Below are 72,089 nucleotides of genomic sequence, written 5' to 3' on the forward strand. Positions count from 1 at the left end.
CCGTACAGTATTGTGACAGTCTTGTCGTACAGGCAGCTGGACTGTTCTGAGCACCCATTGCCTTAGCCTCTAAGATGTTAAATGCACCGTAGCTTAACTATTTCCAAATTCAGAACGAGGCGCTATCGACCCTATGTAGCATTAAGAAATTACATTTGTATTTATATGGCAGCAAGTTCCGCCTCTTGACTGGCTACAAATCCTTACTTTCATTGTTTGGCCACCTCTCTAAGCTCATACACTGCTGGCCATCGTAAATGCAACACCCTGAAGGAAGCATCCGAATCAAGTGAAATTTACACCATGAGTTTGCAGCGATGAGACATGCAACTGATTAGAATTTCAGCGCAGACGCACATCACGCGCGCCTGTGGCGCCACCTCATAGCGCCATTTAAGGCTTGACGATTTCGACGAGTGTACGTTCGGCACGTGTGTTTACCTTGTGGTTGTTTCACAAGACGGTCAGTTATGCCTCGTAGACAACAGCGAACATCTTTCGATCAAGTATCCGAGTTCGACAGAGGAAGTATAGTGGCTTACCGAGATTGTGGATTATCATACAGAGAAATCGCTAGTCGTGTTGGACGAAACCAAACAACTGTAATGCGGATATGTGACCGTTGGATGCAGGAGGGTACGACGGACCGACGTGGTCGATCGCATTCACCTCGGTGCACCACTGCACGTGCTGATAGGCAAATTGTGCGCATGGCAGTGACGGATCGCTCAGTGACATCCCGAACCATAGCACAGCACATTGCGTCTGTAACGCATCATCCAGTGTCTGCGCGTACCATTCGACGCCGTTTACAGCAGAGTGGTCTGTCCGCAAGACGTCCATTGCTTCGTCTACCATTGACGCAGAACCGCAGACGTCTCCGTCGCCAATGGTGTGATGACAGACGGATGTGGACGGCAGAATGGAATGACGTTGTCTTTACTGACGAGGCACGCTTCTGTCTGCATCACCACGATGGTCGGATTCGACTGTGGAGACACCGTGGAGCGAGGATGCTGGACAGCTGCATTATGCACCGCCACACTGGTCTTGCACCGGGTATTATGGTATGGGGCGGTATTGGATATTACTCTCGCACGCCTCTAGTACGCATTGCCGGTACTTTAAATAGCCGGCGCTACATATCCGAGGTGCTGGAGCCAGTTGTCCTTCCTTACCTTCAGGGCTCGGCCACAGCCATATTTCAACAGGATAATGCGCGACCACACGTGGCACGCATTGTCCAAAGGTTCTTCGTCAATAACCAGATTGAATTGCTTCCCTGGCCGGCTCGCTCTCCGGATCTTTCACCGATAGAAAACATGTGGTCCATGGTTGCTCAACGAGTGACCCAGATTACATCCCCAGCTGCCACACCAGATGATCTTTGGCAACGTGTGGAAGCTGCTTGGGCTGCTGTACCCCAGGAACACATCCAACGTCTCTTTGTCTCAATACCGAGACGTGTGGCAGCGGTGATCTCCAACATTGGAGGCTACTCTGGCTACTGATTCTGGCAGGAACCACATGTCACAGACGTCTGTAAACGTAATCATTTGATACTTGGTCAACATGTTATCTACAAAATAAATTTTGTTGTGCTACCTCTTGTCTTTCTTGGTGTTGCATTTACGGTGGCCAGCAGTGTAGATAAGACGGCGTTGCGTCTTCAATTGAATACTATATTTTAAGTGGGTACCACTACGAAATCCATTTTTGCCCCACCACCCAACACGCCAACGCCGACGCCGTGCTCCAGTTCCCTTTTGGTCCTGGCGTGGACTTCGCCCGCAAGGAAACAGTTTGTTTTGCCTTGTATAACCAGTTACAACAAATCCTGGACGATTTTCTACTTATGGCTAGCGACGCGGCCACGGTGTTAGCTCGCGACCCAGCCATGAAGAACAGTAGTGCCAGAACAAAAAGGATGGCCTGAGAATTTTACCAGGCATGCCAACCAGGGTTTTCAAAATTATTTTGCATTATCTGCTCAACACCACAAAGGTAGACTTGGCATGGGCCACAGAGGACTCTGTATGTTAGCCCTACATTCTCCAACTCCTTAATGCGTCCCTTTACAGGAGGACTCAGATGAAGGTTTTGGCCTGGCAACACGTTTACCGGCCCAGCATGGACAGTGACACTGCAGATGCAGCCCATTCCTGCCGTATCTGCTCTCTCAATCAGGCATACCCGCCACATCGGTTCTCCCCATGGCGCCACCTGGACTCCCTATGGGAGCAGATTCGCAAGGATTTTCGCAGGCCATTTCAGGAGTCAACGTATCTGCTGGCGGTGGACACTCACTAAAATATCCTATGCACATGTCGTACAGCATCGCCCGTGCTGAAACCTGTGACCTTAAGAGTTTTTACTATTGAAGGGGCACCCTGCGCCCTGATATTGGACAATGGGTCCTAGTTTTTGTTTAATCAGCGCCGACCACCTGATCCACAACTCCTATCACCTCTTAGCAGATGGCCCACACCTCCGAATCCTAGATGCAGAAGTCTTTGACCGAGGCGACCTTGCACAGGTTTCTCCGGTATCTTGGTCCACCCTCATTAACTGCGTCAGTCCGGAAGAAGTCCTGTGTAAAAGATAAACACAAAACTCAGAACAGCATTTTTTGCCAAGAAATAAGACTGTGCAATAAATTGCCAAATGAGATAACAGAAATTTCTAAAACAAATTTATTTAAGCAACATATTTTACGCTTTGAAGAATTTCTTACATAACACGAATACAGCTGTGGTAAAATACGCAACACAAACAAATAATAATGACGACAATAAAATATCTATCAATCCACAAAATACTAAGTTTTTCCCTCCGTTTTTTTTTATTTCCTGGAAAATACTAACACCTTATCCTCTTTCTGAGTTGAATATCTCACTCGTTACAGAAGGATGACTCCGTTTTTCAGGCTAGCAAATGGGAAGGTGTGGTACACATAATGGTCCTGACGTCACTTCATACCTCATAGTGTGTGCAGTGTTACGAATCAATTTGTGTAGTGTGTGTAATGTGTGAAGGGACTGGGAGTGAGAAGTGAAAGAGCAGTGTAACATTAGCCTTTTACATTATTAAATAACCTATTTATAAAGCAGTATGGTCACTAGGGATGAAATGAATGAGGCAGCATTGTATTAAATATAGTGGCGTTGTATTCGAGAGGATGGAGGCTCCAGTGTTCGTCTAGCCATCCTGATTTAGGGTTTCAATGTTTCCCAAAGTTGCTTTAGGCAGATGTTTGGATGGATTCTGCTATAATGGCATGGCTGACTATCGCTCCCATCCTTGTCTTGCGAGAGCTGCAAGTATGTCAATTACTTCATTTTTGTTGTCCTTAAATTGTAATACCAAGACACTTCGAATACCTGTAAAAGAGATCTACATATGAATAAAACTATAACTTCTTCCACTACTGTTGCTACTACTACTACCACTACACACCAGTGACTTACGTTTACACGTTGCGCACAGAGCAAACTGTATTTTGCATCTTGTTCTGTCACTTGTTTACGTGTTCTCCTCGAATAATGCTTAACTAATCTTCAGTCTGAGGTTCTGTGTCCCGATGACTGGATAATACTTGATCATGTGTTTCCTTCAAGACTTCTTCACACAGCACAGCAGCTACTACCACGCGAGGCCCGGTACCCGTTGTCTAACACAATACTCCACTGTCAACGGCGAACTGTGCCTGCATTTGTGAATATCTTGCGAAGGGTAACAGCACTTGTGCTCTCTGCCACGTCGCATGACTACAACGTAGTATCTACACTGCCGGCTGGTGTGGCCGAGCGGTAATAGGCGCTTCAGTCTGGAACCACGCGACCGCTACGGTCGCAGGTTCGAATCCTGCCTCGGGCATGGATGTGTGTGATGTCTTTAAGTTAGTTAGGTTTAAGTAGTTCTAAGTTCTAGGGGATTGATGACCTCAGATGTTAAGTCTCATAGTGCTCAGAGCCATTTGAACCGTTTGAAGTATCTACACTACACCTGTTTTCCTGGTAAGCCCATCTGCATCACTGTGCTTATTGCCAGGTTTGTGAATTTACTTCGAAGCCAAATTCACGCAATTTTAACGCCCACTGTATAGGCCAACTTAAGGTATCCTCCAACTACAACAACCATTTCAATGCTGCATGATCTGCCAATAACTCAATTTTTCCCATATAAATATCAGAAAAGCATGTCACACCGTATATTTAACTAACATATCTTTTTTCGTGGTAGAATATTTTATTTTGCCTTTGTCCAACTGCTGTGACTCGTAAGTGACTGGATTTCCTTACCATAGCAGATTATATTTATCAAAGAATGGCAATTATCTACATGCTTGGTTCTATTTATAATGCATGAAAGTAATTCTTCCCACGCAGCTAACAAGAATCAATTCTTGAATCATGGTAATGAGTGAATTTGAAAGTGGTGACAATAAGGTACATCTGTTTCTTTCTTTTGAGTGAAAATGAACTTACATCAATAGTTTATATACGATCAAACATGTAGAGTTTCTTCATTAAAGATAACACTGGAAATTTTTATTTAAGTTTACAAGAATTTTTTTTTAATGTCAAAATTTTGTGTGGATTAGTACACACTGTACTGACGGCAGGCGGTCACGAGCACAGGAAATATAACTGCGTTACGATCCACCTCTGATCCAGCCTGTAATGCGTAACAATTGAGCTAGTAAACCAGTTAGACTAATTAGATGAGTTACTGCTGGGAAGCACACATATCAGTTTCCTGAGTGTAAAGACACACGTACTTTATGCCCAAGTGGCCAATAGGCGTGGGAGGTTGGCAAGCCTGGCGATAAATTCCACTCGTCGTGACTGCGCTGCAAAAACAAACGCCAGCCGTTATTGTGTTATCTCCGGCTCGCGGAAGGCGGTGGGCTGAGGAAAGGTCGGGCGGGGGGGGGGGGGGGGGGGGCGGTGGTTGCTCGCTGGTGCTGCCTTCCTCTGGAGAGCAGAATTATCGGCCACGGCGTTAGCGAAACACCGACTCATTTGTTCAGCTCATTCCCTCACGCAAATTTTTGCGGTGAGACCGGTTTTTCCTCGCTCGGCAACAGGCAGCGGAGACGAAAGGTTCATCCTCCATAATGGAAAGCACGCAATACAAGAAAATTGAACGAGATACAAAAAGTAAAGAGAGAGGGAGATATTTCATCCCAGGGGTACGCATACGAATTTAATTTCTCGGAAAAAAACTCGATGGTATGATTTCGCAAGTAATATTTCTCCTGAAGCAACGAACGCCGCGACGACCCGCTCTGAGAAACAAATATCACCGTGATGCGAAAATGCGCGCCATGGCGTTCTCTTTCCAGCTGCTCTGTGCTCCTTCTTACTCCCTATATAAACGCGCCATGAGTTTCTGGCTCACCTTAAATTGTTTGTGCGGCCCTTTTATCCTTCCGCGGAGGCGAAACGAGGTTAGTAGATCTGCTCTACATTTTCTCATCAGCCACTTGCGGATATTACACCCGAACGGTTCTGAAAATTGCGACACTCAACAAGAATGGTTTCATACTTGGAGGATGTGTAGACAATGTCCGAACTAATCGTGTTAAATTTTGCTGAATGATTACGTATACAACTGATAAGCAGCGTCGTCTTTTATTTGACTTAGAGGATTATTCACATTGTAGTGATCGTTACTTGTTATATTGTGACATTTCATTGTATACCAGCATAAAAACTGCTAAAATTTTTAATATATTACAATAAGTGGTCACAGTTTATGTCATCATATGGCGAACTTAAAAGTTTATATCATCGTATAATGGAAATGCCGTGTGGCTAGGGCGTTCCGTCGGGTAGAGTGTTGGCAAGTCTTTCGAGTTGACGCCACTTCGGCAACTTGCGTGTCGATGGGGATGAAATGATGATGATAAGGACAACACAACACCCAGTCCCTGAGCGGAGAAAATCTCCGAGCCAGCCGGGAATCGAACCCGGGCCGTTAGGTATGACATTCCGTTGCTCTGACAACTCAGCTACCAGGGGTGGACATGTCATCATATGGCCAGCTTAAACATTGCATACCACAGACACAATTTTGAAATACACTCTATTACTAAGAAAAAACGTCGTACCCCGAAGGAATTATCGTAATGGGATGGAAATCGGTAGCTGTGATGTACATGTACAGACGAATAAATTATTACAATTTGAGGGAAATTGGATGATTTATTCAACGGATAGAGCTTCACTGATTGAGCAAGTTAATAACGCTTTGGTATAAACTCTTGCCCTTATGAAAGCAGTTATTTGGCTTGGCATTGATTGATAGAGTTAAGGGGCTCCGGAAAGGCTCAAAATCATGAAAAGTTCAATTTTTACTTTTTTGCGTTTTCTGAATCTGCAGACTATTACCTTTTAATAGATATATAATTTATTCAATTCCGAATACTACAACTATTTTTAAATTTTTTTTGAAATGTGTTCTACATGGGCGTGACCCACTGTGGCGCTGTTAAACTGCTGTCAAATGGTGTTATTATTAACGTCCGTGTTCATCAGGTACATTTTAGTGATGTGAGATAAAGTATGTGTTGTGGCTAACCTGTGATGGTTCAATATATATCGCTGGTGTGATTGTCGATTGTTTCATGTTTATTTACTCTGTCGTTATCTCGAAAATATTCGTAATTAATTCTGTTTCTTGAGTCTCTGTTTTGTTGAAGTATAATAATGATTAAAAGTAAAGTTATTAGAAATCCTCTGAAGGCTTTTAAGAAAAGGAGAAATGTTGGAAAGCCAAAGGTATGCGTTATTACTGTAAACAATAAAGACGATGAAAATCCCCAACAAAGCTTGTGTCCCAAAGAAGAAGACAGTTGGTGTAAATATAACAAAGGATTGCTAACTGGTGAAGTGTACACTCATAAGCATAGTCTGCCTCATGCAATAATGGAGGTGATAAAACCTATTTTCAGAGACTTAGCAGCACCAGAACTGTTGAAAAAGTGTATTCACGGAAAAACTCAAAACCCCAATGAAAGTGTAAATAGTGTTATATGGTCGAGAATCCCCAAGACTGTATTTGTTGGAATAGAAACACTTCACTTTGGTGTGTATGATGCTGTTGCGACTTTCAATGATGGCAACATTGTAAGGTGCAAGGTATTTAGAAATATGGGAATGAAGATAGGTTCTAACATGGTACGAGCGATGCTTGCTTTAGACAAGGAACGCCTTCGGGCTGCAGACAGGGCTGTAAAGAGTCTAGAAATACAAGCAAGAGTAAACAGGAGGAGGAACAAGAGGAAGCTGGAGGAGGAGTTTGCAGAGGATGAAGATAATCCATCCTATGGACCTGGAATGCACTAAAAAGTTAATCCAATCTTTGTCGCTCGATTCCCAAAACTTTTATTTTCTCATACTAATTACATGTTTTCTAAGGATCTTCCAAACATATTTGTTTCAAACTTTCACTAAATGTTACACAGTACCTTCTGCATAATTTAGCACAGCCTTTTTTCAAAAAACTGTATATTTTTGAATATATAAATAAAAAATTGCAAAAAATGTTGTGAATTTTCATTACAATTGAAAAAAACTCATCTTTAATAACTGAACTAAAATTTTGTAAAATCCCTGTGTTAAGTTGTAGCCCATATTCCAATAAATAATCTGTAAAAAGTTCAACTTCCTACCTCAAATACTTTGTGAGGAAAGATGTAATTTATAAGCGTTATTTTAACATTGCAAGTATAGGGCGTTCCGGAGCCCCTTAAGGGATGTCTTCCTGAGGGACATGGTGTCAAATTCTGTCCAGTTGGCGTGTTAGATTGCCAAAACTCTGAGATGGTTGGAGGGTCGTGACCAGAATGTTCCAAACGTTCTCAGCTGGCCAAAGCATGGTTTGGCAAGCATGAAGACAAGCGGTAGTCGCCATGCGCAGGCGGGCATTAGCTAACTGAAATGTAAGCGCAGGATGGAGTGCCATGAAGGGCAACAAAACGGGGCGTAGAAAATCGTCGACCTACCGATGTGCTGTAAGCGCGCCGTGGATGACAACCAAAGCGTTCCTGCTACGAAAAGAAACGGCACCCCAGAATATCACTCACGGCTGTGACCAGCGAAGATGTGTCTGGGCAGTTATTCCTTTTCATAGTAGAGCCCCGTTGGCTGTCAGTTTGTAAAGCTCTGTCTCTTAAGTAAATTATCCAATCTCTTTCTTTTCTTTTTTTTTTCTTAGAGTGTACGCTACATACATACCTAATGCTTTGGAAGTAAGTGGTCAGATCGTGAAGCACACAACTATGGGTTAGATGAGGTACTACCATATTCCAAGCCCACTTCTTTCCATAACAGTGGGTAGGTAACATCCAGCGATGAGCGAAAGCATTATCACTGCCCATCGAGAGCCTGAATACATCTTTGTAGGGTTGCAGGTACAGGACGAGGTAAGGAAAGTAGGTAAGTGGAGCAGAAAGTAATGGTGCATCATTTTAGCTACGATACTGGTCGCTACTGGGGGAAATACGCTAACGTAAGCGACTCTGACAAAAATGGCGGATTGTTATGTCCGACACTGGGAACTAGCATCTCTGAAATAGCGAAAGTAGCTAACAGTTCTCGTGCTACTACCGTGATCATCTACAGAAAGACGATGTAATTACGAGAAAACAGCAAGGTGTTGGACGTCAGCGCCTCATCTCAGGACGGGGAGGTCAGCCGGCCGCTGTGGCCGAGCAGTCTAGGCGCTTCAGTCTGGAACCGCGCGACCGCTACAGTCGCAGGTTCGAATCCTGCCTCGGGCATGGATGTGTGTGATGTCCTTACGTTAGATAGGTTTAAGTAGTTCTAAGTTCTAGGCGACTGATGACCTCAGATGTTAAGACCCATAGTGCTCAGAGCCATTTGAAAAGTACGATCTGTGGCAGATCTGATGACAGAGAGCATTGCCAGTGAAGGTGCGAGTGTTTCGGAGACAACGTTCAGCTCACATTGCTGAACATGGAGCTCCGTAGCAGACGATCTCTACGTATTCCCATGTCGATTCAATGACATCCGTCAGTTACGATAACAGTGAGCTTGAGATCAACAATACGGAATGGTAGACCAGCGGAAATGTGTCACCTGGTCGAATGAATAACATTTCTTATTGCAATAGGTCGATGGTTGTGTCCGGACACATCGTTATCTAGTGAACGTCTGCTCAAACCATGCACCGCACCACGGACGCAGCCCACTTTGGGGCATTGTTGAGCTCTGGAGGACATTCACATGGAATTCCATGCGGCGTGTAGCAGTAATGGAAGATGCGTGACAATTGTGGACTATGTCAACTTTATTGAGGACCATCTGCATTCCTTCATGCTTGATCTCTTTCCTGGCAGCGATGGCACCTTCCAGCAGGAAGCCCACGTCAGAAGGGCAGGTTCACTCAACAGTGATCTGAGGACCATGATAGTGAACGCTCGTTGATGTCTTGGCCACCAAGATCGTCTGATCTGAACATTGCGGAACATACCTGAGACCCTACCTCGTGCCCAAGTACCACTGGCCGGTAATATGACCATTGCGTCGTTGTCCTCCTAAAACCTACCAAGGACTTGTCGAATTCATACTCTACTGCGTTCCAAGGCAGGACGAACACGCTATTAAGCAGGTGGTCACAATGTTTTGGCTCATCAGTGTTTATTAGAAAACATTACATACCTGCAATCCGTAAAATCAATAGATACACCTCCTGACCAAAGTTAACATCTTTTGCCCAGACTCAGCACTAATAAAAAAAAAAACTTACGAATGCACTAAACAAGGACTTTTAATACGATGGGCGTTTACTAAGTAATGCAACACACTTTCTCTCGGCCATTTTCGGTTCAAAAATGACGGAATTAGCTGTGGGATGTCGTAGAATAATCCGTCTTCAGCCCCTTCAGTTTCATGAAGTTCCGATAGGTGGCGGCACTTTACGTAGCCTTCAGAGTGGTGTCTGTGGCGAAGCTGCGTTCCAAGAAGTGAGCGGTCATTAAGTTTCTTTTGGCGGAAAACAAGAGCATAGCAGATATTCATATGCGCTTGCAGAATGTATACGGAGGCCTGGCAGTGAACAAAAGCACGGTGAGTCGTTGGGCGAGACGTCTCCATCTACACCTACATCTACATGGATACTCTGCAAATCACATTTAAGTGCCTGGTAGAGGGTTTATCGAACCACCTTCATAATTCTCTATTATTCCAATCTCGTATAGCGCGCGGAAAGAATGAACACCTATATCTTTTTTGTACGAGCTCTGATTTCCCTTACTTTGTCGTCTGATCGTTTCTCCCTTTATAGGTCGGTGTCAACAAAATATTTTCGCATTCGGAGGAGAAAGTTGGTGACTGGAATTTTGTGAGAAGATTCCGTCGCAACGAAACACGCCTTTCTTCTAATGATGTCCAGCCCAAATCCTGTATCATTTCTGTGACACTCTCTCCAATATTTCGCGATAATACAAAACGTGCTGACTTTCTTTGAGCTTTTTCGATGTATTCCGTCAGTCCTATCTGGTAAGGATCCCACACCGCACAGCAGTATTCTAAAAGAGGACGGAAAAGCATAGTGTAGGCAGTCTCTTTAGCAGGTCTGTTTCATTTTCTAAGTGTCCTGCCAATAAAACGCAGTCTTTGGTTAGCCTTCCCCACAATATTTTCTATGTGTTCCTTCCAATTTAAGTTGTTTCTAATTGTAATACGTAGGCATTTAGTTGAATTTACGACCTTTAGAGTAGACTTATTTATCGTGTAACCTAAGTTTAACGAGTTCCTTTTAGCACTCATGTGGAGGACCTCACACTTTTCATTATTTAGGGTCTACTGCCAATTTTCGCACCATTCAGATATCTTTTCTAAATCGTTTTGCAGCTTGTTTTGATGTTCTGATGACTTTATTAGTCGATAAACGACAGCGTCATCTGCAAACAACCGAATACAGCTGCTCAGATTGCCTCCCAATTCGTTTATATAGATAAGGAACAGCAAAGGGCCTATAACAGTGCCTTGGGGAACGTCAGGAATCAGTTCTGTTTTACTCGATGACTTTCCGCCAATTATTACGAACTGTGACCTCTCTGACAGGAAATCACAAATCCAGTCACATAACAGACGATATTCCATTAGCACGCAATTTCACTACGAGCCGCTTGTGTGGTACCGTGTCAAAAGCCTTCCGGAAATCCAGAAATACTGAATCGATCTGAAATCCCTTGTCAATAGCACTCAACACTTCATGTGAATAAAGAGCTAGCTGTGTTTCACGATAACGATGTTTTCTATACCCATGTTGACTGTGTGTCAATGGAACGTTTTCTTCGAGGTAATTCATAACGTTCGAACACAATATATGTTCCAAAATCCTTCTGCATATCGACGTTAACGATATGGGCCTGTAATTTAGTGAGTTACTCCTACTACCTTTCTTGAATATTGGTCTGACCTGTGCAACTGTCCAGTCTTTGGGTACGGATCTTTCGTCGAGCGAACGGTTGTATATGATTGTTAAGTATGGAGCTAATACATCAGCATACTCCGATAGGAAACTAACTGGTATACAGTCTGGACCAGAAGACTTGTTTTTATTAAGTGATTTAAGTTGCTTCACCACTCCGAAGATATTTACTTCTACGTTATTCATGCTGGCAGCTGTTCTCGATTCGAATTCTGGAATATTTACTTCGTCTTCTTTTTTTAAATCATTTCGGAAGGCTGTGTTTAGTAACTCTGCTTTGGCAGCACTATCTTCGATAGTATCTCCGTTGCTATCGCGCAGAGAACGTCGGAAGACGTTGCAACATGGTCGGGCATAACTGTCCGATGTCCTGCATGTCGGCCGGTGAAACACAGCTGTGACTCTTGCATCGTTGGAATGAGTGAACACTCTCGTTAGAGATGATCGACGGATCACACACACCTCACTGCTCGGTTTGACGTCTCTGTTGGCCGTGCTGACACACTCATCTATCAGTTGGGTTCTCAAATGCGTATACCCGCTGGGTCTCTCACCGCCTAACAGAAGACCGCAAGGAGCAACTAAGGACAATCTGTACGGAATGGCTTGCACGGTACGAGGCTGATCGTGGCAGTCTTCTTTCTATGCAACATCTTCACAGTCATGGTGTCGGTTTTATGGGACTCTGAAGCAGTTATTGAAGTTTCATGCCCTCTCTTACGGAGCAACGATTAACTGTGAAGTGTATAGTGTTATCCCTAGGAAACTGAAGAAACGGCTTCAGCGTGTTCGTCACCACAAAAATGCGAACGAACTTCTCCTTCTCTATGACAAAGCAAGGCCTAATATAAGTTTATGCACCCGAGAGGAACTCACAAAACATCATTGGACTGTTCTTCTTCACCCAAACGACAGCCCATACCTCGCACCGTGCCACTTCCATCTGTTTGGCTCAATGTACACTCCACGTGAAGCAGTACGTGGATGCTGCACCAAGACGTTGGGTCCGATGTCGATCAGCCGTACGGTACCATGCGAGCATACAGGCCTGCACAGTAAGGCGGTATAAGGCCGCCGCATTGAACAGCGATTATGTTTAAAAATAGGCTTTTGCAGCTAAAAAAGTGTGGAACATTATGATGTATTGGTATCCTGAATGTAACCGACCTGCTTGAAGAAAAAAATGCGTTACATTACTTAGTAAACGCCCCTCTTATATACGCTGATATCAAATTGTACAATGGCGCCAAATTTGTTACACTACTTATTGAACGCCCGTCTTATATAAACATATCAAGTCGTGCATTGGCGCCCATTTCTAAGTAAAACGGGAAATAAATTTTTACGTACCCTTCACACTTGATGCATATGAAGTGATGAATTACCTATCAGCATTTAGGTTGGCGCTCAGTGTCGAGGCACGTAGTGCCTATACGACAATAAATTTCCTTCAACGGAAATTTAATGAGTGCTCAGGAATATTTCCTGCACTTCTGTGTACTAAATATGATCTATTTTGACTCCAGAACCTGTGTAAAATATAACGGCTCCTGTTGGGTAGTTTCTAAAATTTTTGAATATTATTTTTTTCTTGAGCCGCCCCCAAGTGCAGTTCCAAACCATGCAAAAATGAGCAGTGTGAAATATGAGCTTAGTGCGATAAGCAGAAGAGGTGCTGCCAAGCCTGCAAAAAAGACGAGAAATGGGGAATAAACAACTACAATCTTCAAAAAAATGGTTCAAATGGCTCTGAGCACTATGGGACTCAACTGCTGAGGTCATTAGTCCCCTAGAACTGAGAACTAGTTAAACCTATCTAACCTAAGGACATCACAAACATCCATGCCCGAGGCAGGATTCGAACCTGCGACCGTAGAGGTCTTGCGGTTCCAGACTGCAGCGCCGTTAACCGCACGGCCACTTCGGCCGGCAACTACAATCTTCGCAGAATATTACTTCAGCATGACAAACTTACTTATTACATAATATAGGTCAAATATTTATCTCATTTTCCGTAACCCTTTGAGTCACAACAACATGAAAAAAAATTAAAATTTTCACATGATTAACATTTACTATCACACTAAGCTCCAACGCTCTTGCCACAGTCGTAATACCATTTCCTATCCGACCACTGAAGTTAAGTGCTGTTGGGCCTGGGTAACAGTTGGATGGGTGACCATCCGGATCTGCCGAGTGCTGTTGGCAAGGGGGTGCACACAGCCTTTATGAGTACAACTGAGGAAGTGCTTGAGTGAGAAGTATCGGCTCCAGTCATGAAAACTGACAACAACAGGGAGAGTGGTGTGCTCACCACATGCCCTTCCATATCCGCATCCAGTGACGCCTGTCGGCTGAGGATGAAACGGCGGACTGTCGGTACCGTCGGTCCCTTCGAGACCTGTTTCGACGGAGTTTACAGTTTCTTACCATGGTAAGCAACGAATACAAGATTAAATTCTCAAAAAAAACTACAATTGTTTTATGGAGGTGGTAGCACTTTGGAATATAAATGTAATTTTTTTTGAAAATCCGATCTTTATTACCATAATAAGCAACAAATATAAGATGAAACTGGCAAAAGATAAACACTCAGTCGTTTCACGAAGGAGATTTTACTTTGATTCACTGAGACATGTATTCAACTATCCATCATCTCATCTAATACACATGAAAGAAAGTTCACATTTTCCCTAGACAGATTCTCACATTTCGGAACTTGCCCCCAACTCATAACGCCTAAAAAAATTATAGTCCTAAATAACAAGCCAAAATAAGCCTAAAATTTAATACAGTTTGTATCACAAGTACATACTGTCCCAGTGGTTTCATGTCGATAATACTCAACAATTGAATGGAGGGCAAGGTTAATGCAGGAAATCGATCATCAGATACTTTAGAAAGCGATCTTAAAAGTAAGCAAAGGCAGCCATGAAGAGGTAAAAGCGAAGTGAATATAAAATGAAACAGTTCAGTAACTAATATATACAGGTAGTTGTCTAAACACTATACACATTACTCTTCTTAATAATGAAAAAGATTCAACTAATCATTCAATACTGTAGCAGTTTTAGGCAACGTTCATTAATTTAACTTACTATGAAGAAAATAGGGCAAAAATTACCTATGAAACTTTCTCCGAATGAGATTTTGAGCCCTAAGCTTGAAAACTAGCCGCGTGTTTACTATCGTGGGACCCTTAACTGATAGACAGTTTATGTTGCAGAATCACGATGTTATTCAAATTGCACCCGAGTGGGTTTATACTGAATCTGCACAATGTGTGTAACGCAGTCTTGTAATGACCCTGATATAAATCCCATTTGGGGTTACTAGCGTCTTATATAATTTGTTCATTAAATTAACTGATCATTGTTCTCCTCCAAGTTTGACTCTGTAACAGATAAATGCCGTCCTAAAATTTGCAGTTACATTTATTTTCATTAAATGGAACACAAATTTGACCATGATTTTGTACAAGGAACAATCACATGTATTGACGTAAAGCAAACATGCAAACAGTCCTCACTTGACAGAGGTGTTGTTAAGAACCTAGTACAAACGACACCGCATGGAATCTAGTTTGCTTGTCTGCCATAAGAACGGGGAGCAAAGAGAACAGTTGAAATGAATAATAACGATAAACAAGAGGGTAATCGGATGTAGTACCACGGTATCACCTAAGGAGGAAAAGTGGTTCTGAGGATGCCACTGTTAAGAAACCTCAATTAGAATTTTTGGTAGCTGAAAAATCAACTAAAACACTTAAGTCTGGCGATGCGTATATTACCAACAGCAGGGCGCACGGCGGCCTGCTGGTGAATGATAATGCTAAAAAAGTGTTTGTCCGGATGGTGGGACAATGAAACTGCGAATGATATCACTGTGCAGCAAGCAGCAGGAGCGGCAAAGTACGCGGCCACCTCCTGCAGCGGCCAGGAGCCAACAATTTTATTTTCTTCCACCCTGAGTCCAGACAGCTGTCGCTTGTGCCAGAACTCGACCAATCGTCCCCGATAAACGAAGCTTTCGCCAATTATGGCCTCTCACAACAAATTCGTTTAGACTCCCACAACCGTACTCCATCAACCTAGACTCCAATACCATTCATTCCTACCAGTTCCCGATGGTGGTTGCAAACATATGCTGACGTAACAGCCAAGCAGTTTATCATAGCGTCTGCCAGGACTTTGCACGGTCATCTTTCTGGCAACAGCAGCCAACGGAATAAGATAATTGAGGTGCGACACCTAGCATCTTTCATTCAGTTATCCTGTGGAGCTCGGCGACCATTTCCCCCAAACATCCCAGACAATAGCACAGCAGTCCCTCGAAGATGGCGTGTTCCTGCCCAAAACATGAGGCTTCTACAAGAAAACTACACCCAGCCACTGTAAAAATAGCAAGTGTCCTTCGCTCTGACCCCTCAGACCCGACATCAAAAGAAAGAAACACCAGCCAAGGGTCAGGATTCTGTCTGCAATTCTCAGTGACCGCATGTCCACCACCTCCTACTATTGTGAGCGGTTGGCCTACTCACAGTCCAAAAGTTCCCGCTCGTTTCCTGCTTACAGTAGATTCTTATGCAGTGAGTGTGCCTCACTTCAGAAATGGGGATAGTGTAGCACAACACCAAGGAAAAATCACACCTAAACATGCCCGAAGGAATCAAGGTGTTCAGTTAAGAAACACAGGTTAAGAATTGTCAACCCTCTTTCTATTCATCACAGTTAAGACAGAGAACATGAAGCCATCCTCTGAGACACCACACTTGTTCACTCAGTTTATCACATACATTCGGAGGACTGGACACCAGGCTGCTGTCCAAGATGTCTGAAGTAAGTGTGCCAGATTGGATCAACGTCCTTACAATTAATGTGCACAAATAACAAATTACAATAGTCAAGACGTAAACTTGTGCCAGTAAGAAAACACCACAGACATGCACAAAGAAAAAGAAATGGAGACCAACATACAAATGGCTCTGAGCACTATGCGACTAAATTTCTGAGGCCATCAGTCCCCTAGAACTTAGAACTAATTAAACCTAACTAAGGACATCACACACATCCATTCCCGAGGCAGGATTCGAACCTGCGGCCGTAGCGGTCGCTTGGTTCCAGACTGCAGCGCCTAGAACCGCACGGCCACTCCGGCCGGCAGACCAACATACAATTCAGTGTGTCTCCAACTAATGAAAGTACCATAAACAAGTGTTGCAGAACAACAAATATTTAGTGTACAAACAGATGAAGTTGACCTAATGTCCAGTCACTTACATTATTCGAAAAACGTGTCTAGAACAAACCCCAGACATACACATCATAAAAGCAGAAAAATGTAACATAATAAAATGCATAATGGTGGAAAGCAACCTATCTCAAAGTGAATAGAGGATGATGTACATAGAAATGTCATTACAACAAAAATAAATGTCTATTATAATAAAGTTGACATCAATAAGATCATACAATAATAATAGTGGAAGTGATCATATTGATAAAAACACTGAATATCAGTATATTTAATGGTTAAATGCATTTAAACATTAAATGAGTAAAACAACATAGAGTTTGCAAGGCGAGAAAGACCAAACTCCAGTGTCCCTGAACGAAACGGTCTGTAATCGGTGTCAAATTGCCAGTATGATGAGATAACTCTATCCACTGTAGAACTGTGTTCACGTATCAAAATAATCAAAGTGTATATGCGCAAAAAGTAGTGAACTGAATGTATCCCTATTATATATGCCTTATAAACATTTTAGTCATATACAAACAGAAAGAGATAAAATGCACATGAAGAGTATCTTCTTGCAAAAGTGCTATTTGAGATCGTACAAATGAGTGTATATGCACATGAATTGAAACTGCTTGCGTTTTAGTCGTTGAACCGATCAAATGCCTAATGTAATAACTGTAATGTAAAGAAAGTTCTACACGAATACCTCAACACAAAACATTTGTCACACAAATGCCTGTGTGTATAGTGGTTTGTTCAGGTAAAAGGTGGCCAGGGTCGTGTCCAGGTTGTAGCATGAGAGGGAGAGGAGACTGGAGATGTTACATGGTCACATGTACCACTTACGCTGGAGAGCATTAGGAGCGATGTAGCTGTCAACCACACTGACTCTTGTCAGGCAACCATTAGGCAGCTCTCTGAAGGCAAGACACTGTAGAACAGGTGGTGCACTACCACATTAATTACTGTCAGGTGTGCATTCCCTCTGTGGTGCACTATTAACCAAGAGCACGAATTGGGTAGTGAGGCGTACCTTGGTCAGCTCCACTGCGTGGGCTTTCATTGTGTCAGTTCAGTCCTCTCCTGTGAATTTGACACCAACAGATGCATAGGTTGTCTTGCGCCCTGCTCCAGGCCAGTGTCAATGAGCAGACACGATGAATAGGCTGCTACAGGCAGCTTACACTTGGATGTGTCAGGGCAACCTTCCTTGTCCACCTCCCATGGGAATACCAGGAGTCCCGTAGCATTGGTGGGTGGGAGTTTACCCTTGGTGGGCCATGGCGACATCATGTCAGGTGTGACTGACATCAGATAGCTACTCAGCTATTCTCTCCACCCATTTCACTCCTCTGCTGACCACTCAGGTACCTGGCCAAGCAACGTTGCTTCTCGAGCTTCATTGTGAAGCACTGTACAACACGGACACATTCTGTTTTTTTTTTATTTTGGTACATTGTCCACAACCTTACAAATACGTTAACACAATTTAGAAAAATGGTTCAAATGGCTCTGAGCACTATGGGACTCAACTGCTGAGGTCATTAGTCCCCTAGAACTTAGAACTAGTTAAACCTAACTAACCTAAGGACATCACACACATCCATGCCCGAGGCAGGATTCGAACCTGCGACCGTAGCGGTCTCGCGGTTCCAGACTGCAGCGCCAGAACCGCGCGGCCACTTCGGCCGGCTCACAATTTAGAAGTTCCTGACAGCAAAGAATTACACATACTATGGACCTTAGTAATTTTCTCTCTTGTGAGATGCAAAAAGGAACGTGAAACAAGGATAATGTAATTTATATAGTCATAGATATCTAACAATGAGCATGATATGCAGCTATAATGGTTGCGGTGGGGGAGCGGGGGTCGGGATCCCCTTTTAGTACTAACTTATTGTTCATCACTAACAAAATCAGACATTCCATGCCACCCATCACTACCCACTTCTAAAACTACCCTTCTGAATTACCATGCATAAAAAATCGACATGCAGTAACTTAAATTAGTTTTATAATTTTTTGTTTATATATATTCGGAGTAGCTTATGAATAACTGGTGCTCTCTTTTTCCCCATTCTTTGTTTGTGTCAGGATTAGACCTATTTCTGGTTCATTCTCCGGCTTCCCTCATGCGAGGACAGCACTTGTGGACATAGTTGCAAATATATCTCTCAAACGCACTGCGGTAAACAAAAAGAATCGACATTGCCCGCCACTGTCGTTGACGTGCCCAAAATTATAAATGAGTATGCGTATTTCGTTCGTGTACATAATCTGAAAACAAATGAGCAGCTTGATGTCCTCGTTGTGCTGCCACCATGGTGGGAAACTCTTTCGTGAGATACTGTATCTCCCATTTGGTTTCTGTGAGATGTGGATCTACCTGCGGTCTGCATGCTGCCGATCAGAATGATTTCATTTCCCTGAAATGCGTGAAATATCGTTCGTCAAGAAGATATGCTAGATACTCTTAAACATCCAGTGCACACGAAATTTGCGAAACCTACAAGTAAGTAAGGAAGATGTGATTTCATCGAGTCACAGTACCACGTATCAGTACCGAGTGCTTGCACAACGAACACATCACTATCGGTCATGGTAAATTGTACATGCCCACGCGTTGTGACATCGTGGCAATCGCACAATGATGGGGTGATCCTTTGCAGCTACAGTGAGGATGGGTTCTGTGGTACCTTTAACATCTTAAGCATATGCCTATGGAACTTGGCGCTCCCAAACCTGACGAGGCCTCACGCTCCTGTCTAAAACAACTCCTAATATCACTGTGCACTTGTCACGAGGATGAGAACTCTGGCCATCTTAATATCACAAGCACATAACAAATATTCCGGGGACGGAAGCCGTATTCATCCGATACAAAACTAAAAGAGCATCACACAATATATGCATGCCCCAATTTCTCGTGCATTTGCACTGTCACATAGAACACACCCCAGTAGTAAACCCCAACCAAAGACAATTTGACTAAAAACACGACAGTCCACGAGAAATAGAAAGTGTCGATCCCTACGGACCAGACAGACAATGAACAAATTAGAATTATATTAATACCTTCATCTGCTGACGGGCGTTGATCTATATCAACCGGGAGAGCTTAAAATGGATCTCCTGCTTACATGGCAGACGCTCTATCCATCTCACCCACCGAGGGCGCGGAGGATAGTGCGACTGCAGGGACTATCTCGCGCACGCCTCCCGCGAGACGCACATTCTCACCTTGTATGCCCACACACTACATTCGTAGTGTCCCACCCCAACACACTCAATACTCGTGGAAGACGTTCTTACGAAGTCCCGTAAGAGTTAGGGGGAATATGTGTGCATCGGCACAGAAGAAGAAGGTCATGATCGGTATTACCAGAACTATATGTTTATATGGATATGGTGGCTGTTCTTTCGGACATGTCCGAAAGAACACACACCATTGATGACCTGCAGCCGTCTAGAACGAAATTAGAATTATATTAATACCGTCATCTGCTGACGGGTGTTAATCTGTATCATTGGGGACAGGTGAAAATGTGTGCCTCGACCGGGACTCGAACCCGGCATCTCGTGCTTACATGGCAGACGCTCTATCCATCTGAGCCACCGAGGGAACGGAGCAGAGTGCGACTGCAGGGACTATCTCGCACAAGCCTCCATAGCCATACAGACAATAAACAAGTCGAGATATTTCCACACAACAGAAAATGATAACTTTTCGAATCTATCCAGATATTTGCACAAATATATCCAGGGACGGTGTCTGACGCATAACAGTCATCCACACTAAACAAACAAAATGAGACCTAGAGACACACACAAAACAACAAGAAAGAAAAGATATTATAGAGACTTAGATGGACGTTATTCTACCCACAGTAAAACATAAAGAAAATTTCACAAAAATGAAAGGATTAGACCTAAAAAAATGGGAACAGTAAATTACAAAGTTCTTTTCTAGAAATGGTTTGACATCTGGCGTCAGTTAAGATTGTCACTTCACTGTTGTAGTCCATTGGTTAGGTTCTAAGTCCCAATTTCGATTCCAGTCAGATTCTTATTATTGTGGTTCTGTCTGCCCCATCGGTTGTCTCTCTGATGGTTATGCCCCTGTTCACGCCAATTCCTATCAAACCTACGGACATTCTTAGCTCTGTAGCCCTGGTCCCCGTACTTTCTATTGTCTGGCGTTGCTACGTCTTCTTCTTGCACGTCTTGTGGTTCGTTTCGCTCATTCCTCCTTTCGTTATTCTTGTGGGGTTGCTGATTATTCCCTTCATTTGCCCTTCTTTTTTCCCTTGAATTCTGTCTGTCAAATGTAAGTTCCAATTCTGACAGTGACCATTTAAACTAATCGATGGTCACCGTATCTTTCAACTAAGCTTGCTGGTAGTGGAAGGAGGGGGAGGGTAATTTGCTGAAATAAAATCGAATTACCTCAGATGCGCTACACGAGGAGTCTAAGAACTGATTTTTTCGAAGCAAGGCGCCGAACATTTTGAAATGACTTTTGTATCCGGACGCTTCTACATATTACTTCTTGCTTAAAAAATGGTTCAAATGGCTCTGAGCACTATGGGACTTAACATCTATGGTCATCAGTCCCCTAGAACTTAGAACTACTTAAACCTAACTAACCTAAGGACATCACACAACACCCAGCCATCACGAGGCAGAGAAAATCCCTGACCCCGCCGGGAATCGAACCCTGGAACCCGGGCGTGGGAAGCGAGAACGCTACCGCACGACCACGAGCTGCGGGCTTTCTTGCTTAATGTGGTCTTGCATTTCTCACGACCAGTATGTGGCGAGAAACACGTTTTTAAATTCATCGAAAGAACTGCTGCGTGCTGCAACGTCTCACATTTTTTCCGCAGCGACACCCTCTATATGAGCACAAATAAACCCCAGCTTCGCATTTAGTGGCCAAGAAGAGGGGAGTGACTTGTTAAATTGTACAAGCCAAATCTTTGGATGAAAAGTACTCTCTACTTCTTTGACGTTCTAAAATTTCTGGACAGATTTGTGATCTAATTCGGGTGTTCCTTCTGTACTTGAACAACTCATCGACTCCGGTATCTTGTAAGATAAGACATGATGTGCTACATTAGATTTACACTGACCTTCGTACGGACACGAACTACCATTAAGTGTGTCCGATGTTGCTTCGAATCCTGCCTCGGGCATGGATGTGTGTGTTGTCCTTAGGTTAGTTATGTTTAAGTAGTTCTAAGTTCTAGGGGACTTATGACCTCAGCAGTTGAGTCCCATAGTGCTCAGAGCCATTTTGATGTTGCTTCTCGCGTCCGTTCGGAATGGATATTTGAATGCACGTTGATCACGTCTGTTCGAATTGTGTGGGCCGCCGCTTATAATGGAACCCATCAGTAAAGACTGAACCAACGGTGGGTCACATAACCGTATAGGCCCCTCTACATCTTCCCATGCAGTACTTTTTTGAACGCTTGCTCAACGTGAGCCACTCGATCATCTGTTTTTGTGACTTTATTCGAGACGTGATCGCTACTACCTCACCTTCTCTTAGTCCGCTGGTGAAGGTATTTGTGCTCTGATTCGCTGTCTGAATCGTGGGCTTAGCTCTCCCACCTGCAGTGATAACTATCCTGCCGCTTCTAATTTACCTAAACGCGCATCTCTTTTCGTGCCAATTGCGGCTTGTTTTGCTTCTGCACACCTTTTTTCACTAATTTCAGTGGAAATTCGCTTTGTAAATTCTTTAAAATTTGCATCTCACTCCTGCTCAGCCCCCTCTCTCCTCTCCTTCGCCTCATTCATCTTTCTCTCCGCCTCGAGCATTTCATTACGAAATTCTTCGTTCATCTCATTGCTCTTTCCTTCTCCTTCCTCCTTCTGTTATCTGCTTCCTCTCTTTATCTTTCCATCTCTCTAAGGAAACCTAGAATACGATCCTCTGATAGTTCAGCAATCTCAACAACCTCTGGTTCTTTCAATTTATCCAGGTTCCATCTCCTTAATTTCCTACCTTTTTGCTGTTTCTCCAGTTTTAATTTGCAGATCATAACCAATAAATTGTGGTCAGATTTCACATCTGCCCCTGAAAATGTCTTACAGTTAAAAATCTGGTTCCAAAATCTCTGTCTTACCGTTACACAACCAGTCTGAAATCTTCGGGTGTCTCCAGGTCTCTTTCACGTATACAATCTTCTCTCATGATTCTTAAACCAAGTATTAGCGATGATTAAATTACGCTTTTTGCAAAACTCTATCAGGTGGCTTCCTCTTTCATTCCTTGCCCTCCAGTCCATATTCACTCACAATTTCCGTACTCTTCTTTTCCTGCTATCCCATTTTAATGCCCCACCACAATTACCCATTCTGAACAATTTCTTTTATCTTATGAAACATTTCTTCAATCTCTTCATCACCAGCGGAGCTAGATGACATAGAAACTTATACTACTTAGATGGGGGTTGGCTTTGTGTCTGTCTTGGCTACAATAATGCGTTCACTATGCTGTTCTTAGTATTATTAAACTTACTCCCACATTACCCCTATTTGATTTTGTATTTATAACCCTCTGTTCACCTGACGAGAAGTCCAGTCCTTCCTGCCACTGATCTTCACTAATTCCCACTATATCTAACTTCAGTCTAGCCATTTCCCTTTTCAAATTTTCCAGCCTGCTTGACCGATTAAGAGATCTAACATTCCACGCACCAATCCGTGGAAAGTCGGTTTTGTTCCTCCTCATGGCGACATACTCCTGAGTAATCCCTGCCCGGAGATCCAAATAGGGGACTACTTTGCCTCCGGAATATTTTACCCAAAAGAATGCCATCATCATTTAGCCATACAGAAGAGTTGCAAGCCCTCGGGAAAAATTACGGCTGTAGTTTCCCCTTGCTTTCTGAAGATGGTAGTTTCAGCATAGCAAGGCCAGATAGATCATCCAGACTGTTGCCCCTGAAACTATTGAAAATGCAGCTCCCTTGTTCAGGAACCACAGGTTTGTCTGCTCTTTCAACAGATACCCCTCCGTCATAGTTTCACCTGCGGTACGGCTACCTGTATCGCTGAGACTCGCAACTCATCCTATCAACGGCAAAGTCCATGGTTCTTAGAGGATAGAATAGCTAGTAGCACAAGAGAAAGTCGAACTTGAAAATTGAGAGCCTAATGTACAAGTTGACAAATAATTAACTGTCGGAATCGTGTAGCAAATACGTGTCACTTTTCAGCAGAAAGCACACAGTAAGGATACAAAGCAGTGAAATATGTATTAGTGGATAATTATATATTCTTAAACCATTTGAAATAACATAATGAAAAACATATAGTAAAACTGAATATGTGAATGATAGGATTTGTTCTTGTTGTGTCTAGTCTTCTAATTAAGTGTAGCTGTGTAGTTGTAATCAGATAATACAGGGTGATTCAAAAAGAATACCACAACTTTAGGAATTTAAAACTCTGCAACGACAAAAGGCAGAGCTAAGCACTATCTGTCGGCGAATTAAGGGAGCTATAAAGTTTCATTTAGTTGTACATTTGTTCGCTTGAGGCGCTGTTGACTAGGCGTCAGCGTCAGTTGATGCTAAGATGGCGACCGCTCAACAGAAAGCTTTTTGTGTTATTGAGTACGGCAGAAGTGAATAGACGACAGTTGTTCAGCGTGCATTTCGAACGAAGTATGGTGTTAAACCTCCTGATAGATGGTGTATTAAACGTTGGTATAAACAGTTTACAGAGAATGGGTGTTTGTGCAAAGGGAAAATTTCTGGACGGCCGAGAATGAGTGATGAAAATGTAGCACGCATCCAGCAAGCATTTGTTCGCAGCCCAGGAAAATCGACTCGCAGAGCTAGCAGAGAGCTGCAAATTCCACAATCAACTGTATGGAGAATCCTACGAAAAAGGTCCGTTATGAAACCTTATCGTCTGAAATTGGTTCAAGCACTGTCTGCAGCTGATAAGATTAAAAGAATCGATTTCTGTGATTTTATCCTTGCTCAAATGGAAACAGATGAATCTTTCGTTTCAAAGATTGTGTTTAGTGATGAAGCAACTTTCCACACTAACGGGAAAGTCAACCGTCACAATGTCTGTATATGGGGCACTGAGAATCCGCGGGAAACAACTCAGTATGAACGTGTCTCGCCTAACGTGAACGTTTTCTGTGCCATTTCAGCCAATAAAGTTTTTGGTCCCTTTTTCTTCGAAGATGCTACTGTAACTGGACTACAGTATCTGGAGATGTTAGAGAATTGGCTGTTCCCTCAGCTCGAACAAGAAGCACAACAATTCATATTTCAGCAGGATGGAGCGCCACCACATTGGCACTCATCTGTCCGTAACTACCTGAACGTCAACTACCCCAGGCGATGGATCGGCCGCCAGACAGCCCATGACAGAGCACTTCATCACTGGCCTCCAAGAAGCCCTGATCTTACCCCCTGCGATTTTTTCTTATGGGGGTATGTTAAGGATATGGTGTTTCGGCCACCTCTCCCAGCCACCATTGATGATTTGAAACGAGGAATAACAGCAGCTATCCAAACTGTTACGCCTGATATGCTACAGAGAGTGTGGAACGAGTTGGAGTATCGGGTTGATATTGCTCGTGTGTCTGGAGGGGGCCATATTGAACATCTCTGAACTTGTTTTTGAGTCAAAAAAAACCTTTTTAAATACTCTTTGTAATGATGTATCACAGAAGGTTATATTATGTTTCTTTCATTAAATACACATTTTTAAAGTTGTGGTGTTCTTTTTGAATCACCCTGTATAATGTTCTAGCCACTCTTTCAGAGAATAAGTTTTGAAGCCAGAACTAAGAAAATAATTTCTAATGATGTACGAAGGGTTGAGACTTTCTGCCTAACTGCGGTATGGGCGAAGATAAAGAAGACAAGAATCGACAGAAGTTCATTTTACTGAGACCAGAGTTCACCATCCAAGTAATACAGAGATCACTGATTACACTGATTGGGTACGAACATTATTCTATGAAGTGAGCATTCACATCAGTGCTTTGCTTGAGCACAACGAACTGGGCGAGCAGTTTTCGACACAGCTCTAAGAAACTTCGTGTTCCTCTAAATCTTAGTCAAATTTAAAATACATTATAACAAGAATAAAGCAAAGGTAGCTAGATGGAGACCGTGGTGTTCTAAGAATTACGTAGCCAATATTTCATTAAAAATATCAAAAAAACTGCTGGCGATTGGAGAGCAAGTGTTCGTTCAGTATTGCAAGCGGGTATTGTGATTTATTCCTTTACAATTTTTAAAATTTTTTCGTATTTTACTGATGTAAAATTGTCTCGAGACATTTATGTGTGCTAGATTGTAGTCTGTAAGTGATTATGTGATTTTATGCAGTTTTAAAAATTGTAGCTCTTAAGTATTAGTTTGTTACTTGATGCTGTGTAGCGACACTTAGGGTACACTATCACCACATAGCGGCAGGATTTTGTTTCGTGGTACTGCTATCACTGTGGGATCGTTAGTCCGCCTCTGACACGTATGTAGCATATAACTTCTGTTCATCTGTACAGCTCGGTGTGACTGGTATGTATCTTTTACTAATTTTATATTTTCATGATGCCATATGTCATTGCTGTCGCTCCTTTTTACATGACTACGTACTCTTTGCTTCACAGGTCTCTGATGATAAGTTATCCCGAAACGCACAATGTTCAAGTCATTCATTCACCAGCTGATGACGTTTTACTAAGTGACATATTCAGCATTTGTGGAACAATCTTCCATTTATAACATAGGGTCCCATACTTCCTGTACGACTTCTTGTCGCATATCCAATAAATTTATATTTGTTTCTGCTCACGATCTGTAGTCTTATTGGTGCGTACATGCCATCCAGGAGTACGATTTTCGGCATTTTACAAACATATTTCAACTTAACAAATCACTTCGTCGACTACTGTGTTTCGGTTTGGTTTGTTTACTGTATGTATTATTGCCAATTGTTGCTTGGTTTTCTCGCCCATCTTTTGCCTGTATGTGGTTTGATACTTTTTATTTGTATTCTGTGTGTGTGTGGTGTTGTTTGTTATTGTTTAAGTGGCTAAGTTGATCTGTGAGTCGTTACTTATCTTTCTACATATATTTTTTGTCTTTTTGCAGGTACCCAAATACTATACATATCCTCAGTCTTGGTTACCATAGAAATTCCTGTTACACATCACTGTAGCACACCACCAGAGGAGCCAAAACAAAATTGCTCAGACCAGTGAGAAAGTGGAATATTTTGCGATAATTCCTTCACTCGAGGCTCGTGCAAAATTTTACCAGTGCATTACCATCTGGTGCCCTACAACCTTTTTACTTACAAGGGTAGTATTCGTAACTTAATTGAATATTGATTGGCGACTCCATGTTGTCCTGTGCACCACGACCAGATAACAGGTTTACTTGAAAAAAAAAAGAGACAGCATTGGTCGTATATTTTTTACTATTGCAATAGTAAAAAATATACGACCAATGCTGTCTCTTTTTTTAATTGAATATATTAATTTTAGGTGTATAAGGGGAGCCAGAGGTGCCTATGCTGCCCATGTTAAAATCACTAAGTTTGAGGATCATTTATGAATAAACTACCAAATAGAAAAATTTGAATTTTTTTACGTATAGAGTGGTTTAGTATTGCAGTTATGACAGAGGGATTGTGGAATATCTTTTCTAGTTTCCTTCCAATTATTTTTTTATTAATGACCCAAAATTTTTTACAAATAATTTCTTTATAATTAAACTGAAATGAAACTACTGAACATATTGCCCAATGGCTGTGTTACAATGTAAGTTTGACCACTAGGAGTGCTGTATAAAAATTTCATCTCTCTAGCTTGAGTGGATTTTGAGAAAATGTTCCTTATATTCGAAAAATTCTAATTTACGGGAAATGGCTATCAAAGTTTCTCAATACATTCCTGCACTATAGGATGGATTATCAGGGTCTTCTTCTTCATCCTCCAAAACCTTCCTCTTCTGTCTTCTTTTCTGGCCTGTTGTTCCATCATACTTCATATTCCTTTCTCTTCTTTCTGCTCCTCTTATCCTTTCTCTGTCAATATTTCTTAGTGCTCATACAGTGTTCACCCCAGCTGTAAATCCTAATGCCTTCAGAAATTCACACTTCACACTGTTCCCTTGGTTGTAGGTTGCTATTGCATCATAAATGCCACAGTGCAGTGTTTTTATGCTTACAAACACCCTTTTAGGAATCACTTTCCAAATCAAATTGTTTACGCTCTCATTAGGATTCTGCGTCTTTCCGTGTAGACATTTCTGTAACAATTCTGGTTGTGCTAAGTCATGAAAAATTGGTTTTATTGCATTTATCACAGCTGCTGGCAAACCATGTTTGTGATTATAGTCCTTTTTTGCATCATATTTGCAGCAGGAATCTTTTGGGCACAGGCTGTTTTGAGGGTATTCATTGGAAGAGGCAGTATGAAGGAACAATGCCCACACTGCTTTTCGCATGTCACTAACATTACTAGTATTTTGCCTTACAGCATACCCATAGTATCTCTGTAGACGTTCAATCACCTCATCAGTAAGCCTGCCTCTCCCTCCTATTGTCTTTCCATCACTGAACTTACTTGAACCCACAGTTTGTTTGAGCCTTCGAAGCCGTGCACCCATACACTTTTGCACATGCCCAATGCATTCCAACTTTTCAACTACAAATTCATTTCCATATGGTTTCAGTTCCTCTATAGTCTTGAAACCTTTGGAGTCACCATCCCCAAGGTAGTATTAGTACCTAACGTTGTATCTGGGAACTGAGCGTTCCATCCACTTCCATTGCTCCACTTGATCCACTAAAATTTGCCTCACAGGTTCCACTGTGCTCTCCTTTGATTTTATTTTTGCACCTACAATGTTTTGATAATATTGCAACATCTCACTTTTGCACTATCACCACAAGTAGTAGTTACAACCCCATTCAGGGATTTATGACCCCTCTTTTGCCAGGAATCATCTAATGCCACTACCAAATCCCTAGAACCACCGTTCATTTCTACAGATTCCTCCACTGCTTCCTTCATGGTTTTCAAAGCCACATCTTCAACAGAGGATCCTACAAGTTCACAGTAGTACTCAAATTTTCTTGGAGGCGATGGAAAGTTCATAATACCACAGAACAGTTTATCAGCAGCAGACCCTTTTCCAATGGATCGAAGACCATGCACAAGTCGAACATTCACTTCAAACACTGTAGATCGTCCATTTTCACCAAAGAGACTGGCATGTGAATTGTAGAAAGTCACTTGTAACATGCACAGATTATCTTCATCTCACAAGCTAAACCAAATTACTTTGTTATCTCTAGTCCCACTCCTACACTTGAACACATTTTGCACAGAAAACTTTCTTTCAGCATAGAAGATAATAATCCAATATTCAGTACTTCGTTAATATCATCACTGTCACTAACATATTCACGAAATCTGTCACTTCCACCAGTCAGCTTCTTGCTAGAAGATGTCACAGGGCTATGGCAGGCCATGTGTTGCTTAGCAGAAGAATGCACTGTTTCAGTAATTGTAGTATCGCAACTTGGTATTAGTGTTAATTTTCTTTTCCCTACGTTCTTCATCTTCTTATATACACGGTTACTAAAACGTGGCGTCGTAACCAGAACAACGCTTTACACAAGAAGTATAATACTACCAACAACAGGCGCAACACTGAACTAATTCAAAATGGTAAACAGCAAAGAGACGATGTTCCGCGCTCTTAGCGCTTCATTTGTCACAGAAAACAATGTAGCCAACCCTTGCACACTCCCTGTATGCGTAACATAAGGCGCTGTATGCGTAACAGGCCGAGAAAATCCCAAGCAGTTCGCCAGGAAGTCACGAGAGGGTGTTAGATGCATTCAGCGGCCGCCCATTTCCTCTGCAGGCGTGGGGGAAAATGGTAATAACTCCACTTCTAGGGCGAGTAGAACAATAATTCAAAGTTTACATTAAAGAGGAATGTTCCAATTAATTTTCGGTAGCAAAAAAAAATCGTAATTTTTTGGATTTGACCACCTCCGGCTCCCCATAAATTGGACTTTTGAAGTACATTTAAATTTTAGAATTAATATTTAAAATTTTGAGGAATAAAATAAGGATAAAAAGTTATGGGAGCAGAGGAATCGAACTCAAGCCGATGAATTACCACTCAGTACTCTTGACCACTTCTTCTTTATTTTCATTTTCTTCTTTCTTATTTAAATGTAGAATAACATCTTCCTTGTAGAGAACAAAAAACACGAATAAAATATTGTGAATATAACGATGAATCAAATAAAAATCCTTGTTGTTAGAAAATAAAAGACGTTGTTTTTCACAAGCAAAAAATATTTCTTGAAAACGGATGTAGGTATACTTTTCCAACAATAATTCGGCGACTTGCGAGTGCTCAACCTACCCCAGTTATCCTGCTGGGCAAAGGAGACCTACAGTTTAACTTAGGCTCCTCACATCGTTGAGAGGTGATGGCTACGTTAAACGAAGTATCAGAAGTCAGTGATCCGACTGAGAATCGACTTCACGACCTGTAACTTTCGAAACACACGCTTTACTGCTTTTGGTTCCTTTTTTTTAATATTTTTGCCTGCAGTCCAACTCCTTGCCCGCTTTTTTTTTAATACGTACAAAACAGAAAATGCTTGTACCGGCGAGAAAGACTGAACACAGTCAGCTTCAGGCTGGGTAGAGACAAAGTAGGCACGGAGTCGAATCTAGAAGACTTGCCATAATGCTTCCTCCTCTCCCCTTCCCCCTCCCACCTATTACTGTGTTAGTCACTCACATGGTACTTGAAACAAGACAAGGTCGATTACGATAATATTTACGGAAAAGACAATTAAGATTCCATAAGTTGACAACACATATCATGTTGCAAACATTAAGTGGCGATGTGAGCACATAGTAAGCTGAGGTGCATGCAAGCTCCTGACCTCTATCGAGAGGAACTATTAACTACACTATAATAAACAACTGCCGCCTAGTGGCAGAAAGTCAAACAAATTACCAGTTCAGGGGTAGCAGGTGCAGTGTGGTGCCAACTCGCGGACGAAACTTGAACCTAGTAAATTATTTCTTATGTAAATATCATGTGAACAAGTAATTGTACTAATGTTTGTATAGAAATCAGAGTATGTATACTGGTTATGAAATTAATTACATAGAAAAATGTATTCGAGAAGCTTGTCTTTAAGTAAAGTTCGTGCGTCAGAAGAGGAACGCCTGACATTCAACGTACATTAAGCGTTGGCGCGTATATTTTAGCGCGAAGACGACGCTTCCAGTACGGAGACAGTAGTGAGAACAACGATGTGAATAAATATTGTTAGAAAGAGAATTTTAGTGAGCAAATACCGATGAGCCTCAGGCAAAGTGATTATTATTGCTACTAGTAACCATCCATTACTCAGAAAAACTGTGCTTTGTCGAAAGATAATGCTGGGTTCATCCTCAGCTAATTTTATGTCCTCTGTACTTCGACCACCATCAGTTGTTTTGCTCCTCAAATAGCAAAACTCATCTACTACTTTAAGTGTCTCATTTCCTAATCTAATTCCCTCGGCATCTCCCGACTTAATTCGACTTGATTCCATTATATTCGTTTTGCTTTTGCTGATGTTCATCTTATATCCTCCTTTCAAGACACTGTCCATTCAATTCAACACCTCTTCCTGGTCCTTTGCTGTCTCTGACAGAATTACAATATCATCGGCGAACCTCAAAGTTATTATTTCTTCTCCATTTATTTTAATTCCTACTCCCAATTTTTTTTCCTTTACTGCTTAGTCAATAAACAGATTGAATAACATTTGGGATAGGCTACAACCCTGTCTCACTCCATTCCCAACCACTGCTTCCCTTTCATGTCCCTCAACTCTTATAACTGCCGTCTGGTTTCTGTATAGCCTTTCGCTCCCTGCATTTGACCCCTGCCACCTTCAGAATTTGAAAGAGAGTATTCCAGTCAATATTGTCAAAAGCTTTCTCTATGTCTACAAATACTAGAAACGTAGGTTTGACTTTCCTTAATATATCTTCTAAGATAAGTTGTAAGGTCAGTATTGCATCATGTGTTCCATCATTTCTATGGAATCTAGCCTGATCTTCCCCGAGGTCGGGTTCTACTAGTTTTTTGTGTTAGTATTTTGCAGCTGTGATTTATGAAACTGATGGTTTGGTAATTTTGACACCTGTCAACGCCTGCTTTCTTTGGGATAGGAATTATTATATTCTTCTTGAAGTCTGACGGTATTTCGCCTGTCTCATACTTCTTGCTCACCACATGGTAGAGTTTTGTCATGGCTGGTTCTCCCAAGGCTATCAGTACACCTGATGGAATGTCGTCTGTGCCCGGGACCTTATTTCGACTTAGGTCTTCCATTGCTCTGTCAAATTCTTCACGCAGTATCATATCTTCCATTTCATATCTCTGCCGTGCGCCCGTGTTTAATTTCGCATAATTCCCTCGGGTCTGGAATCCCTTTGACCGCAAGAGTGAATGAAGCGTTACTGGAGGAGGAGGTAGTTAAGGGCTGCGGTGACCTGGAGACGAGAGGAGTGTGGCACGGACGAGGAAGAGCGCAAGTGAGGCGGCGTGGTGGTGTGGCCAGGGTCTGCCGTGGTCCGTTAGCGGTAGTGGTGCCTTTGCTGACTGCGGGTTTGGCGGGGCCGAGAGTTGGTCCAGCCGTGAACATTGCTCGTTAAAAGCTACTTCGGCAGGATGCACAGCATTTGGCGTGTCCTCTGCTACTGAAGTTGCAAGCTGTTTGTGTCCACTGTGGTGCCGGCTTGGAGTACGGTCTGACCTTTACAAGTTCTGGACGCGGTGGCGTCCGCTGGATGATTCCCGTGGGTTTACGACTACGAGTACTCTTCGTTACTTCCTTCTCTCAGCGCTCTCTAAGCAAGTGTTTGTCAATGGGTGCTGGATTTTACGAGAAATCACTGTGAGCATTCGATTAGTGCGCACGTCACTTGGTATCAAAATGTACCTTCATCAGAAGGTATGGGGAAAACGTATATAATTCCACGTTTGCTGAACATCTATGTCTTTTACAACATACGGCATGTAAACTGGATGTCGTAGAATTGCTTCACGAAGCGAGTAAGGGTTACAAACTGGACCTGCTCGAAGAATTAGAGATTTTCAAGCATCGGTCTCAAAAAGATGGTTTTATTCTTAATGAACAGGTGCAGCTTAGAAACAAAAATTTTTGTAGATAGTTTCAAACCCCTCCTTGCTCTATTGCAATATTTTTTTTGTCTTTATTGTGATTTTATCACCTTACACAAGGCGGGCTGTCAGCAGCAGAGTACGCCGCTCTTCAGCCATGAGTTTTACAATAAGTAATACATAGAGGGGGCACAGAGAATACAATCAAAACGGCGGGCAAAACAATGTAGACACTAAAAAACAAAAAACATGGAGCCGTTCACGCTGGACGAGAAAACATCACTGACACTAGTTGACACAGCGCACATAACATGGATGATGGCGACGGTACACGGGAACAGTGGCGGCGTGACGGCGAACAAACACTAAACACAAACGAAGGCACACACATGAGACACTGATGGCGATGATCTCTGGCGCGCGAATGTTCACTGTGCGTGTGCCAGTCCGGGGACCTGCCAAGAGAGGAGGAGGAGGAAGGGGAGTGGGAGAGCGAGAGGGGAGAGCAGAGATGCCACGGGCAGGGGAGATAGGGGAAGGGAGGAAGGGGGAGGGGAAGCCTGAAGGGAAGAGGGGTGGAGGGAGGGGACAGGGGAAAAGGAAAGAGAAGGGAAGGGAAGAGAAGGGAGGGAGGGTGCCTAAAGGAAAGGACACCGGAAGTGGGGGGTGGGGCAGGGTCAAAGTTGATAGGAGGGGTAGATGGAGGGGAGGAGGACATCATCAGAGGGGGAGCTGACGGAAGCCTCCTTGGGAGAGGGTAAGGAGGGTGGAGAGATGGAGACCGGGTGGGACGTGGGAATACAGGCGCGGCAGCGGGTGGGGGTGATTGTAATATAGTCTGGCTGACTAGAAGTTAGTTTTCTTGCCTGTTGATGCTGGTGAGATGCACTTTTCCTGTCTTGTTGGGATTTTATGTATTTTTTATGTTTGCTGTTTGTGGCTTTCGATGTGTATATGTGGTTAAATGACTCTGTTATGTTTTTATTCACAACAACAGATGGTTTCGGTTTACTTTAACAATTTGGTTGTTTTCGCTAGTATGTATTTTACCTTTTAAGTTACACGAGATTCTTGCGTGTAACACTAGTGCCCTCTCTCGTTACATGTGTTCCGTAGCGCAAACTTCATCTGCTTGACACTAGGACACGGGTAAAATTGTTTTCTTATTTTCTATTTTTAAATGGTTCTGATATGTTTTATTTATTAAGACAGAAGGTTTGAATTAGCACAACTTTTAATAATTTTGATGTGCATGTGTATGTATCCATGGGTTTTAATGTCCGCGAGTGTCTCGCGCATACTACAAGTGCCCTCTCACGGTGAAACTGTCTGCCCTAGGGCTTTCACACCCTCTTCACGCTAGTTCACAGGCGAGCTAATGATGCTATGCTCTGTCCATAATTATGTTGTATAAATGGAGATGTTGTTTTAACTACTGACGACGCCTTTGGCACAATTGTTTTATGTATCTCCACTGCAGGATATGATTTTAGTAAGTGACTAAAGGTTTTTGTGCTTGTAATACTCGTGTAATTTTACAGTTACTTAAGCTATAGTGTTTTTTGTTTCTCAGTTTCGATGCTAAGTTTTTGCTAATGAAGGTGGCTTCCTGTTCAGTTGCATTTTACTTCTGATGAAGGTATGTTTAGATATACCGACACTGTGGCCAAGAAGTTTAATAAATCTTTATCCTGGAACTGTTTGGCTGTTATCATTTGCCGTGAAGAATTTCAACAGTTGCTGTTTCAGCCACGTTTAAAATCTTATGAGGAAGTGATTTTATACTGTTACCGTTTTGAGGTATTTGCCAGCAGTTGGTTATTGAAATTTAGTCTTTTCAGTTAATGTTATTCCCCGATGTTTGCTTTTAAAAGAAAATTCATTAGTGTTTTGAAAAATGTTAATAAATTCATTATAGCTCAGTACCTTTACAGTCAACACCAATTCCCTACTGCATTTCAGTCTACATCCTCTTCCATTTCCGTAATACTGCCCAAGTACATTTCCCTTGTATAGTCTCTCTATATACTCCCCCCAACTTTCTGCCTTCCCTTCTTTGCTTAGAACTGGTTTTCCATCTGAGATCTTGATATTCATGCAAGTGGTTATCTTTTCTCCCAAGATCTCTTTAATTTTGCTATAGGCGGCAACTATCTTACCCCTAACGATATATGCATCTACATCATGAGGCAATACTGACCTTACGACTTATCTTAGAAGAAAGATTAAGGAAAGGCAAACCTACGTTTCTAGCATTTGTAGACTTAGAGAAAGCTTTTGACAATGTTGACTGGAATACTCTCTTTCAAATTCTAAAGGTGGCAGGGGTAAAATACAGGGAGCGAAAGGCTATTTACAATTTGTACAGAAACCAGATGGCAGTTATGAGAGTCGACGGACATGAAAGGGAAGCAGTGGTTGGGAAGGGAGTAAGACAGGGTTGTAGCCTCTCCCCGATGTTATTCAATCTGTATATTGAGCAAGCAGTAAAGGAAACAAAAGAAAAATTCGGAGTAGGTATTAAAATCCATGGAGAAGAAATAAAAACTTTGAGGTTCGCCGATGACATTGTAATTCTGTCAGAGACAGCAAAGGACTTGGAAGAGCAGTTGAATGGAATGGATGGTGTCTTGAAGGGAGGATATAAGATGAACATCAACAAAAGCAAAACGAGGATAATGGAATGTAGTCGAATTAAGTCGGGTGATGTTGAGGGTATTAGATTAGGAAATGAGACACTTAAAGTAGTAAAGGAGTTTTGCTATTTGGGGAGCAAAATAACTGATGATGGTCGAAGTAGAGAGGATATAAAATGTAGACTGGCAATGGCAAGGAAAGCGTTTCTGAAGAAGAGAAATTTGTTAACATCGAGTATAGATTTAAGTGTCAGGAAGTCTTTTCTGAAAGTATTTGTATGGAGTGTAGCCATGTATGGAAGTGAAACATGGACGATAAATAGTTTGGACAAGAAGAGAATAGAAGCTTTCGAAATGTGGTGCTACAGAAGAATGCTGAAGATTAGGTGGGTAGATCACATAACTAATGAGGAGGTACTGAATAGGATTGGGGAGAAGAGGAGTTTGTGGCACAACTTGACCAGAAGAAGGGATCGGTTGGTAGGACATGTTCTGAGGCATCAAGGGATCACCAATTTAGTATTGGAGGGCAGCGTGGAGGGTAAAAATCGTAGGGGGAGACCAAGAGATGCATACACTAAGCAGATTCAGAAGGATGTAGGTTGCAGTAGGTACTGGGAGATGAAGAAGCTTGCACAGGATAGAGTAGCATGGAGAGCTGCATCAAACCAGTCTCAGGACTGAAGACCACAACAACAACATCCTTACAATTGTTTTCTACCCATCCCTGCTTAGTTATTTTGCGCTCCCTGTCGAATTCATTATTAGGAGTTTGTTTTCTTTTTTGCCTACTTCATTTACTGCATTTTTATAATTTCTCCTTTCATCAATTAAATTCAGTGTCTCCTGTTACCCAAGGATTTCTACTAGCCCTCGTCTTTTTATCTACTTGATTCTCCACTGCCTTCACTATTTCATCTCTCAAAGCTACCCATTCGTCTTCTACTTTATTTCTTTCCCCGGTTCTTCTCAATTGTTCCTTTGAAAATCTCTACAACCTCTCGTTCTTTCAATTTATCCAAATCCATCTCGTTAAATTTTTGCTGTTTCTTCAGTTTTAATCTACAGTTCATAACCAATAGATTGTGGTCAGAACCCACATCTGCCCCTGGAAATGTCTTACAATTTAAAATCTGGTTCCTAAATCTCTGTCTTACCATTATATAATCTATCTGAAACCGTCCAGTGTCTCCAGGCCTCTTCCACGTATACAACCTTCTTTCATGATCCTTAAACCAAGTGTTAGCTATGATAAAGTTATGCTCTCTGCAAAATTCTATCAGTCGACTTCCTGTTTCATTCCTTACCCCCAGTCCATATTCACCTACTACTTTTCCTTCTCTTCCTTTTCCTACTATCGAATTCCAGTCCCCCATGACTATTAAATTTTCGTCTCCCTTCACTATCTGAATAATTTCTTTTATCTCATCATACTTTTCTTCAATACTGTGGTAGGCGTGGGCTTCGTGTCTATCTTGGCTATAATAAAGCGTTCACTATGTTGTTTGTAGTAGCTTACCCGTGCTCCTGTTTTTTTATTCATTATTAAACCTGCTCCTGCGTTACACCTATTTGATTTTGTATTTATAATTCTATATTCACCTGACCAAAATTCCTGTTCCTACTGCCATCGAACTTCACTAATTCCCACTATATCTATCTTTAAACTATCCATTTCCTTTTTTAGATTTTCTAACCTACCTGCCCGATTATTGGATCTGACATTCCACGCTCCGATCCGTAGAACGCAAGTTTTGTTTCTCCTGAGCAATCCCCGCCTGGAGATCTGAATGGGGTACGATTTTACCTCCGGAATATTTTACCCAAGAGGACGCCATCATCATTTAACCATACAGTAAAGCTGCATGACCTTGGGAAAAATTACGGCCTAAGTTTCCCCTTGCTTTCAGCCTTTCGCAGTACCAGCACAGTAAGGTAGTTTTGGTTACTGTTACATGATCAGATCAGAAAATCTACTGAAAGGGCTGCTGCCCCTCTTAGGGAACCACAAGTTTGTCTGGCCTCTCAACAGGTACCCCTCCGTTGTGGTTACGGCAGGCAAGCCTCCCCACCAGCGGCATGGTCCATGGTTCATAGTGGGTGGTAGGGTGTATATTCTAATAAATTTTCTGCAAGCCAACATTTTACCAATGAAACTCCTGGTAAGGTGTATCATTGATAAAATGTTAGCTTGCAGAAAACTTATTAGAATATAAAATTCAACGTATATGCCGCAATTTACAGTTGATCCGACCAACATCTGCAAGATCCAAGACACGTAAGTAAGCGAGATGTAACTCAGTGAGTAACTCGAGTGCATGTTAAGACGTGCTGTGCAAACAGTATTGAAGCCTTTATATTGATATTGCGAAGTCCATACCCTCCAATGGGTGCCTCACTACCATTTCATTTGGGAGTCTAAAAATATGACTTTTCCATAGGAAACGACCGGAAAATTCCATCAGTTTGCGTGCATCATTGAGGGGAGTGGGATTATTTGTGCAACATAATACGCTTTACTGAAAATATGGGAATCTAAGACCTGAACTTCGTGAAGAAGGCTAAGGGAACAGCGATTGTGTCCACGAAATGCCTGTCGATTTCGATCCGTCACCACTCGCCAACTGAGTGCAGCAATTTTCATCGGGCAGCAATCCACATAAATCCCCAACGATTTGCGGCGAGCAGCCACCGTTGTCCACAGGGTGCATTTCCGTTCATTAATGCGGGCCCCAGAGATAGAAGAAAAGGAATCCAATATGTCCTTGAGCCAGGACAAGTCATCGATTTTACACAGCAAAACCATAACATCACCCGTGCACTCACGCACCGAGGCGGTTTCTCCCTGGCCACATAACTGGGCAGCAATACGGCAAAGCAGAGTTCCTAAGGACAAGACAACAAGTGACATGGACAGGAGGCTGCCCTCCAGTAAGCGCTTTCGGACTGTAATGTGGGGAGCAAGTTGTCCTTTCACCACGACAGACGCTTGAATACCAGTAAAAAGATTGCATAATACCTGACACAGGGAATTATTGAGACTGGTCGCCTGGAACGCCTGCATCAAGAAATTGTGACTGACCTGATCAAATACTTTGTTAAAGTCAATAAAAGGTGAGGCACCAGAAACAGAAGTGGCTGCAGACACCGACATATTGGACTACAAAAGAATCATGCGCCCAGGCACACAGCTTTGTGAACTGCAAGAATTTTCTCTAGCTATATCGACAAATTGCTGTTAATCACCCCGCAACAGTTGTGTAATTGAAATCAAGGAGTGTAATCGGGCGGAATTTATCAATGACAGGTCGTGCCGCTTTCTTTGGAATCAGAATGATTTTACCAACCTTGAAAATGGCGGGAATCAAACCCCCTGTATCATCTCATTTACCAGTGATGTAATGGTATCACCTATAAGAGGCCACAAATGTACATAAAATTCCATAGCAATCCCATCGACTCCCAGAGGTTTTTGCAATGGTGAACCAACAATAAAGTGATATATATCATCTCGAGTAAAGTCACTTAGAAATTTATCATTTAATGCAGGAGTGACCACTCAATTCAGGAGAGTAGTAAACGCGTCGGATAAAATCGTACCAACAACTTCGATCTCATTAAGGTCGGAAAAGTAATTATACACGGAAGAGCCAAAGAAAGTGGTACAGTTGGCTAATAGCGTGTAGGGCCCTGCGAGCACGCCGAGGTGCCACAACATAACGTGGCATGGACTCGACTAATGTCTGCAGTAGTGCTGTCCATAAATCCGTAACAGTACGAGGGGTGGAGGTCTCCTCTGATCAGCACGTTGCAAGACATCCCAGATATGCTCAATAATGTTCTTGTCTGGGGAGTTTGGTGGCCAGCGGAAGTATTTAAACACAGAAGAGTGTTCCCGGAGCCGTTCTGTAGATATTCTGGACATGTGGGGTGTCACATTTCCTGCTGGAATTGTCCAAGTCAGTCGGAATGCACAATGGACATGAATGAATGCAGGTGATCAGACAGGATGCTTATGTTCGGTCATCGGCCAGAGTCGTATCTAAACATATCAGGGGTACCATATCACTCCAACTGCACACGCGCCACACTATTACAGAGCCTCCATCATCTTGAACAGTCCCATGCCGACATGCAGAGTCCATGGATTCATGAGGTTATGTTCATAACCGTACCCGTACAACTGGTCGATACAATTTGAAACGAGACTCGTCCGACCAGGCTACAAGTTTCCAGTCATCAACAGTCCAATGTCGGTCTAAATAGGCCCACGTGAGGGGTAAAGCTTTGTGTCCTGCAGTCATCAAGGGTACACGAGTGGGACTTAGGCTCCGAAAGCCCATATCGATGATGTTTCGTTCAACGGTTCGCACTCTGATACTAGTTGATGGCCCAGCATTGTAATCTGCAGCAATTTGCGGAAGGGTTACTCTTCTGTCACGTTGAATGATTCTCTTCAGTCGTCGTAGGTCCCGTTCTTGCAGAATCCTTTTCTGGCAGCAGCGATGTCTGAGATTTGATGTCTTACCCGATTCCTGATATTCACGGTACACCCATGAAATAGTCGTATGGGAAAATCCGCACTTCATTGCTACCTCGGAGGTGCTGTGCCCTATAGCTCGCTCACCGACTGTAACACTACGTACAAACTCACTCAGATCTTGATAATCTGCCAATGTAGCTGCAGTAACCGATCTAACAGTGCGCCAGACACTTGTTGCCTTATATAGACGTTGCCGACCGCAGCGCTGTATTCTGCCTGTTTACATATCTCTGTATTTGGCAACATATGCCTATACGAGTTTCTTTGGCGCTTCAGTGCAGATCACTCTGTAAATCATACGTTGGGACGTCAGTACAAGACGATTGGTGTCAGTGAGGGACGCGATACATGCTCTTTTTTGACACGCCCGCAACCGGATAAGATGATGTAAGGAGGTTTATTCATCCTGTACGAATGAGCTGGATTTGATCGCACCCTGACTCCTTTGCTTTCTTGAGTCTTTAACTGAAGAAGCTTTACCTTAATATGGCAAACATGCATAATTCATAAGGTAGCTTTTCTGGTTGTTGTTGTTGTGGTCTTCAGTCCTGAGACTGGTTTGATGCAGCTCTCCATGCTACTCTATCCTGTGCAAGCTTCTTCATCTCCCAGTACCTACTGCAACCTACATCCATTTGAATCTGCTTAGTGTATTCATCTCTTGGTCTCTCTCTACGATTTTTACCCTCCACGCTGCCCTCCAATGCTAAATTTGTGATTTCATGATGCCTCAAAACATGTCCTACCAACCGATCCCTTCTTCTAGTCAAGTTGTGCCACAAACTTATCTTCTCTCCAATCCTATTCAATACCTCCTTATTAGTTACGTGATCTATCCACCTTATCTTCAGCATTCTTCTGTAGCACCACATTTCGAAAGCTTCTATTCTCTTCTTGTCCATACTAGTTATAGTCCATGTTTCACTTCCATACATGGCTACACTCCATACAAATACTTTCAGAAACGACTTCCTGACACTTAAATCTATACTCGATGTTAACAAATTTCTCTTCTTCAGAAACGCTTTCCTTGCCATTGCCAGTCTACATTTTATATCCTCTCTACTTCGACCATCATCAGTTACTTTACTCCCTAAATAGCAAAACTCCTTTACTACTTTAAGTGTCTCATTTCCTAATCTAATCCCCTCAGCATCACCCGATTTAATTTGACTACATTCCATTATCCTCGTTTTGCTTTTGTTGATGTTCATCTTATGTCCTCCTTTCAAGACACTGTCCATTCCGTTCAACTGCTCTTCCAAGTCTTACAATGTCATCGGCGAACCTCAAAGTTTTTACTGATTCTCCATGAATTTTAATACCTACTCCGAATTTTTCTTTTGTTTCCTTTACTGCTTTCTCAATATACAGATTGAATAACATCGGGGAGAGGCTACAACCCTATCTCCGTCCTTTCCCAACCACTGCTTCCCTTTCATGCCCCTCGACTCTTATAACTGCCATCTGGATTATGTACAAATTGTAAATAGCCTTTCGCTCCCTGTATTTTACCCCTGCCACCTTCAGAATTTGAAAGAGAGTATTCCAGTCAACATTGTCAAAAGCTTTCTCTAAGTCTACAAATGCTAGAAACGTAGGTTTGCCTTTTCTTAATCTTTCTTCTAAGATAAGTCGTAAGGTTAGTATTGCCTCACGTGTTCCAATATTTCTACGGAATCCAAACTGATCTTCCCCGAGGTCCGCTTCTACCAGTTTTTCCATTCGTCAGTAAAAGAATTTGCGGTAGTATTTTGCAGCCGTGACTGATAGTTCGGTAATTTTCACATCTGTCAACACCTGCTTTCTTTGGGATTGGAATTATTATATTCTTCTTGAAGTCTGAGGGTATTTCACCTGTCTCATACATCTTGCTCACCAGATGGTAGAGTTTTGTCAGGACTGGTTCTCCCAAGGCCGTCAGTAGTTCTAATGGAATATTGTCTACTCCCTGGGCCTTGTTTCGACTCAGGTCGTTCAGTGCTCTGTCAAACTCTTCACACAGTATCGTATCTCCCATTTCATCTTCATCAACATCCTCTTTCATTTCCATAATATTGTCCTCAAGTACATCGCCCTTGTATAAACCCTCTATATACTCCTTCCACCTTTCTGCCTTCCCTTCTCTGCTTAGAACTGGGTTTCCATCTGAGCTCTTGATATTCATGCAAGTGGTTCTCTTCTCTCCAATGGTCTCTTTAATTTTCCTGTAGGCAGTATCTATCTTACCCCTAGTGAGACAAGCCTCTACATCCTTACATTTGTCCTCTAGCCATCCCTGCTTAGCCATTTTGCACTTCCTGTCGATCTCATTTTTGAGACGTTTGTATTCCTTTTTGCCAGCTTCATTTACTGCATTTTTATATTTTCTCCTTTCATCAATTAAATTCAATATTTCTTCTGTTACCCAAGGATTTCTATTAGCCCTCGTCTTTTTACCTACTTGATCCTCTGCTGCTTTCACTACTTCAACCCTCAGAGCTACCCATTCTTCTTCTACTGTATTTCTTTCCCCCATTCCTGTCAATTGTTCCCTTATGCTCTCCCTGAAACTCTCTACAACCTCTCGTTCTTTAAGTTTATCCAGGTCCCATCTCCTTAAATGCCTACCTTTTTGCAGTTTCTTCAGTTTCAATCTGCAGTTCATAACCAAGAGATTGTGGTCAGAATCCATATCTGCCCCTGGAAATGTCCTACAATTTAAAACCTGGTTCCTACATCTCTGTCTTACCATTATATAATCTATCAGATACCTTTTAGTATCTCCAGGATTCTTCCAGGTATACAACCTTCTTTTATGATTCTTGAATAGTTAGCTATGATTAAGTAATGCTCTGTGCAAAATTCTACAAGGCGGCTTCCTCTTTCATTTCTTCCCCCCAATCCATATTCACCTACTATGTTTCCTTCTCTCCCTTTTCCTACTCTCGAATTCCAGTCACCCATGACTATTAAATTTTCGTCTCCCTTCACTACCTGAATAATTTCTTTTATCTCGTCATACATTTCATCAATTTCTTCATCATCTGCAGAGCTAGTTGGCATATAAACTTGTACTACTGTAGTAGGCATGGGCTTTGTGTATATCTTGGCCACAATAATGCGTTCACTATGCTGTTTGTAGTAGCTAACCCGCACTCCTATTTTTTTATTCATTATTAAACCTACTCCTGCATTACCTCTATTTGATTTTGTATTTATAACCCTGTAATCACCTGACCAAAAGTCTTGTTCCTCCTGCCACCGAACTTCACTAATTCCCACTATATCTAACTTTAACTCATCCATTTCCCTTTTAAATTTTCTAACCTACCTGCCCGATTAAGGGATCTGACATTCCACGCTCCGATCCGTAGAACGCCAGTTTTCTTTCTCCTGATAACGACGTCCTCTTGAGTAGTCCCCTCCCGGAGATCCGAATGGGGGACTATTTTACCTCCGGAATATTGTACCCAAGAGGACGCCATCATCATTTAATCATACAGTAAAGCTACATGTCCTTGGGAAAAATTACAGCTGTAGTTTCCCCTTGCTTTCAGCCGTTCGCAGTACCAGCACAGCAAGGCCGTTTTGGTTAATGTTACATGGCCAGATCAGTCAATCATCCAGACTGTTGCCCCTGCAACTACTGAAAAGGCTACTGCCACTCTTCAGGAACCACATGTTTGTCTGGCCTCTCAACAGATACCCCTCCATTGTGGTTGCACCTACGGTACGGCCATCTGTATCGCTGAGGCACGCAAGCCTCCCCACCAACGGCAAGATCCATGGTTCATGTGGGGGGCTAACCTAAGGACATCACACACATCCATGCCTGAGGCAGGATTCGAACCTGCGACCGTAGCGGTCGCGCGGTTCCAGACTGCAGCGCCTAGAACCGCTCGGCCACATCTTACAACAAATTTATGAAGATACCAAGCTGGTATCTTCATAAATTTGTTGTAAGATGTGGCCGAGCGGTTCTAGGCGCTACAGTCTTGAACCGCGCGACCACTACGGTCGCAGGTTAGCTGGTATCTTCATAAATTTGTTGTAAGATGTGGCCGAGCGGTTCTAGGCGCTACAGTCTGGTACCGCGCGACCGCTACGGTGGCATGTTCGAATCCTGCCTCAGGCATGGATGTGTGTGAAGTCCTTAGGTTAGTTAGGTTTAACTAGTTATAAGTTCTAGGGGACTGATGATCTTAGAAGTTAAGTCCCATAGTGCTCAGAGTCATTTGAACCATTTGTTGTAAGATGTACTAATAAAATTCTTGGAACTGCCACAGATACCTCGCCCTCTCAGCACCGTAACGCATCAGCGCATTCTGGACCAGCGGTTTTGCATGCTCTGACGATCAACCATAAGGGAAGGACAACGGTACTTGGAACGCAAGCTCGAGGTCCAAGCGTCTCAAGGGAAGGTTCTTTTAAGAGAGATTTGTTCAACATCGAGGGGAAGCAACAAAGTTTTACTGATTGCGGTACACGATTTAAAGTTACAGCTACGAAACAGTAATTAGTGAAACAGGCGTATATCACGTTTATCGCTAACATTTGCCCACGTAAACAATCGTAAAGGAAAAAAGGATCGAATATGCTGCTGGAAGTAACTGCAAAATGAGTATACGTGAAGATAGTGGGATAGTGACAGATCCACGCATCACGTGCTTGCGGAGTGTGCATGAGATCATCCAGTTCCTTATTGTATTTAGAACTGACGGTGTGATCCGTAGGACGCAAAACACAGTTAAAATCTCCGTCAAACAGAAGTTTCTGTAGGATTTTACGAATTAAATAAGTTATATCCTCCCAATAAAAACGCATTCGATCTTCAAAATGGCCAGACCCTGAAAGGGGATGAGCAAAAATTAAAGTAAGGGCACAAAGAGAGCAGCCTACCGCTCGGCCGTTAACTCGAATTTTGCCAGTGGTATTCCCACTTTGCAAATTAATGTAGTATCAGTAGATAGTTCAGGAGCCACATTAAAGAAGGAACAAAAACGGGCTATAGAAAAATGATCAAATAACACTTCTTAAAAAAGTTCACATCTGCACTTGAATCATAAATAAGTTGTCCAGCGCCGCAAGTCTACTATCATGCTCAACGTAAGAAAGGCATGGGCCTGTATGCAGTCATTATCAAAACAATTCAGATTGCAACTTGCAAGTGACCCTTAAGACTGTATTTCACAGTCCAGGGCAGAGTCAGCGGATGAATCTTCAATGGATGAATCTGAATGTAAGCTGCTGGATTCTTCTCATCCAATCTCTTTAGGTTTTTTTCTTTTTTCGCGACGCCGCAGGCTCAGGCTGGAAAGGCTGTTTCATTGCGAGTTTGCTTGATCGTGACGGCCGCATGCAGTAGTGCGGGCGGGAATGGAGGGGGAGGAGTGTCCTACAGAAATTCGGTATCAGGCACAGAGGAAAGATTCGGCACACCCCACCCCTCCACAGGTGGGCGGTGCGGCTTCTGAGAATCAATGGAAACGAAAGCTGATGGTATGTCTTTCACGGTCACCACGTGTTCCACTGGCAAACTTGTGTCGGTCTGGTCTGACCAGCAGTGGCATGTAGCATGCTTTCCCCATGCAGGGGTACAGAAGAAAGGTGGTAATTCGTTATAGACTCTGCTATGCCCGACGGGTATGTTGACGTAGTACGGGGATCCAGAATACGTCCGTCCTCATGCGATCCCGAAGAGGCGGTCTCGGTCTTGAGAAATATAATGGACGGGGTGCTAGACGCTGTCGGGTCTTGAACAGCAGCTAACATGTTACCGTCCGTTTTGAACATAGTGAGAGGAGAAGCGTTCTCCAACAGAATCTTTTCATTAGGGCAGAGAAAGGAAGAGGAATCGTCTCCTCGTCATCTTGCCTGCTTTGAGGTGGAAGAGGCGGCAACGTGGAATCTACAGCGACAAAGTCCCTAAGCGATGTTAAAAGCGGAAATTCACCAACGTCCTCCTACAATGACTCGCACTGCTCCTGAGGAACTTGGTTAGACACAGGGGCTCTCACTTAGGGAACGATGTCCGCTAAATTTATCCTTTTACGATGTTCATAAGACGATTTTAAGACCGTGACATGACGCGGGCAACATGCGTGTTGGTATCCACTCTCATTACATTTAAAACAGGTTCCTACCTGTCCTGTACAAATTACGTGTACTCCGTATCCACTCACCTGCTAATGAGAGGGGATCGTTTTCCCACCATGTCCATGGATCGAACAGCACTCTAACTTGTAAACGATATTGAGCGACCATTGTTATATTCCGTAAGTCACCATAACGAAAGAGGATGGTCTTGAGGAAACGGTCATTAACTTTCGGCGGAAGATTAAACACCTTGACATTCGTATATTCCACCCCTGCGTTTGCCAGAAGAACTATACTACTAAAACCGTAACGGTGAGTGATAGGGACTTGTGGTTCATGATGCAAAAGGAGTCTATAAACCTGGAGCGGTTCGAGAATCTTGAAATGAAACAAATACGATTCAGAATCGAAGTAAGTTGTATGAACCTCTTCCCAAGTTACGTTCATCGTGTCTACAAGCCAGCCAAGAATTTCTAACGAACCTGAACCTCTCAAATGCTGTGACGTGGTCGCGAATGGAATAGTGACCCGAAAATGTAGAATGACAAAATATACTATCAAAAAGGATGGGCTTAGGACTGGTAATAGTCTAGCTGGTAATTCAGCAGATTTTTTGTGAACAGTTTAGAATGTAAAGTTTTTGCCAAGTTTCTACAGCTAAAAGAAAAAACGACTTATTGTAAGGTACGTTGACGACATTTTATTACTGATAGACGGTGACGTTAGTGAGGTCAACGCATTTGCCCAAGCAATAGACAGCATGCACCCAAAAATAATTTTTACTACGGAAGTTGGAAAGGAGAGCTCCATTAACTACCTTGACCTCACTATTAAGAAAGCTGATAGCAAAAACAAGTTTTCAATATTCAGAAAACCTGCATGTACAGACAGTATCATCAGTGCCACTTCATGCCATCCTCCACGATATAAAAAGACCTTCTTCACCTGAACGATTCACCAGCTCCTTCATCTACCTTTGGCCGAAAGCGAAATATGTAATGAACTTAGCATTTTAAAGCAAACTGCTGTAGATAACAGCTTCATGTAAATGAATTCAGGCCCTCTTACAGTAGGCTAAAGAAACGTACAAAAAACAGCAGTCATACACACACTCACACAGAAAATAGAACCAATAAAGAGCGAATGAAAACCATTCCTATGAAATTTCACTGCAAAATGTCCCTGCAAACAGGAACATCTTTTAGGGAATCTAATGTTAGATGTGACTTTCAAGTTAACAACACCAAAACTGAGAGTAAAACATAAACTGAAAAGGGCATATGACAAATTTGATGGCCTGTAAAGGACTAACTGTAATAACTGTGATAAATATTGTATCGGCCAAACCGCGCGCTCTTTTAACAGGCTTCAGGGACATTCGCAGCCACGCAACAAAACTGCTTTAGGATCACAAACTGATAAACTATAGGGAGCATTGGGAATAGCAGGCGTATGCTCCACAGGTGCTTTCAACTTCTTAAAAGAACTACAACACTATAAACCGAATATACAACAACCAACAAATGTGCTCAATCCGCAAAGTGAATATGTACCTAGTTCCTACTTTGCTTTGTTCGACAGTATCCTACGTCAATCACTAAACGCCTCTCCTCTGTGTATCTTACTTATGGCTTTACCTAGTAAAGAGTGCTTTAGATGTTTACTTCGGTCTCTTACCTTGAGCGAATAACTCTAGTGCTTTCTTGTCCCTTCTCTGTTTATATATATATTTTTAACTAGATAATTTTGTTAATGAACTCGTATGGTGCTTTATCATTCTTTTCTTGGACAGATGTGTCGCAGGGTACGAGGGGCCCCCCACCCGCTGTCGCGCCTGTATTCCCACGTCCCACCCGGTATCCATCTCTCCACCCTCCTTACCCTCTCCCAAGGTGGCTTCCGCAGGCTCCCCCTCCCTGATGATGTCCTCCTCCCCTCTATCTACCCCTCCTATCAACTTTGATCCTCCCCCACCCCATTTCCTGTGTCCTTTCCTTTAGGCACCCTCCCTCCCTTCTCTTTCCTTTTCCCCCATCCCCTCCCTACACCCCTCTTCCCCCGGGCTTCCCCTCCACCTTCCTCTCTTCCCCCTATCTCCCATGCCCATGGCATCTGCTCTCCCTGCTCCCTCTCCCACCCCCCCTCCTCCTCTCTTGGCAGGTCCCGGACTCGTACACAGTTAGTGAACATTCGCGCACTGGAGCTCAACGCCTCGTGTTCTGTGTGTGCCGTCGTTTGTGCTTAAGTGGTTCAGTGTTATTCGTTTTGTGCACCTACGTTCATGTGTGACAATTTTCGTCTCTGTCTGTGTCCAAGTGTCTGAATAATTTTATCTTGGACTCTACACCCGTGAACAGCACCTTGTATTTTAAAAAGTGTTTGTCTCCGTTTATATGTCCACCATCTGTTTTTCTCTAATTGTCTTCATTTGTATCTTTGTGTTTCTCTGCGGCCAAAGAGCGGCGTAGTATGCTGCTGCAGGCCTGCCTGTAAAAAGGTTTCAAAATAACAATAAAGAAAAAAAAAGGTATGAGGGGCCCTCTGGCGGTTACGTTCCTTCAACCAACGCTAGCAGAGGGCGCTGATTATTCGCTACAGTCGGTTTTCATTCATTGAACTTCTTTCACTATTTGTTTTGTCATGTATATTACTCTGTGTACTCCGTAAGCTTATCTAAAATTCGCCACTAGAGCGTATCAGACTTATTATCATTTAACTTTTTCCTTTTTTAAAGACGTAAATTTTACCAAGGAAGGTGGCGCAGTAGTTAGCTCACTGGACTCGCATTCGGGAGGACGCCGGTTCAATCCCGCGTCCGGCCACTGTGGCTTAGGTTTTCTGTGATTTCCCTAAAGCATTCCAGGCAAATGTCGGGATGGTTCCTTTGAAAGGGCACGGCGGACTTCCTTCCCCGTCATTCTCTAATTCGATGAGACCGAAGACCTTGCTCTCCGGTCTGCTCTCACAAAAAAAAATCCAACCTTACTATTGTCGTTTTTAATTTATTGCATTTTGTTACTGTAATGACTTGTACACCTTAAGCACAGGGGGGCAAAATTACAATAAAGGAAAAAATGTACACGTCATAAGCTAACCACAGACTTGACTGATTATGTTCTTCTTTTCATTTTACATCGTACAGTTATCATTAAAGAACATGTGCACGCCTACAGCAGTGACATCTGGCGAGGTTGCGACACAGACATTTTGTTTTGAACTGTATCGCTGTTATGAAGATGACTCTAGTACATACTATAATTTATATATGTGTGACGATACTGGCGTTGATTTTGAGTTTAGCATTTGACGATGCCACTATGGCTCCAGTGTATTAGGACATGATATTATAAAACAAGTACACCTCACCACATTTACAGCTCTTAATTTTCACTTGCAGATAAGTAATACTTTTCATCATGGCCTGTTTTATTGTTTTAAGCTGTAGTCATTCCACTGGTTGTGTTTGCGTTTTTTCACCATGTTTTGCTGCAGATCTGAAGATAGTCATTGCTGACCGAAACTGGTAGTCTGAGGACTTACAAGTTTGTGGCCATAAGGTTGAAATAAAAGAAAGTTTTTGAACCTGAGCCTGACTGCACATGCCACATCGACGTGTCAAAACTAAAACTGAGGGTACGTGTATACGGAATGTTTCTGGGAGGTAAGGGTGGCTTCACGGCACAAAACAATGCCGCGTCAAAACTGATTCACAAACACGAGACGCTGAGAGACAGACAATGTTACGACGTGGACAAGTAGTCGTACACCATTAAAGGGAAAGCAATGAACTTCCCACGGCTCTGCGGTAGGTGCAGAACCTGGTAGAACCTTTTCGCCTGGGGATGGTACGCCACACGGTAACAGCATCATTACGTTAACTGCTCCTCAGAAACCTCTTACTCTACACTTGTACTATACGTACCACACACTTTCGAGAAAAATAAAGACCTGTGGCTGTTAGTACTCATAGTGCTGGAAGGTATGACGTCACATCAGAGCATGGACAGCCCAAAACAGACAGCTGCACTCATTCTCTGAGTTGATCGTAGCATGGGTGACAATGATATCAGCACTCAATACTGGTTTCTAGTTATCGCAAATTGAGGACAACAAAACATGTTTTCGCCCGTTTTACTTGGATATCAGCATGCATTTGTAGAGGAATTATATAATTTTTGAGTGATCTGTGGCTCGCATTCGAAGAGAAATGGCGTGATTTCAGTGCGATTTCCGGCTTGCATTCGAAGAGAAATGGCACAATTTTAGTGCGATATTTACAGTGTGCTGCAGCACGTTACCACATGATAATGGGCACCACAGGACTCCTTTTCCTCTGTCTAATGAGGAAAATTCTGTAATAACCTATGTTAAGTAGATGAAAGTGTTCGGCAACAGTTAACCATCATATGACGTGGTGTTTAGAGGGCGCAGACGCATCCAGTTATGTCAAACAGTTCTGAATGACGAAGGACTAAATGATGGACCTTCTGTCTGTAAAGAAACGGGAATCACAAGAGAAGTGGACGCCTTGATTCTCGCATGGCTGGTTCGAAACCATCTTTTCACACAATCGACCTATTACTTGGAGCCACTTCTCCCTCTTTCCCCTTGTACACTTCCACCCACTTCAGTTTTCGATACTAATTGTGATGAACATTGTATAAAAATCTTGCACTCGGGTACCTCTCTTTTTCTGGATGGCGCATTAAGCGACCGCTGCTAATTGTGATACATTCTGTAGAGAAATCTTGGCGACTCTGGCACCCCTGTCAGTTTGCCGCCCCAAGAGGCGGCTTTGTTCGCCTGGGCCTCCACTGCGAGATCGTCGTATGTCAATCGACAAAATAGTAAATCACTCACGTATAAAGTTTCTGCATCTTACACGACATTTGAATGCTATAAATGTCACTATCCGTTGGATTCCGTGACTGCTCATATCCATTCAAGAAGACCTCCGAAATGAGGCTGCAGCGAAAGTTTTGCAGTTGTATCACTCAAAATCAGTTGACCGATTTAGACGTCTAGCTGCCCGCATCTCGTGGTCGTGTGGTAGCGTTCTCGCTTCCCACGCCCGGGTTCCCGGGTTCGATTCCCGGCGGGGTCGGGGATTTTCTCTGCCTCGTGATGGCTGGGTGTTGTGTGCTGTCCTTAGGTTGGTTAGGTTTAAGTAGTTCTAAGTTCTAGGGGACTTATGACCACAGCAGTTGAGTCCCATAGTGCTCAGAGCCATTTGACGTCTAGCTACCGTGGACAAGTGCTGGGTGTATCAGAATGGCTACGAGAAAAAGAAGCAAAGAATGTTGACATGTGGATCTACCATCCTCGAAGGCCCAAGCGTCATCGTGCAAGGTGGTACTGAATGTTTTTTGGGACTTAGGTCACGACGAGCAAACCGTCACACGAGTTTACTACCGAAGTCTCCTGACGAGTGTACAGGAGATTGTCAAGGGAAACTGTCCCAGGAGAAGTTCTTACCCTGTCTCATTCTGCACAGGACTCAGTCGTACATCCAGTTCCTTTAGCTATCACATTTTGCCCCATCTCGGTATGGCACCCACTGACTACATCTTTCCTCGGATAGAAAAACTATTTCGTAGCTGGTATTTCCAGAATGGCTTCAAGGTGATTTACGAGGTGAAACATTTCCTGGGTAGCCAAAAGACGTCAAACATTCTTGATTTAGTTGCCGCATCAAATCAGGGTAACGTCTCACGCTTTTGAGGAAATATTCCATGGCCTTCAGGAACAACTGACTAAGGGAGTTGCTATTGTTGTGACCATTTACAGGCCACATATGGCTTGTGAGTGGTCGGTGTTCGTAATCATTGCACGATACTATCACATATTGTGTCCATTTCGTCACTGGTGGCTCCAGCGCTCTGGTAGGAAGGTAAACGATTCAGCGTTTTCCTTTGTATCTACTCAGCATCGAAAGTTCACTTCTACGCAGGACTGACATTACAGTCGTTGTCGCACAGAAAATTATTCTCGTGCATTCTAATTGTCACATCTTCTTTAATAAAAGAATCCCAAAATCTAGAAGCCTGGGACAATATGTTAGTGTCATGGAAATTATTTAGCGTTTATTTGTGAGAAAGTGCTTCGAGCCTGTTGCTTTTTCAAGTCCACGATTTGTAATAGGTCTTTGGTGTTCTGCTCAGCAGCCGTTAATAGGACGGATGAACTGACGATGTAGTTGTTTTCGCCCTTACAAGGGATTTTTTAAATTCCATGAACCAGAGACTGAAACTATCCCTAAGCGAACGATCATCTCCTTTAATCTTTTGGTTGGTCGGAAAATATTGAGACTGATCTGTCGGTTCCGTCATATCAATTTCTACTATTTCTTGATTCTTTGTGTTCCTTTGCCACTCGATACCTATTTGTGAAGGTAATAAGCCTCTAGAAAGGAAATGAGTCGTTTTATTCTCTGTATTTTCATTGTTAATTATAGACTTGTGTCCTTGTACCCAAGTTATATAACTTGACACACGGTTAGTGAGTCATAAGAGTGAATCTGTGTTTTCATGAGAGTAGCCACTGTCTATGATCTGTTAGTTGCAGTCTTGCCAATAGGTGTAACTTCGGCTGAGTTAGTTGGTGAGTGGGTACCGTACACATCTATGGTAGGTAACCTCAATATGGAGTGAGCAGAAGTAGTTAGCACTTGCACTGTGCTAGACACACTTTCCTGGAAGAACAGGGTAAGAATGTGCACTTCTTAATACAGACTGTAGAAGGGTGGATGTGCATTATTTACTGTACAGTAGGTAGCCATCTTTCTTTCAGTCTTTTGGCCATTAGTAGTGAAATCGTATTAATTATTGTAGGAATAATTTCTTGAGTGGATTTACTATCATTTTTTGCGTTTTTGCTAGGGAGTACCTTGTGTGTGTGTGGGGGGGGGGGGGGGGGGAAGCCTGGTTCCAAAAGTGGTGCACCATAAAGAAACTTTACTTTATCATGTACTTCATACAGTGGAATCAATCTCATTCTGTAAGATAAATTCACTAAACGTATTGTAATTGCTAGAAGTGTGAGATTGCATTTTATGCATTCCTTAGTTTTAGGGACTTGTAAGGAGGTGGCTTTGTTCAACTACAACGCCATGTGATCAATGGTAGAATTTCAGTCCATGGCTTGTTAACTTTCAATAAATACTTACAACTTCATTGCTTGAGTTATGTTCTAGGTAAATTTCCAAATTTAAGATGATTTTTATTTCGTAACTAAATTGGTTTTCATTGTGTGAATCATGGTGTGCTCAACTACATGTTACTCAGAGTACAGCTAATAACAGTTCCTTACGAATAATTGACAGATTGTAACTAACCTGTTTCTACGGGTTATTACGTTAAGAGTGGGAATGGAAATGCTTATTGATTGTGAAATTAACGTGAGAAGATTAGGGTCGCCACCGACTCTAACTATATAACTACTCAAAGGTTTGGCCGAGTCGGAAAATAAATTAATTTGATCACAGACCAAAAACTCATAAAAATACGTACGTCGTGATATCGCTCATAGGGGATGCGATATAATTAATAGTATTTCCCGTGCGCTGTTCACGAGAATCAGCCATTTAAAATAAAATAGCACATGCATGAACACTGTGCAGAAGATCAGCTCCCAGCAACACACCTGAAAATAAGACTTAATCTAAAGCATTTGTTTTAATATAAAAGGGGAAACTAATCACTGGACCTGTGCGTAAGGAAACACGTTGGATGTGCTAACAGCGAAGCTACGAGGTGAGTGGCGTGGGTGCAAAAACGTAACCTCGGAATGCAAGAGAAAATTGTGTATAAAATTATTTATTCCTAAGATATGGATGCCAGGCATGTACACAATTCCTGACAACATTAATTCCTAAAACATTAAAGAAAAGCATCGATACATTCACCGTTATAATGTACACCTAAAATCATTGGTGTGAATCATTCATACAACTACTGTTGCCTGATAACTGATCGCAATAACTCCTGAAACGGTACACGTTTCGCAGTACACCCGCGTGCCCACGTGGTTTGTGGAGACGCAATCTCTAGGTATCGTGGCCAGCTTGCAAGAATATCACATCACACAATCATGAACAGTTAACATTCTTTAAAACAAACATGAGATCGGACAGTTAGTGATGAAGGTAGTCCAACAAACTCTAATGTTCAACCACGTGGTCGGCTCCCCACGGACGAAAGATACATAAAGGAAGGAAAATTTACGAGAGGGCAAAGCTATTAATATTTAGAAAAATGACAGCTTATACAGGCACAGCTGAATGCAAACAGACATTCATACAGAAGCGAGTGCTCGCTTCTTATCGACACCTTTGTGTGGCGCTCTTCCGGTGGATCCAAGTCTGCTATAGAAATTTACTAAAAGAAAAATCTGCCAAAGTTTTGCATTCCTTGCTGCGACAAGGCAAAGCAATCTTTCAGAGTTGAAAAGCGAGACCAAAAGCTAACAGCTCTCCTCTCGCCGAGTAACAACGCGCCACGCCGTCAGTCTAACTCACCTTCTTCGACTGGAGCACAGCTGTGGACTCCGCGTGGACCATAAAACCCAAAGATGCCATTTCCGCCACCAACCTAACGCAGTTGCGCAAACCTCTTTGCCTACTTGACCACTACGAGAGTTGGCTGTTCTGTACAACTGTTGCTGAATCTGTATGACTCTCGCAGACTTAATGCAGCAGACTACGCCACCGTCTAGTAACGTGACACACAACCGCTTTCATTCAATCACACAACTATGAGAGTTATGAGAAAAGAGAAACAAGGAAAAGAATGAGAAACGCTAGTGAAAATGGGCTACCGAACTAATGAAAGGTGGCTACAGGACCCTTTCAAGATGTCATTTGGTAGGTGTTACTGTGAACAGTTCAGTGACCGGGCTGTTCTAATCAGAATCGACAGCAGACCAACACCGACAACGATAGTTCAGGTATACATGCCGACGTCGCAAGCTGAAGATGAACAGATAGAGAAAGTGCATGAGGATATTGAAAGGGTAATGCAGTCTGTAAAGGGGGACGAAAATCTAGTAGTCATGAGCGACTGGAATGCAGTTGTAGGGGAAGGAGTAGAAGAAAAGGTTACTGGAGAATATGGGCTTGGGACGAGGAATGAAAGAGGAGAAAGACTAATTGAGTTCTGTAACACGTTTCAGCTAGTAATAGCGAATACCCTGTTCAAGAATCACAAGAGGAGGAGGTACACTTGGAAAAGGCCGGGAGATACGGGAAGATTTCAATTACATTACATCATGGTCAGACAGAGATTCCGAAATCAGATACTGGATTCTAAGGCGTACCCAGGAGCAGATATAGACTCAGATCACAATATAGTAGTGATGAAGAGTAGGCTGAAGTTCAAGACATTAGTCAGGAAGAATCAATACGCAAAGAAGTGGGATACGGAAGTACTAAGGAATGACGAGATACGTTTGAAGTTCTCTAACGCTATAGATACAGCAATAAGGGATAGCGCAGTAGGCAGTACAGTTGAAGAGAAATGGACATCTCTAAAAAGGGCAATCACAGAAGTTGGGAAGGAAATCATAGGTACAAAGAAGGTAGCTGCGAAGAAACCATGAGTAACAGAAGAAATACTTCAGTTGATTGGTGAAAGGTCGAAGTACAAACATGTTCCGGGAAAATCAGGAATACAGAAATACAAGTCGCTGAGGAATGAAATAAATAGGAAGTGCAGGGAAGCTAAGACGAAATAGCTGCAGAAAAAATGTGAAGACATCGAAAAAGATATGATTGTCGGAAGGACAGACTCAACATACAGGAAAGTCAAAACAACCTTTGGTGACATTAAAAGCAATGGTGGTAACATTAAGAGTGCAACGGGAATTCCACTGTTAAATGCAGAGGAGAGAGCAGATAGGTGGAAAGAATACAATGAAAGCCTCTATGAGGGTGAAGATTTGTCTGATGTGACAGAAGAAGAAACAGGAGTCGATTTAGAAGAGATAGGGGATCCAGTATTAGAATCGGAATTTAAAAGAGCTTTGGGGGACTTACGGTCAAATAAGGCAGAAGGGATAGATAACATTCCATCAGAATTTCTAAAATCATTGGGGGAAGTGGCAACAAAACGACTATTCACGTTGGTGTGTAGAATATATTAGTCTGGCGACATACCATCTGACTTTCGGAAAAGCATCATCCACACAATTCCGAAGACGGCAAGAGCTGACAAGTGCGAGAATTATCGCACAATCAGCTTAACAGCTCATGCCTCGAAGCTGCTTACAAGAATAATATACAGAAGAATGGAAAAGAAAATTCAGAATGCGCTAGGTGACGATCAGTTTGGCTTTAGGAAAAGTAAAGGGACGAGAGAGGCAATTCTGACGTTACGGCTAATAATGGAAGCAAGGCTAAAGAAAAATCAAGACACTTTCATAGGATTTGTCGACCTTGAAAAGGCGTTCGACAATATAAAATGGTGCATGCTGTTCGAGATTCTGGAAAAAGTAGGGGTAAGCTATAGGGAAAGACGGGTCATATACAATATTTACAACAACCAAGAGGGAATAATAAGAGTGGACGATCAAGAACGAAGTGCTCGTATTAAGAAGGGTGTAAGACAAGGCTGTAGCCTTTCGCCCCTACTCTTCAATCTGTACATCGAGGAAGCAATGATGCAAATGAAAGAAAGGTTCAGGAGTGGAATTAAAATACAAGGTGAAAGGATATCAATGATACGATTCGCTGATGATATTGCTATCCTGAGTGAAAGTGAAGAAGAATTAAATGATCTGCTCAACGGAATGAACAGTCTAATGAGTACACAGTATGGTTTGAGAGTAAATCGGAGAAAGACGAAGGTAATGAGAAGTAGTAGAAATGAGAACAGCGAGAAACTTAACATCAGGATTGATGGTCACGAAGTCAATGAAGTTAAGGAATTCTGCTACCTAGGCAGTAAAATAACCAATGACGGACGGAGCAAGGAGGACATCAGAAGCAGACTCGCTATGGCAAAAAAGGCATTTCTGGCCAAGAGAAGTCTACTAATATCAAATACCGACCTTAATTTGAGGAAGAAATTTCTGAGGATGTTCGTCTGGAGTACAGCATTGTATGGTAGTGAAACATGGACTGTGGGAAAACCGGAACAGAAGAGAATCGAAGCATTTGAGACGAATGCTATAGACGAAAGTTGAAAATTGGGTGGTCTGATAAGGTAAGGAATGAGGAGGTTCTACGCAGAATCGGAGAGGAAAGAAATATGTGGAAAACACTGATAAGGAGAAGGGACAGGATGATAGGACATCTGCTAAGACATGAGGGAATGACTTCCATGGTACTAGAGGGAGCTGTAGAGGGCAAAAACTGTAGAGGAAGACAGAGATTGGAATACGTCAAGCAAATAATTGAGGACGTAGGTTGCAAGTGCTACTCCGAGATGAAGAGGTTAGCACAGGAAAGGAATTCGTGGCGGGCCGCATCAAACCAGTCAGTAGACTGATGACCAAAAAAAAAAAAAAAAAGGGTTGAATGAATACTTGGGTGGGCAACTAAGTTCTCATCCTTCTGGAGTTGTGTGATTTAACAGGTTTTTCATGGGTTGGGATCTTGGTCAACATGAGGCCATACCTTCATTGGCTTTTCAGAAAACCTTCACATTCATGGGATACTTGAGCACAATACTAAGTTCAAGTGTTTTTTTTTATTTTTTTAATAGCCGCACTATGGCGGGTTGTGTTGTTTGGGGGAAGAGACCAAACAGCGAGGTCATCGGTCTCATCGGATTAGGTAAAGACGGGGAAGGAAGTCGGCCGTGGCCTTTCATAGGAACCATCCCGGCATATGCCTGGAGTGATTTCGGGAAATCACGGGAAACCTAAACCAGGATGGCCGGACGCGAGATTGAACCGTCGTCCTACCGAATACGAGTCCAGTGTGCTATCCACTGCGCCACCTCGTTCGATGCACAATGGACGACCTGTTGCTCAGAGTACACTGAAATTCAATTTCCTACTATTCATTGGGTAGATCCAAATTCCTGAACCACAAGAAATATTTTAATGTTAGAATTATTTCTCTTTACATTTATTTTTTGGAATTTAACAGATTTTTCATTTTTTGTGATCTCTGTGTTGAGTTAGGTTTCTCTTCTGAATACACAGTGGGCATTGTAGTAGTTATTGGTGAAGGAAACTGGTGATTATTTTTGTTTGCTGACGTTTTAACGAGTGTGATACGATATTACAGTGTTACGGTTGTTAAGAAAAAGGATACAGTGTTCATGTATGCCTGTCTGGAGGAACACTGCAACGTTGTTCTTAACAACGCAGGCACTGAAATATCGTATTTATCTGTCGATATCGGGCAGCAACTTTCAATTAAAACGTCCTCCCCTGTACGGGAATTACATAATGTGTGTTCGGGTACAGCCTGTGACGCAGGATCGACGGCGTATGAAACTTTGGGTCTGGCCCTGAGTCGTGCATGGATAGCCAAAGCGATTAATGGATCGCCAGCGTAAAGCGGGAAAATCCGGGTTCGGGTGCCGGTCCGGCACAGATTTTTACTGTCGTCATCACCTTAAACAGTTGATGGTTGTTCGTATTCGCAACTGTGAATACGTTTCATGTACTGAATGAGTGTTGTTTCGTTGTGTATATTTGTCCCTGGTTGATCAAAAATTCATTTGGACTGAATGTTTAAAAGAGAATCACGATTTCTATATTACTGTCCCGTTCCCCATTCTTAATACACTTATGGAGGAATGATGATAATGAGGTTCCATACTCCGAGGACCGTAGAGGACGATGCGGGTGACCCGCACCACCGTTCTAGGCAAGATCCTAGCGGAGGTGGTTTGCCATTGCCTTCCTCCAACCGTAATGGGGCTGAATGATGATGAAGAAGACGACATAACGACAACCAGTCATCTCGAGGCAAGAAAAAATCCCTGACCCCCCGCGAATCGAATCCGGGATCCCGTGCGCGGGAAGCGAGAACGCTACCTCAAGACCACGAGTTGCCGCCTATGGAGGAATAAGATAAAACTTTTTATTAGTAAAATTATGTACGGTATTCTGATTCTTGGGTTGAAGGAATTAAGTAAAGTTATCCGTTGCATTTCCTTTTTGAAGAGTCATTATCTCATTCGGATCTCTTGTAGACCAGTAAGTGAAATGAGTAATTAATAAATTAGATAGAAACTAAACAACATTAAGGAAATTATAGAAGTAATTGTGATATATCAGAGTAGATCTGCATCATTTAGAGACTCTTGCCAGTATCATTGCTCTTCAGTTAACGGGAACCTTTTCTTTTTCTGCTACCCAGTGTAGAATAGAGAATAGTAATGAGAGACAGAGAACAGTAAACTTTTATTTGGCTGACCCTCCCAATATACATGATTTCTTCTTCCTATGACCGTTACTATTTTGTTAGAGGTAGCGCAACAGACAACAGGTAGATCGACAAGCTACTGTTCGAGATTTTGGTGTTTTTGTTTCTTGAAGAGCTCTAAGTTTATATCTCGAAAGCATAGCCATTCTTTCCGATCATGTACCTCAGTTGATTGATCTCGGAACCCTGGTATCCGTTGTCAGAAACAGTAACACGTCTATATATTTATGTATTTAGAACAGCTCTCTTCTCACTCGATGGTGAAAACTCTACACGTTGAGGTATGAAACAGTGTGCGTCGGTTTGCGGTATACAGAAGTGGCCGAGTAGCCCATCCGATTTTCGTTCAAATAAAACACGTTAAAATCGCAGGATTCCTTCTCTCTTTGTCACGACAGTAAACCGGACGTCCGGATGCATGGTATTAATATGATCGGTGAACTGCTCCAGAGATTCGGCGAATGTGGCCCGACCATAAATGTGTCGTCAACATATCGATAAAACGAAGATGGGCAAAATGGAGACAAATTTGATGCACATTTCTCAAAATACTCCGTAAAGAAGTTGGCCACCGCCAGAGGGATTGGGGAAGCCATCGCCATTCCACCGGTCATCTCATAAGATTTACCGTCATGCAAAAAACAGGTGGTCGCCAAACTATGACGGGACAACACTATACTTTCAGAATGGGACGCAGTAAGTGAACCGAGAATGTTATGGAAGACGATGTCGTCGCGAGAAACTTCGATCTCGTTGCTAAAGAGCAGTCTCTTATACCCAACGTCTCCGCCAAGTCATTCATCTTGGAGAAAAATGTGTCGCATTCAAGGATGTATAACTATGTAGACAGGGGATAAGATCATCACGAAGTTTCACTATCACAGCTTAATTTTTTCGATATGCTAATTAAAACTTCATGTGTACCCTTCTTATACTGTCCAAATTTACCACCTCTAACTATGTTTCTGCAGAAAGTGAATTAAAAAGGAATCTGAGGACCAGTACCTTTTCACTGAAAATTTATCTACCATCGTAAATCTTAAATTTCTTTTTTATAATTATAAAAATTGGGTTACACTTTGAGCAAACATAACTTTCTTTTTTAACGAGCATATAAGCTACATTAACATCTACATCTACATGGACACTCTGAAAATTACATTCAACTGCCTGGCAGAGGGTTCATCGAAAGGTCTTCACAATTCTCTATTATTCCAATCTCGTATAGCGCGCGGAAACAACGAACACCTGTATCTTTACGTACGATTTCTGATTTCCCTTATTTTGTCATGGTGATCGTTTCTCCCTATGTAGTTCGGTGTCAACAAAATATTTTCGCATTCGGTAAGAAAGTTGGTGATTGGAATTTTGTGAAAAGATTCCGCTGCAACGAAAAACGCCTTTGTTTTAATGCATCATTTCAGTGACACTCTCACCCGATTTCGTGATAATAAAAAAGGTGCTGCTCTTCTTTGAACTTTTTCGATGTACTCCGTCAGTCCTATCTGGTAAGGATCCCACTCCGCGCAGTAGTATTCTAAAAGAAGACGGACAAGCGTAGTGCAGGCAGTCTCCTTAGTAGATCCGTTACATTTTGTAAGTGTCCTGCCAATAAAACGCAGTATCTGGTTAGCCTTCACCACAACATTTTCTATGTGTTCTTTTCAATTTAAGTTGTTCTTAAGTGTAATTCCTAGGTATTTAGCTGCATTTGCGGCCTTTAGGTTTGACTGATTTATCCTGTAACCCAAGTTTAACGAGTTCCTTTTAGCACTCATGTGGATGACCTCACAGTTTTCGTCATTTAGGGCCAGTTGCCACTTTAAGTTCCATTCAGATATCTTTTCTAAATCGTTTTTCAATTTGTTTTGATCTTCTGATGACTTTATTAGTCGATAAACGACAGCGTCATCTGCAAACAATCGAAGACGGCTGCTCAGATTGTCTCCCAAATCGTTTATATACACTCCTGGAAATGGAAAAAAGAACACATTGACACCGGTGTGTCAGACCCACCATACTTGCTCCGGCACTGCGAGAGGGCTGTACAAGCAATTATCACACGCACGGCACAGCGGACACACCAGGAACCGCGGTGTTGGCCGTCGAATGGCGCTAGCTACGCAGCATTTGTGCACCGCCGCCGTCAGTGTCAGCCAGTTTGCCGTGGCATACGGAGCTCCATCGCAGTCTTTAACACTGGTAGCATGCCGCGACAGCGTGGACGTGAACCGTATGTGCAGTTGACGGACTTTGAGCGAGGGCGTATAGTGGGCATGCGGGAGGCCGGGTGGACGTACCGCCGAATTGCTCAACACGTGGGGCGTGAGGTCTCCACAGTACATCGATGTTGTCGCCAGTGGTCGGCGGAAGGTGCACGTGCCCGTCGACCTGGGACCGGACCGCAGCGACGCACGGATGCACGCCAAGACCGTAGGATCCTACGCAGTGCCGTAGGGGACCGCACCGCCACTTCCCAGCAAATTAGGGACACTGTTGCTCCTGGGGTATCGGCGAGGACCATTCGCAACCGTCTCCATGAAGCTGGGCTACGGTCCCGCACACCGTTAGGCCGTCTTCCGCTCACGCCCCAACATCGTGCAGCCCGCCTCCAGTGGTGTCGCGACAGGCGTGAATGGAGGGACGAATGGAGACGTGTCGTCTTCAGCGATGAGAGTCGCTTCTGCCTTGGTGCCAATGATGGTCGTATGCGTGTTTGGCACCGTGCAGGTGAGCGCCACAATCAGGACTGCATACGACCGAGGCACACAGGGCCAACACCCGGCATCATGGTGTGGGGAGCGATCTCCTACACTGGCCGTACACCACTGGTGATCGTCGAGGGGACACTGAATAGTGCACGGTACATCCAAACCGTCATCGAACCCATCGTTCTACCATTCCTAGATCGGCAAGGGAACTTGCTGTTCCAACAGGACAATGCACGTCCGCATGTATCCCGTGCCACCCAACGTGCTCTAGAAGGTGTAAGTCAACTACCCTGGCCAGCAAGATCTCCGGATCTGTCCCCCATTGAGCATGTTTGGGACTGGATGAAGCGTCGTCTCACGCGGTCTGCACGTCCAGCACGAACGCTGGTCCAACTGAGGCGCCAGGTGGAAATGCCATGGCAAGCCGTTCCACAGGACTACATCCAGCATCTCTACGATCGTCTCCATGGGAGAATAGCAGCCTGCATTGCTGCGAAAGGTGGATATACACTGTACTAGTGCCGACATTGTGCATGCTCTGTTGCCTGTGTCTATGTGCCTGTGGTTTTGTCAGTGTGATCATGTGATGTATCTGACCCCAGGAATGTGTCAATAAAGTTTCCCCTTCCTGGGACAATGAATTCACGGTGTTCTTATTTCAATTTCCAGGAGTGTAGATAAGGAAGAGCAAAGGGCCTATCACACTACTTTGGGGAACACCATAAATCACTTGTTTTACTCGATAACTTTCCATCAGTTACTACGAACTTTGACCTCTCTGACTGTAATCATTAATCCAGCCACATAACATTTTACTTAATGTCAAATAAGAGGTAAAATTTTCCATGGTGAAGTGTGTAGTTTTTGGATTATTCTACGAGGACAGTTCAATAAGTAATGCAACACATTTTTTTCTGAAACAGGGGTTGTTTTATTCAGCATTGAAATACACCAGGTTATTCCCCAATCCTTTAGCTACACAACACTATTTTTCAACGTAATCTCCATTCAATGCTACGGTCTTACGCCACCTTGAAATGAGGGCCTGTATGCCTGCACGGTACCATTCCACTGGTCGATGTCGGAGCCAACGTCGTGCTGCATCAATAACTTCTTCATCATCCACGTAGTGCCTCCCACTGATTGCGTCTTTCATTGGGCCAAACATATGGAAATCCGACGGTGCGAGATCGGGGCTGTAGGGTGCATGAGGAAGAACAGTCCACTGAAGTTTTGTGAGCTCCTCTCGGGTGCGAAGACTTGTGTGAGGTCTTGCGTTGTCATGAAGAAGGAGAAGTTCGTTCAGATTTTTGTGCCTACGAACACGCTGAAGTCGTTTCTTCAATTTCTGAAGAGTAGCACAATACACTTCAGAGTTGATCGTTTGACCATGGGGAAGGACATCGAACAGAATAATCCCTTCAGCGTCCCAGAAGACTGTAACCATGACTTTACCGGCTGAGGGTATGGCTTTAAACTTTTTCTTGGTAGGGGAGTGGGTGTGGCGCCACTCCATTGATTGCCGTTTTGTTTCAGGTTCGTAGTGATGAACCCATGTTTCATCGCCTGTAACAATCATTGACAAGAAATTGTCACCCTCAGCCACATGATGAGCAAGCAATTCCGCACAGATGGTTCTCCTTTGCTCTTTATGGTGTTCGGTTAGACAACGAGGGACCCAGTGGGAACAAACCTTTGAATATCCCAACTGGTGAACAATTGTGACAGCACTACCAACAGAGATGTGAAGTTGAGCACTGAGTTGTTTGATGGTGATCCGTCGATCATCTCGAACGAGTGTGTTCGCACGCTCCGCCATTGCAGGAGTCACAGCTGTGCACGGCCGGCCCGCACGCGGGAGATCAGACAGTCTTGCTTGACCTTGCGGCGATGATGACACACGTTTTGCCCAACGACTCACCGTGCTTTTGTCCACTGCCAGATCACCGTAGACATTCTGCAAGCGCCTATGAATATCTGAGATGCCCTGGTTTTCCGCCAAAAGAAACTCGATCACTGCCCGTTGTTTGCAACGCACATCCTTTACAGACGCCATTTTAACAGCTCCGTACAGCGCTGCCACCTGTCGGAAGTCAATAAAACTATACGAGACGAAGCGGGAATGTTTGAAAATATTCCACAAGAAATTTCCGGTTTTTTCAACCAAAATTGGCCGAGGAAAAAAATGTGTTGCATTACTTATTGAACTGCCCTCGTATAATTATATTTTCACTACATTATTAACAAAATATATCCCTTAATAACACATTCTGATGTTTATTTAGCTCTTTGTCGTCTGCAGTACAGGTGGTATTTTTCTGCAGCTTGTGATCAGCAAATAATCATTATTTCTCAGTAGTGAACTATATGTGTTTACCAAAATTTCATTGTAAAATGAAACTTCGTTTTCCTGTCATTAATGTTAGATTTCGTTACTGCGATTATTTATGTCAACACTGATGTGTTAATTCTCTTTTAATTATTGATTTCTAGATTACTGTAATAGGTTTCGAAGTGTTGTGAGGACGTGTTACTTGTGATGAGTTTTCTAGATTTGTGTGTGTGTATGTGTGTGTGTAGAGGCATAGACGAAGATTACATGTATTTTGTTTGTAATCGCTTTTTATAGTTTCCGCCTTGTCATGCATCTATACATAAGGTAATTGCCAACACGCCATCCTGTTTTGTGTGTCCTGCGCGAGAATGTCGAACTTTCTATTGACATAAGGCTCACAGGGGTATGTTTGTGTGCGTGTCAGTTTCTCTGTGTATGCATTTCTGTGTGTGTGTTTATGTGTGTGTGTGTGTGTGTGTGTGTGTGTGTGTGTGTGTGTGTTTGTGTGTGTGTGTTTTATTGTGTTTCAAAACTTATAGTTCTTCGAGAGCGGAAACCATAATTTCATCGTAGAGGGTTGTGTATTCATTTATTATTTCTTTTCCTTCTACTATGGATTTTTGTATTACGTAATGTTCTTCAATTATAACATACTATAGAGGACTGTTGTTGCGTTTAAGAAATTTTAGTCCAGTGTGTCTGTTAGAGGATTATTGTTCATACCCATAACCCGCTCTGGAAATGTAGAATGATATTTGTTATTACTTAACTGCCCCTCTGTGTTCTACCTACCAACTGTTTAGATTTCTTTGTATCTATGAGATATAAATTGAGTTCCAATAGTTAATTCTAATTCTAAAAACTACATTAACAGAATTTGCAACAAACACAATAAGTTTGTCCTTAACACACACTTCCTGAGGTAATCGAATGAAATTTGACTTGGTACTTACCCAATAGAACTAAAAATAAAATTGGCTGCGTTTTATCCAACAATGAAAGAATGGTATAGAAGGCATTTGATCAAAGTCAGAATAGAAAACTACCATAAGGCAGCAAGTTAGAAATGTTGTAATGAGATTTATTTAAGGAAACGGATGTATACATAGTTGTACGAGGGCCGTTTATTTTTTTTATTTTTTTATTTTTAAGGGGCTCTGGAAAGGCTCAAAATCATGAAAAGTTCAATTTTTACTTTTTTGCGTTTTCTGAATCTGCAGACTATTACCTTTTAATAGATATATAATTTATTCAATTCCGAAGACTACAACTATTTTTAAATTTTTTTTGAAATGTGTTCTACATGGGCGTGACCCACTGTGGCGCTGTTAAACTGCTGTCAAATGGTGTTATTATTAACGTCCGGGTTCATCAAGTACATTTTAGTGATGTGAGATAAAGTATGTGTTGTGGCTAACCTGTGATGGTTCAATATATATCGCTGGTGTGATTGTCGATTGTTTCATGTTTATTTACTCTGTCGTTATCTCGAAAATATTCGTAATTAATTCTGTTTCTTGAGTCTCTGTTTTGTTGAAGTAAAATAATGAGTAAAAGTAAAGTTATTAGAAATCCTCTGAAGGCTTTTAAGAAAAGGAGAAATGTTGGAAAGCCAAAGTTATGTGTTATTACTGTAAACAATAAAGACGATAACCAAGTGAGTGAACCTAACCTCTCAAGTACACCTGCCCATAGCAGTCAAAGTGGGAAAGAAAATACTTCACAGAAGAAGCTTGGCTCAATGAGTGAAAACTATGAATGTTTTATGGGCGAATCGGATGTGAATGAAATATTTGATATGTCGGTTCTCAAAGGAATTTTTTCAAATTGTGTAGGATGTATTCATTGTAGTGAAGTTGGTCTGGAACTCTCCATAATAAAGCACATAGGACTTGCTAGTGAAATACAACTGAAATGTGATAAGTGTTCATACATGACCACCTTTTGGAACAGTGTTGCAGTAACTGCAACTGAAGAAAATGGTAGCAAAATCTACGAACACAACAACGAGCGATGCTTGCTTTAGACAAGGAACGCCTTCGGGCTGTAGACAGGGCTGTAAAGAGTCTAGAAATACAAGTAAGAGTAAACAGGAGGAGGAACAAGAGGAAGCTGGAGGAGGAGTTTGCAGAGGATGAAGATAATCCATCCTATGGACCTGGAATGCACTAAAAAGTTAATCCAATCTTTGTCGCTCGATTCCCAAAACTTTTATTTTCTCATACTAATTACATGTTTTCTAAGGATCTTCCAAACATATTTGTTTCAAACTTTCAGTGAATGTTACACAGTACCTTCTGCATAATTTAACACAGCCTTTTTCCAAAAAACTGTATATTTTTGAATATATAAATAAAAAATTGCAAAAAAATGTTGTGAATTTTCATTACAATTGAAAAAACTCATCTTTAATAACTGAACTAAAATTTTGTAAAATCCCTGTGTTAAGTTGTAGCCCATATTCCAATAAATAATCTGTAAAAAGTTCAACTTCCTACCTCAAATACTTTGTGAGGAAAGATGTAATTTATAAGCGTTATTTTAACATTGCAAGTATAGGGCGTTCCGGAGCCCCTTAACATCCAATCGCTTAGTGTAGAAGCTACACGAATGGCAGAAAGTGAACATGCGCTGTAGGCTACTGCGCAACTCTCGCACTACACACTCCGCCATTGCCTACCCTAAGGCACCAGTATGCGTTGCAATACAGCCACGAAAACATGGCTGCCGTCATTGTTGCTCCCGCCAAGTGTGGATTAAGAAGTGTAATTCAGTTTCTGCAAGCAGAAGGGAATAGTCCTGCAGAAATTCATCGGAGAATGAGCCGAGTGTACGGTGATAACGTCATGACTGATGGTGTAGTGTGTGAATGGTGCCGAAAGTTTAAAGATGGCCGAAATGAAATGCCTGATGTAGGGGCCAAGGACGCAAGTCTGTCGTTACAGCCGACGTTGTTGAACGAGTTGACAGAATGGTTAGAGAAAATCGTAAGTTTCAAGATCTGTCATACACTCTGTCGTAACTGAACCTTTAGGCTACAAAAAACTCTGTGCCCGTTGGGTTCCAAAAATGTTGACAAACGCCCACAAAAGCCACCGAATGGCGTCAGCTTTGTATTTCCTTGACCGTTATCGCAATGAAGGGTAGAACTTTTTGAAATCAGTTTTTACTTCAGATGAAACTTGGATCCAATACGACGCACCGGAAACAAAATGATAATCACAACAATGGATGCATCCAAATTCACCAAACAAACCAAAAAATTTCAAACAAACATTCAACAATATAAAGGTTATGGCTACCATGTTTTGGGACCGAAAAGGTATCTCGCTTGTAGAGTTTATGCAGCTCGGAATCACTATCAATTCAGTTGCTTGTTGTGAAACTTTACGACATTTGCGGAGAGCCAATCAAAACAAAGGAAGAGGAATGTTGACTTCAGGAATTGTGTTGATCCATGACAACGCTCGTCCATACACTGCTGGCACAACCCAATGGCTCCTTGAACAATTTCAATGGGACATTTTCGATCACCCGCCATACAGTCCTGACCTGGCACCCAGCGACTTCCACCTTTTCCCTGAACTGAAGACGTGGCTAGGAGTGCAGCACTTTCAAACAAACGAAGATCTTCAAAATAACGTCACTGTTCATTTCAAATCATTGGCGGCAACATTTTCTGAAAAGGGTACTGCAAAGCTTGTCCACAGGTACGATAAATGTCTCAATCTTTTCGGTGATTATGTTGAAAAGTAACCATAAGTCTACGAAACTTTTGGTGATCAATTAATTGTTTTCTATGAACTTGTATTTTATTTATAGCCTATCGGAAGTTGAAAAAAAACCGGCCCTCGTATTAAGTAACATGTACATCTTGGTATATGAAGTCTATATGAATATTTTGATGGGAAGTTATTTGAAACAAATGCTATTGGAAACAGAAAAATATGTTGCAAGTATGCAGAGTAAAAGAAAGTCTCAAATATAACGACTCAGCTATTAAACTGATGGCATGAGTTTCTATCAAAATATAGTAACAACATAATAAAAAATGAAGAAGTAAAGAAAACTGTTCGGAAATGTTTTCAAGTACTGTTGGAAGACTACACGAAAATTTCATGAGAGAAATTGAGAAAACAAAACAGCAACTAACGTTCGGAACACACCAAATGTCACTAGTTAAAATGGCAGACTACTCTAATTATCAACAGAGAGAAAGTTACAGAAACATTTGAAGAATTTCTGAAATACATTTTTAATTCAGGTGGTAATAAGAATCAAAGATTATTCCTAATGACATTAAGAAAGTCCTGCCAGGTGATGTGTATAGAGCTATGAAGATACGAGCAAAGAAAAGGCGTCTGAAAACAGCGGTGTTTCAACAGGAAAAGATTACATCTGGATGGAAAAAATAAAGGAACTTGAATATTCGGTTATAAAATGTATACTGATAAACATTGAAACAGTGTTGTAATTACTCTCACTCACAAGAACTGAGACAGGAAAGCCACAAAAAACTATAGACTCATCTGCCCACTCCCCAAAATGAGCAAGATTTTCTCCAAAACTACGATCAATAACATAGGGGAAAAAAGAGCAAGGAGCAAGCCGTCTCTAAAAGTTGATAGTTACAAGTTGTGGAAGAAATTGTACAATGAACCAATCAATTTGGATTACGACTTTGCATGGGATTCATTGATTTGGAGTAGTCTTGTAGTTAATTTTTTTAACGAAACCTGTACTAACAGCATATACACAGATAGTTTACAGAAGAATGTATACGTCGATACTATGACTTGATTAAACTTCACCTGGATGGTAATAAACTGATAACTGGAAGATAAGCCAGGCAAGGAGATATCGTACAACCAAAACGGTTCCTAAGAGTCCTCCTTCTCATACTGTTGCACTGGGAAAGCGAAGAAGTCATACATTTATGGAACATATCAAAATAACCTTTTCTCCTTATGACGGTGTGCTGTTCACCTCTAGTGCAGAGAAACTTAACAGTTATTGAAAATAATTAATATAGAAAGTTGGAAAGTAGGTTTGAGACTAATTACAATAAGAACAAAATACTGTTGAATGAATACTTCGAAAGGAAATTACTGCAAATTATCGATGAAATCATGGAACCAGTTGGTAAGTCTTTTTATTTATGGCAGCTGACGACAGTGACGAGATGGACAATTTCCGAAATATATGAATAGTATAGTTTTAAATCAGGGTGTATGACTGGGTTTGATGTACGTCAGATTTTCAACCTATATGCACATACATATTTCACATGTTACCACATGATGCATGACGCAGAATACCACGTATTACAGCTAGGTACATGTTTTCTGTTCCACTTGCAAATGGTGCGAGGAAAAAGTAACCATGTTTATGCCTCTGCATGAACCCTAATGTCTCTTATCTTGTCTTCCCAGTACCTATGTAAGACATACACGTTTCAGTCATATTAATGTGACCATATGTCAGAAGTCTGGATAGCCATGTTTTGCAGCCAGATGTACAGAAAGAGAGTTAGTGAGGGTTCTGGACTGTACCAACACGAATATGGAGACAGGCTGACTGCAGTGACGTGACCAGCTGCGCCATGTTTCTTGGTTGAGGAAGAGCCTGGTATAAGTACTCCCACGGATTCTCGATTGGGTTTTAATCCTGGGAGTTTGGTGGCCAGGAGAGTACTGCAAACTCATCCTGGCCCCCTTCAAACTGCGAGCAGTGTGACACATTGCATCGTCCTGCTGGTAAATGCATCATACCAAGGAAAACACAAACTGTATGTAGGGGTGGACGTGGTCCCCAAGAATAGTTGCATACTTGTGTTTGTCAACTGCGCCTTACAGAATGACGAGACCATTCAGGGAACGATTCTCCCCAGACGATAACACTCCCTCCTCTTGCCTGGACACTTCGATTGTTGCTGGCTACCCGTCGACACTCAGTGGACGACTATTTACGGTATTGGTCGCTGATGAACAGCAGTCAGCATGTGTGCATAAATCAGGCGATTGCTGCAAAGGCCCATACACAGCAGCATTCACTGAATGGCTACTGTTGGTAGTCGCTTGGTTTATCTGGGCTCTCACTTGCTCACAATTGCACATCTGTTCGCCTGTATATATCTCCATAGTCGTTATACACCCTGGTCATCTATGTCGACTGGTGCACAACAGTAGCCTCGGCGGCAGTTTTCGATAGAGCCACTTTGCCATGCATGGTATACTTTAACCATGCTTGATCGTGAATAGTTTATGCTTCCGCCCTTAGCCTGAATGCCAATGATCATGTTTTTTTGGACGTCAGATAGAATCGCTCTGTTCCCGCATGATGACAATGAGTTCACTGTTTCCACGTCCCCCTCCTCCCTCCCCCCCCCCCCCCCCCCCAAGATGTTTTACGCGCCTTGCACTGCTAGTGCTGCCACCTGCCCTCTGAGCGCTTATTTCATGTCCACATGGCGGTGATCACATTAATCTGACTTGACCATGTATGTTGGTTGGAGTAGGATCGTTCTGCATTCTATCGAAAATGTCAGTTCTGTAAGCTTTCTACAAAGTTTCCTGCGAAAACAACCTCTTCCTCCCTCCATGCATTGTCATTTTAGTTCATCCAGGATTTCAATTACGCCTGTATGTTGATCGTATGGTGACCAGAGAGGGCCCACACACCCAAATAATGGTTCCCACTTTGTACAAATAACAAGCACTTTATTCCAAACACATGAAATGGACATAATTCACAAATACATGTCCAAAGGAAAACACTTACAAGGAAGGCTGACGGAAACGAATATGTATTTTTCCTGCATAGAATCCACAAGAGAAAAGATAAGTCACTGAGTTTGCTTTAGTTCTTCGATAGAGACTGACAGAATTTCGATGGTTGTAAGTCCAGTCAGACGTCTGGCACTGATGATAAGTTCTTGGTATAACCACGAAATCCAAATTCAGTGGTGTCTACCGTCCAAGGAGTACAGTAACCACTGAGGCCAAGGTCTTGGAGGCATGGCTCCAGTACTAACTGTTGGCTGCTGCAGTTGGAACTTGTCGCTCTGTGGCCAGGCAGCCATGTAATTACAGGCTTGGTAGAATGACACTTCCTCAGTGTTCTAACGGACACGCCATCAGCGGAGGCAAGTACTGCTGCAAATATGGCGCCACTTGTGACGAGGCAAGTGTCACGGGTGCCGACGGTGGCGCAGCTCATTCTTGTGGAGTCCACCAGATTTAACTCAAACAGGATGGCGGCTTTTGCTCATCCGCTGTGTTGGTATACAATCCATCCTGTTGTGTGGAACCAGTGGGAGGCACCCACTGGTCTTGTCTGTAGTGAAGGTAAATGTAGTTGCAGGATATGGCAGGTATCAAATCTAGCAGCACGAATCCTTGTTACTTCCGTTAACCCGATCATGTGAGGATCCCATACACATGAACAGTACTGTAGAATGGGTCACACAAGTGTTCTGTATCAGGTGCCATTTA

Source organism: Schistocerca nitens, chromosome 8, assembly GCF_023898315.1.
Source record: "Schistocerca nitens isolate TAMUIC-IGC-003100 chromosome 8, iqSchNite1.1, whole genome shotgun sequence".
Taxonomy (NCBI): Eukaryota; Metazoa; Arthropoda; class Insecta; order Orthoptera; family Acrididae; genus Schistocerca; species Schistocerca nitens.